The sequence below is a fragment of a genome, unplaced genomic scaffold, assembly GCF_019419815.1.
Source record: "Pyrus x bretschneideri cultivar Hongxiangsu unplaced genomic scaffold, Pyrus_bretschneideri_v1 Contig50, whole genome shotgun sequence".
NCBI lineage: Eukaryota > Viridiplantae > Streptophyta > Magnoliopsida > Rosales > Rosaceae > Pyrus > Pyrus x bretschneideri.
Window position 1 is genome coordinate 2771945 of NW_025999788.1, and position 69418 is coordinate 2841362.

Here is a 69418-nt window from a genome sequence, read left to right on the forward strand (position 1 = left end):
CTTCCAAATGACAGTTGCATTCCTAAAGATCATAAAAGTGCAAAGAAAGTGTTGGGTGGTCTTGGATTGGGATATGAAAAAATTCACATGTGTAAAAATAATTGCATTTTGTTTTACAAAGAGAATAAAGCGTTGGATAAATGCCTTGTATGTAATGAGTCACAGTTTAAAATGACCTTTTAGAATAGAACAACAAAGATTCCACAAAAAGTTATGCATTATCTCCCATTAAAGCCTAGGTTGCAGCGATTGTATATGTCGACGCACACTGCAAGCGACATGAGGTGGCATAAGGACAGACAAGTGGATGACGATATTATGAGACATTCTGCAGATGGAGAAGCCTGAAAAAAGTTTGATCGGGTGTACCCAGATTTTGCATGTGAGCCTCGGAACGTGAGATTAAGACTTGCAACAGACAAGTTTAATCCGTTTGGGGTTCTAAACCAAAACCACAGCACTTAGCTAATCTTCGCAATTATGTATAATTTACTGCCTTGGAAGTGCATGAAAAAAATATATATGATGATGACATTGTTGATAACTGAAGATCCGGGCACGTCTATTAATGTGTATTTACAACCATTGGTCGATGAACTAAAAGAATTATGGAAAAAAATGTGTTTGATACACTGGTTGGAACTATACTAGACATCGAGGGAAAAACAAAGGACACAATAAAAGCTCGGATCAGTCTGGAAAAAATGGGCATTAGGCCAGGTTTATGGATGACAAGGGACAGAGATATAGCCAGAAAGAAGATCGTATCGTTTTTGGTGAAACCGGATAAGAGAAAAGAGTTTTTGTAGTTTCTATCTTCTGTAAAGTTTTCAGATAGGTATGTTTCAAACATTAGCCATTGTGCAAACGTGGGTGGAGGCAAATTTTCCAGCCTCAAGAGTCATGATTGTCATGTCATACTTTAATGTCTTCTCTCAGTGGGAATTTGAAACCTCTTGTCTGAAGACATGGTGAAGCCGATTATATTGTTGGCGAGATATTTTTCTCAATTAACTGCAAGATCTTTGCACAAGTCTGATGTTAAACAGTTGTGCAACGATATTATTGAAGTGCAATGCAAGTTTGAACAAATATTTCCTCCAGCTTCCTTCACAAGCATGATCCACATCATGATTCACTAGTCGGAGGAGGTACTTCTAGTCGTACTCGTCAACTATCGATGGATGTATTCGATAGAAAGGTATATAATCACCATAAATACTTTAGTTCATGGTGTATGTACGATTTGACTAATTTTATACGATATTTTGTTTATTGATGTAGACTACTGGGTGAATTAAAAAAATAGTGTACGGAACAGGGCAAAGCCCGAATGATCAATTGTGGAGGCATGGGTCGCATTTGAGTCGTTTACATTTTGTGCAATGTACCTACAAGACGTTGAGACTACATTCAACCAACAACAACGCAATAATGACGGTGGTGTGAGAAGTGAAAAACTTTTTGTTTTTGCCAAATTGCACGATCCTTTGGCAAACCAATTAGAGGGCAGTCATTTAACAAAATGGACATGGAGATAGCACATTGGTGTGTACTTAATAATTATGACGAGACGATTACCTACCTAGATGAGCATGAAGAGTTGATTAAGCGGGAACATCCTTCACATTTATATGCCAAAAAGCATCGTGAATTGTTTCCTCGATGGTTTCGTGAAAGTGTAAGTTGTTCGTGTTTTGGGTTATTTACATAATTGTAAATGTTAAGTTGTTCGTGTTTTGGGTTATTTGCATAATTGTAAATGTTAAACTAACACGGCAACTTTTTCTCATTTATTTAGGTGAAGAAATTGAAGGAAATGAATTTGCCCACTTACACTGAAGCATTGTATAAGTTGGCTATTGGGCCCCTATGTGTAGAATTATTCTCCAGTTGTCTTGTAAATGGCATCAAGTTTTTGGCAGCTGATGACAAACTTTGTACGCAAAATAGTGGGGTACATGTCCCGGGTGCGGGTGACATTGTAGACATTGATTTCTATGGAAATCTGACAAGTGTTGAGTAATTGCTTTACAAAGACTGCTGTCAAGCTATCCTGTTTAAGTGTCACTGGTTTGATACAAACCCAAGTAGGGTACGAGGTGTTAAACGAGACGATGGTTTGCTATCGGTCAACACCAATAGATGTTGGTATAACGACTACCCCTACATTTGGCAACGATGGCCAAACAAATTTTCTATATAGATGACCCTAAGGGCAGGAGGGGATGGAAAATAGTTCAAAAAATTAAGCACAGAAGGCTGTATGATATTCCGGACCATGATCATGCTATCGATGACGATTATGGTGACGTTGTTGACCAACAATTGGAGACTTCAACGAAACTTGGTGCAGATGCACTGCTGGATATGACTATTGTACAAGAACCATATTAGGTAGTCGAAGGTCCTGAAATCGAAATGCCGATCGACTTCATTATGATTGACCTCGGGGATCTACCACGATACTATGCACCTGAGTGCGCAAACGACTATCTTAACGTGCCTACAGACGAGGAGGAATAAGAGATGGAATCTGACGATAGTGATGATATTTATTCTAGTTCAGATGAGGTTAATGAAAAATTATGATGTAAATGTAATGATATTTATTGAATGGTATTTATTTTGTATACAAACAAAAGTTTCCTTTAAAATTTGTAACAAAATTAATTAAACAAAAAAAATTATTTATTTAAACCAAGAAATAAATTAAATTTACAAATATGCGCGACGACGTTTTAGAAATATTTGTTGTGAAAATATTTAAAAAAAAAAATTTAACTGGTGGTGCGACGAAAATTTAAACACCCTTGTCGCACAAACATGTAAAATTTGATTTTTTTTTTTGCCAAAATTGGGCACATTTTTATTTCGGCACCTTCACTCTATCTCTTTCTATCTCAGACTCACTATATCTCTCTCATTCTTTGCATGCGAAAACCTCAATCTCATACTCACTCTATCTCTCTCTTGATTATGTCCGAACTCACTCTTCTCTCTCTCTCTTTCTCGATTCTCTCAAGCTCTTCACTCTCATCACTCACTAACTTAGTGTCTCCCTCTCTCATTTTCTTGCACTCTCTCTGTTTCTCCGTCCCTCTATCACTCTCCCTCTCGCATCTGCCGCACTCCAACACCATACCATCTCCCCGCCACCGCAACATTACTAGGTAAGCACCCAATCTCCCTTAATTTAATTATTTATAAGTGCAATTTTCTCAATTTTTATGTTGAATTGTTTTAATTACAGCATTTAGGGATTTAGGGTTGGAATTGGGAATCCTAGGTTAGGGATTTAGGGTTTGAATTGGGAATCTTGGGTTAGGGTTTTCGAATTAAGATGAGATTTCGACCTTCCATTCTCTTGGAAACGGAATGGAACTCTTGCTCTCGTAAGGGGAGATATATCTCAACAATATATCTCAGAAATATTTCCCTACACTTACAATATTATGTATTTCTTAGCTGGAATTTTTATAGAAATTATGTTTATAAGATTAATGTAACATGGACATACTAAAAGTTTTATGAAATAAAGTGGATTGGCTAGTTCTTGTTTCTTTGACAAAATAATTAATTGGCTTAATTATTTCCTTTTCCTAAGAAGGTTAATGAACCCCTAAACCCTAATATATATACAAGAAATTTTCAAGTGTATATATGCGGCACATTGAAAGGATGGTAAAATTAACAAATACGTGGAGTTTGGAGCGAAGTCAATCAAACAAACCTAAGATTGACATGTTTGTATGTGAGCCTTTGATTCATTGCGTCTTGCATATGGAATCATAAGTTCTTAGGTGCATATAGCTAGCACTTAGTTGTCATTCCTTTATCATTGTTTTTCCATGAAACATTATAACAATATGGTAACAATTACATTGTTGGGATTATGCTTAACCAGAGCAAACAAAGTAAGTATTCATCTTCATGTCCAACCTGGAGGTCAATCAGGTCCAAACTGATAATGAAGACGCTTTAAAAATATATGACAAAAAAAAAAAAGAAAAAAAAAAGAAGAGGTTTTGAAAATATTTAGAATTATGCTTCAAGTCAACTATTACTTTGCAACCTTAAAGACAAACTGCAATTTTCTAGTCAAGTCATTTTTGATATTTAAACGACTATAATAGTAACTATCCATTAATGCTAGGATATTCTAGGGATTGTTCACAAAATTTCTAGTTGGAAGCCATATCATTTAAAAACCTAGAGTAGCTCTCTATCTTGGGCCTTTTGAACTTGTGTGTGGGCTGGTGACTTGTAACAAGTGTTTCAGAATCATGATTAGTTTTTTCCCAGTAAATTTTTATTTATTTTCATTTATACCGTTTTTCCTAATTGTTACAAGGCATCTAAAGGAAGTTAAGTGAAACTAACCATTCGAAGCGGATCTGAAATAAAGCACCTGGATCTAATGTAGGTTTGGTTCTTCATTCATTCCTGCAGAAATACTATAATATCAGTATAAGGAATTATTCATTCTATTTTTTTTTTCTTTAGGAATAAAAATGTTGTATGCCCAAAAGTGTATTGATTTGATAATATGTTGGTTTTAACTTTGTCATGGCATGCATTTGATAATTAGTTGGAATTAGTCATCATGTCATTTTAAAAATGTTTTGGCTCTAAGTTCTCATTTTATTTGGTGGCTGGCAAATGAGCTCCGTGTTTAATCACAGTCATCCCATTCGCTAAGACATTGAGCTACTACATCACACATTCTAGCCTCATTCACATTTGCATTACACATGTTAGGGATGCAACAAGTTTTGTAACTGTCATGGTATCAGTTGCTATCAGTTTGTTCAAGTTTTGTAACTGTTTTCCATTCATAATTTGTACAAGTTTTGTAACTTAGGAATGTATTTGGAACTTTGTTTACGATTTTATTTATTTATTTCCTATTTGATCGTTAAGACCTTCTAGGGTTTTTCATGACAAACGTGAGTTTTCTCTCAATTATTCTTAGTGGATTCTAGGGTTTGCTAATGGATTCTACCTTGAGATTATCGTTTGATTTCCCTTCAATATATTTGTTGCATCATATATGTCATTGTAGATGGGTCAATTTGTTTGTTTGTTTTTATGAATAAACTTGTTCCTTGCAATACTTTTTTTTATTCCTATCTCATGTTTTCATTCACCTTATATATGTGAAATGAAATGCATATAATAAGATGACATCTAAATAGATTCATGATTGTTTTTTTCTTTTTTGAACTTTGTCTACAACTGCTGAACAAAACTTGATTCATATATGAAGATGTGGGATGTCATCTCCCTTTGTCCAAGTCATGAATATGATACATTGCCCTCTTCCATCATTCGTCGATTCCTTGTAAGTTGCATTGTCTTGCAAACTGTTTTGTCCTTTCAACTTTTCTTTTTCATGTTTATCATATAGGTTTGCATAAGGCATGTAAATAGGTTAAACATATAGGCATGTGGGATACTATAAATGTTCCTATAGTGCATGAATGTCCTATAGTGCATGAATATATATTTTACGGTTGTATAGGTAATAAAGATATACCTTATTTTGCTTCAAGGTTAGGATATTTTTTAGTATATCCAAACCAGATTAAAGTGTTGGAATGTAACTTTTTTATTAATTGTTTTTGTAGATGTTAAACTTAATATCAAACGGGTGGGCAGCTAGTAGGGACAGTCAGACACCTTCTCCAGGAGGTAGTTCTGCTACCACCTCCACACCTGATATGGGCACGACGGATGTCCCTTTGGTCATGCCTTTGGGGCCAATGATGTCTACAACTTCTGTGTCATCGACTTCTTCGGTGACGCATCCTATATTAAGTGGTCGGCGAACTCATCGACAACCCCGGAGTTCTGAGGAGGCTCAGCAATCTGGTCAGGCTTCCTTTGTTCATGGAGAGAAATCCCAAACAGGAAAGCTTGCTATGTCCATTGATAAGCTTGTTTCTGGTTTCATGATGGTCAAAGCAACATTGACATTAATCTGTAGACATGCTTGAACCTTCAAAACTATCACATTCCCATTAATTAGAACGAACTTACTAAGAACTTCGCTTTGAGTGTTTTGCCTCTATTGTTGTCAGTTCGTGTAATCCCACAAACATATGCTCTCTAGATTAGTAGAACCACTATTGTAAACGACTTAAGTTGGCACACCTGGCCTTGGAAGCCAAAACTTGTTGCAGACTCACAGTGTGAAGTCATATCAACAAGTTGTAAATTTTGTTTTAACGTCCCCAATTGGTATAAACTGTTTGAATTGTTGGGTGGATATGTTGTTTTTGTTGTTATATTGTCTGTGGGTTTTAGGAAACGTTATAGTTTTAAGAGAGGTTCTGCCGAATTTTTGGTAGAAAATAGAATTCGTCTAATGTTTACTTTGTTTATTTGGCAGTTCCAAAAAAAAAAAAAAAAAACTAGGGGCCTTTGAAAACTACTTAAGACGTCACAGACCACTCACACCACAACCGAGAAGATCACCATTATGTGGGATCCTTAACATCGTGCGGCTACAACAAAGGAGTAGCACAATGCTTTGGCCACCGACATTAACTCGGTTATCAGGAACCATTGCCCCATCATGTGGGAGTCATGGAAAGTTGTCCCACATGAAGTCATGGAAGCCGTTTTTCATGAATTATTGATAAGTATTTTCAACCTCAAATACTAAATTTTTATTAAAGTATACAAAGATTTTAAATTTTAACTACTATTTATTTGTTGAGTTTTGCAGCATCACTATGAGCTTTACAACCTCGATGCCAATCAAATGCAGTACATCAACAACCTTTGCTCCGGTAGGTTCACTCAATGGAAGTGCAACCTTCACAAACATTACGAGCTATATGACGGTCCGGAGGTCGCTTTAGCAGTTGGGTGCCCTATAAAGTTGGTGGACCGTCGAGATGAATGGGAGTGGATTTGCGACTATTTTCAAGACAAGAAATACCTCGTACATATAATATATATTTCAATAATATATTAATAAAAAAATTTACAATTTTAAATAAAATTTTCATTTTTTTCATTCATTTGTTATAAATATGTAAACTAATATGTTTTTTTAATTTAATAAAAAAAGTGAAGGCAAACTCGATCAATCGGTTGAAGAAAAAACTTCTTCACTGATCCGGCTCACGACGCTTCTCTTATAGGTTGGAGGAGCAACGTAAGGTAACCATATATTTATTTTAAATTTTCAATCATTTTACTCTTTATTACACAATTGGTAAACTATGTTAACACTTTTTAAATTATTTCAGGGGGGTCAAAGTTTCTTGAAATTAACATGTTCAATGAGGTGTACATTCGACCCGGGGATGAGCTGACAGAGCAGCTTCATGTAAGTTATTTCAAGTTTTTAATATTCAATTAGTATTATTATTAATTACATGTATATTCAAATAAATTTGTTTATTTCATTTTTCTAGTCCACCATGGTGGAGAAGGGCCAGACCGTTCTGAAGGAGGTGACTTCCCAGCTTCCCCTAAAGACCCCGATCGAAGAGGTGTTTCCCCCTGAGGATACTGGTTTTCAGATCATGACAGACACACTCGATTAAACCCTCGGTCGTCGGCAAGGGAATGTTCGCCGGGGGCTTGGGAAAGCCCACATTCGGGACCTGTCTGCTTCATCCCTCATGCAAACAACAAAAAAGGTCGAAATGCTGACATTCAAAGTGGCGGACCTGAAAGAGCGGATTGCTGCCCAACAGACTTAGATTACGGCCCAAAACAATTTGATGAACCAAATTCATCGCGCACTTCAAATCTCTGGCATTCACTTCTCCGATGTTGAACCACCTCTAGAAACGACCTCCCAGCCCCCTGCCATAGCAGCTACGATGTCCTAGCCCCTCGACGCAGTAACAACACCACCAACCAGTGATTGTGGCGTCGAGGACTACCCATTTTAGTTTTGTTTTAAATTGTTTTCAAATTTAAAAATACTTTTTTCCATTGTATGTACATTTTCAATAATTTTTTAATTCAATAGTGTTCTTTACATTTTCTATTTTTAATTTCATTAAAATAATTTTTACATAAAACAATATTAACAACATTTAAAACGAAAAAAAAATAATAATAAATAATAAATTATTTAAAAAACAAAAACTAATTTTAAAATCTTACTGCGATGACCTCTATATCCGTCGCGCAAGAGTTTGTGGATCGAACCTCTATGTCCATCGCGCAAGAGTTTAGGGGTCGAACATCTACGTCCATCGCGTAATAGTTTGGGGGTCAAACCCCAATTTCGTTGCTTGGTACGCGCAACGACCACCAATTCTGTCATTTTGCACGACGAAGAGCTTTCCTCCATCGCACAATGACTGATGTCACGAGCATTGCGCGACGCTCTCTTCACCGCCCAATGTTTCCCGGGATGGTATTGGCCTTTGTGCATCGCTTTCCCCTTCGTCGCCCAAACAGTTATTCTTAGAAATGACTCAATACGACTAAGTCAAACGCTTGATTTTAGAAAGAGAAAATATTGACTTCAACTACACAAGGCAAATATACTATTTTCATTCTGTCTTAAACATAAATATGTAGTCTTTAAATGGAGAAATCACAATACACTGTCGTGATAGATACTTAATTATTGTCGTGCATTGCATCAACGAGCAAAAGGTCTCAAGGAGATGGGAGATAGTTAACCTGATTTTACCAGGTTGGCAATGCCCAATTAACAATCCTATGATGAGGAACGTTTAGGATATGAGTGTGAGGAAGAAAGGTCTCATGATCAGTAACGTTTAGTATGAATTAAAATGAAACTGAAATACAATATGTTTGTCAAAACCAAAAAATCATCGAAGTCAGAATAACATACAATTGCTCATCACTTACCATGCTGAATTCAACAACACACTACTACAATATTAGCTTTAGGTGTCGGATGATGGTGATGGTTTAATAAGCCGTTATGTCGGATAAAAGATATCCAACACATCATTCGATTGGTGTCGGATAACAATGAAATCCTGTCAGTTATATCCGACATAAATTCCTGGCGGATATTTTGTGTCGGATGCAACCGCAATAAAATTATTATAATCGCCAGTATTTTTGAATTCTTTTTTTTAAAAATATTTTTAACATATTCCGGCGGTTTTTAAGTTAATGGTGTTGGTTATAACCGATAGAAATTGACTATTTTATTATTTTAAAATGTTATATTGATTATAAATAAATAAATAAACACATGGTTTAAATATTTTTTTTTTCACTCATGGCCCTGTCGGATATTGTAACGACCCGTCCCCAAAAACTACGATTTTTATAATTTTAAAATGTGAAATTTCAAAAATGCCCTTCGAGGCAAATGCATTGACTTTTGTTGACAACTTTGCTGAGTCACGTAAGATCCATTTTTCTTGGCGTATCTTTGTTGTACTCGTCGCTACAAATGCGTGGGCGCAAACAAATGTAATTTGGAGTTATAACGAATGAGTTATTAACGAACGAAGTCGAAGGCAAAATTGTAAATTTATTATTTTCTGGAATGCTCCAGATTTTTGGAGCAAAATCTGGAAAGCCACGTGTGTGGCCTATATTAAAAGGGAAGAAAAGTTGGGTGGTGGAGATGGAAGATAAAGGAAAGAAATGAGGAAGGAACCGGACCAATTAGGAAAGGGAGAAAAGGAGGAGAACCAATGGGAAAACAGGAAAGATGAAAAAAGAGGGAAAAGGAGAATGAAGGGAACCGAACCGGTTTTCCCTTGACCCGTGACCCGGTGATGACCCGTGAGTTTCTCCGACGAAATTCATCATTTTTCCAACGAATTGAGCCGATCTACCACTCCCAATCATCATCTCGACCCTTCCTTTACCATTTCCACACCAAATTCGAGGAGATTGGGTTCAGGATTGTGGAGAAATGCACAGGTGGGTGCTAGGGGCAGCGATCCCCCAAATCCAAAGGTAATCCCGTCAAGCACCATCACCAAAACGCTTCCCTCAACCACAGGAACAAAGCCCATGCATTGGTTAGGGCTTTGGAGTTGTTTTGGAGTCGAATTAAGAACACCCAAATTCAAAGGTTTCTGGCAGGTTCGTGGCGATTTGAGGCTTTTTCTGGCCAAATTGGCCTTAGTCACAGGCACCGATCATTCAAGACTCCTCTGTATTCATGCTAGAGAGTTGTAGCGCGGACCTGAGGTGAGTGGGCATTTGTTATCTATACACACACACACACACACACACTTACAGTTTCCAGAAACGTTTTTATATGGAATTATGCTTTGCTTGCCATGTCATAAATAAGTTACATTTTAAGTATTGCATTATTATAAATCGTGAATTATATCGTTTAATGCTGTGAAGGCTCAGGTAAGTTTCAAGTGGGTATATTGTGATGGTATTGGTTGCATGGCACATTGTTATACATAGATGCATTTAGAGCTCATCATTGCTGCACCCCCGATGTTAGTGCTCCCGCACCACACGCTCACCTTGGATCCAAGTTTGGTGTTAGCCCTGTCGTACATACCACAATAGGTGGTTCCGACTTGTAGGTGACCCGTGATTATTCGCACAGCCTTCACGTTATCGTAGCACTTGAGTGTACATGTTTACACCCAGCTATGTTGTACAAACCACAATAGATGGTTCCGACTCGTGTGCTAGCATATATTGATGAGCTATAGGTCCAGTTGTACAAGTCAATTAGGTAACTCCGACTAGCATATTATTTTATATTGATTTCATCTGGCTTACGTCTTTTAGTGCGGAAACGTTATGGCATGGCATACTTCAGTTTTTACTAGCCTTGTGCATTGGTATTCGTATGTATATACGTAGTATTATTTTCTGAAAACTATACGGGTTTTACAGTGATGGGTTATTACTTTTAAAAAAGAGAAATATGTTTTCTAAAGCTTAGTTTTTGCCCACTCACCCTTCTGTTTTTCACCCCTCCAGGTTTTAGTAGCTAAGCTTCTGTATCAACGAGGATTCTTGGCATATCTTAGTATAGGTGGCTACCTATGATGTTATAATCCTTATCTTACCTTACTGTACTTTACTTATGCTCTATAATCACGTGTGAAATGGGTTCATTCCCGCTCACAGCGCACTCGTATAATTAGGCACTTTTAGGTTTAAATTTATTCACATTTTCCACATCACTACAATTGATGGCTTCGTTACCTTCTAGGTGTCGGCCAGCACAGCTCGATTCAGAGTCCTAGGTGACATTCCCAGTCGGGGTGTGTCAGTTTTAACCGACATGAACAAAGCAAAATTTTGGGCGACCACCAGAATAATCTTTGAATGTTTTTTTTTTTTTTTTTTTTTTTGTGATGTTTTACACATGTTATCTCGGAGTATATACAAACATATTTGACGGTTGGATTGTTAAAACTAGTTTCGTAGAATGCATATCCTATCAAATTGATAGATTTAACAAACACGTAAAAGTTAATGTTATACTTCCATTAAGTATAAAATAAGATTTATCCACTAGTGTAAATATTTTAAATTGAAGATCGAATTCATTCATTGCATTCTTATAGGGTCGAAGAGTGTAGCTGTAAAAAATCATCAAAATCGGAGCTAAATAACTGTTAAATTTTGAATTTTCATATATAAACATCGAAAACTTTTGTTCCGTTACCTAATCTCTGAATGTTTGTTTTTTTGTGATTTTTTACGTATGCGATCTCGGAGTGTGTACAAACAAGTTTGACGGTTGAGTCATTGAAAAATGTATCGTAGAATGCGTATTGCATCAAAACGGTAGATTAAATAAATACTTAAAGTTAATGTTATACTTCTCCATCAAGTATAAAATAAGATTTTGTGGTATCCACTAGTGTAAATATTTTAAATTGAAGATCAAATTGTTCAATGCATTCTTATAGGGTCGAGGAGTATAGCTGTAAAAAATCATCAAAATCGGAGCTAAAATAACCGTTAAATTGTGATTTTTCATTTATAATCGTTGAAAACTTTTGTTCTGTTACCTAATCTCTAAATGTTTGTTTTTTGTGATTTTTTATATATACGATCTCGGAGATCTTCCTTTTATTTCGAAGCCCTTTAAAATTAAAATAAGGCCCGGATCAAGCGCTTCCTTATAAAAAAAAATTGGCGGCCGAAAGGGTCGAGGCAGGAAGGAGAACGCTATATATACACCTCTTTGTACCTGGGACTAGACATAATAGCTTGAGAAAGGCTTGGGAAAGTACGTTGTGTATTTTATAGCACACGAGATCCTTTTGCTGGAAGTTCGAATGGCTTCTAGTATGGATGTGTCTCGGCTTCGCTTGACGCTCAAGATCGTCTCAATCCCCTCTCCCTAATGGTATGGTCGAGCAATCTCCCGCTGGTTGAGTGCGAAACCCTCCGCCTGCTTTAGTGAAGGCAATTGAGCCGCTACAATTGTTGCGATAATCGGGCAGCATGCCCTTGAATCAAGATTTCCTTACCCCGGAAAAGGCTACAGAGCCATCTAGCTGCCATCAAATAAAGCTTCCCCGGCCCGAGCATTGAAATTCAATGATTATATTCTTGCTTCTTCTTTTTTATTGTTGAGAGCAAATTAACAGAAACTCAACCTAATATCATGAATATCCTTCGCCCGTTATCTCCTCATCTTCCTATTTATAATATGTTTGAAGGTTAGATCATCAAAAAAAGTTTCGTAGAATGTGTATCGCGTTAAAATAATAGATTAAATAAACACTTAAGAGTTAATGTTATACTTACATTAAGTATAAAATAAGATTTTGTGGTATCCACTGGTGTAAATATTTTAAATTGAAGATCAAATTTATTCATTACATTTTTATAGGGTCGAAGAGTGTAGCTGTAAAAAATCATTAAAATCGAAGTTAAAATAACTGTTAAATTGTGATTTTTTGTTTATAACCGTTGAAAACTTTTGTTCTGTTACGTAATCTCTGAATGTTTGTTTTTTACGATTTTTTATGTATGCAATCTCGGAGTATGTACAAATAAGTTTGACGGTTGGATCGTTGAAAAAAGTTTCATAGAATGCATATCGCGTCAAAACGGTAGATTAAATAAACACTTAGAGTTAATATTTTACTTCCATTAAGTATAAAATAAGATTTCATGTTATCCACTAGTGTAAATATTTTAAATTGAAGATTGAATTCATTCATTGCATTCTTATAGGGTCGAGGAGTGTAGCTGTAAAAAAATCATCAAAATCAGAGCTAAAATAACCGTTAAATTGTGATTTTTCGTTTATAACCGTCAAAAAATTTTGTTCTGTTACCTAATCTCTGATTTTTTTTTTTTTTTTTGCGATTTTTTACGTATGCGATCTTGTAGTATCTACAAACAAATTTAACGGTTAGATCATGGAAACTAGTTTCGTAGAATGCATATCTCCGTTAAATTTGCCTAAATTTTGAAGTGGGAAAAGTAATTTGTGCTAAATTTTTATTTATGTTTTTCAAGTATTGATTAGACAATACTTAGCTTGTGTGATGACATTTTCATTGTACAATTATCTTTTTGTTTCTTTATCGCATATTTTACATGGGTAATTATCTATTAAACCAAACAATTATTTATTTAATTTTTAAATTTTGAGAGGGAATTTTGCCACCATTTTTTCTGTCAGTTATAATCAACAATAATGAAAATTTTCTGTCGGTTTTTATTTAAAAAAAAAATTTCTGTCGGTTTTAACTGACAGTAATGAAAATTTTTCAAAATAAAACCCTTGCACCAGTGCCTTCTCCCTTCCCCCCTTTTCTCGTCTCCTCATTTCCTTCTCCTTCTTTTCTCCCCTTCTCCTTCTCACTTCAATCACCATGGATGAACAATTCGAGAAGCAACATTCTGCGTTGACTACCACCCAGAGCTTTCTTTGCTTGCTGGTGTCATACCAACCTCAGGTTGCAACTCTGTCATGATTCCTACTTCTACTTTCCATTTAGCTTATACATGTTTAATTTTACACGAAGATATTCATTTATACGGGCCCTTATGTGGTTAATATCATTTCTCGAATATGGCAAGCTTTAGATTAGAATCTTAAACAAATCTACCGCATTAGTTTTGCATGAATCTGGATGATCAAGTAACTTTTGTTGATAGCCTTATTTTTAATGGGAGCTCTTATGTTTTTCGAAGAATGGAACAACACTCTAGATGTTGTTGTTGGTTGAATATTTGCATATAACGTTTTTTTTTTTTTTTTTTTCCATTCAGTTTGAGGGTTTTTATTCGAAACCAAAAGGAATTCAGCTAGTATATCCAAAGGTGCTAATCTCTCCACGGGCCAAATTTGTTGGTACTTTAGATGTCACAGGATGTTTGCATGTATTTAAGCTGGATAAAGAAGGCTCTTCACTTTCCAATTTTATATGCAGACAGAGATGCGAGTCAGAAGTGACCAATAATTTGTCAAGTGGAGAAGGGGAAGAAATGATTCAGAAAGTGGTTTACATATATTTTTTATTATTAATATATTTTCTATTGGTTTTATCCGACAAATAATGTTCTTATTTATTCATTATTAATAAATTCTCTGTCGGTTATATCCGACACAAGTTTTGTCGATTTTAGAATATTTTCTGTCAGTTTTATCCGATAGAGAATACTTTTATTTATTCATTATTAATATATTCTCTGTCGGTTATATCCGACACAATTTCTGTCATTTTTAGAGTATTTTCTGTTAGAAAATTCATTTCCTGACGCTGACAATTCTGTCGCTTATTATATCCGTCACTGCATACATTTTGTATCAGATTTTGCTTAATATCTAACAGTAATATATGTTTCTTGTCGGTTATCATAGCGACACTAATAAAGGGTTTCGTAATAGTGACAACAAACAAACCGTGTTCATACTTAATATTTGGGATGTATTAGAACTCAAAGAATCATATTTAATGAAACATTTATGACTTCAAATATACCCAATATTTTATCAAATGAACTTACCGTGTATTTTAACCTCTCATCGATATTTTCAAAAACAAATAAACTTGAAAGATAATGAAACCAAATTAGCGAGCTCAGCTGCAACTTCCATAGATGGTCTGGTAGGAAACGTGGAGATGGAAGGTTGAGAGGTTTTGGGTGATAAGTAGTGAAGTCCTAATAACATACAATTGTAGTTCATCCCTTACATGGTTTTCTGCAGTCAAATATCTTCTACTTACATCGAAGTCGGAACTCAAAGAACCATGTTAAATTCAACTAAAAAAAAGAACCATAATAAATACTTAACTTCATCTATTATTAAATACTTAACTATATATATAATTGATTAAGAAGTCATATTTCCTTGGATTATTGAGATGTATCTGACATATGAAAACAGTACTCTTGTTTGATGGTTGAGAAGCAAAATTACGTCCAAAGCTTCAAAACAAGAATTTAAATTAATTAAGAATATATATATCTATATACACACACACAAAAATTATATAATGCTTTAGGGTAATTAACTTTGAGTTTATATTAAAATTAATTGTAGTTGGAATAGGGGGCAATCATTCAAAGTCCAACGTGTTATAAGGGATGAGCCATGAAATATATATTATACAATGAGTTAAGTGAAAACAGTACTCTACGTTGTCGTTTCATCCAATGGTTATTGACATCAGAGAAGATTATGAGAAGGATGGGTTTGTTTCTGTCTAAAATTAAAAAAAAAAATATATATATATATATATATATATATGGTGGTGATAAAATAAAGTGGTGATCACGACGGAGAGCCTTTTCAATGACTTGGGCTAATAAGGAAGCTAATCACAGGTGGATACAGCCTGGGAGAAACCAACAGATTAGATGAATCTAAAGATATATATATATATATATATATATAGAAAGTTATAACTTGATTGCGTCATTTGGAAGATCTTTTGACCAACTAATTAGCCTATGGCAGTAATTATGTTAGGAGATAATGGAATTGCATCCCCTCCCGACCACATAACACGAACTGTTGAATTTTGATCAAACGGCTATAATTATTATAACTTTTAGAAGGATCTTCATGTTTGTAGCCGTTGGATCAAAATCCAACGGCTCGTATTGTGTGGTCAAGAGGGGATCCAATTCCGGAGATAATAAGGTCCTACAAAACGTTGTTTTAATTGTAACTTGTGAGTTTAGCAAGGGACCATGGGGTCAAGTTTAGTTTGAACTTTGACGGATCTTAACATGATTCCTTCTCTGGATTATTCCCCTTGGCCTTGACTATATTGAACCTTGAAAACCTTAAGGATTTCTTTCTATTAAATTCACTTCTCTTCCCCACACTGACTAGATGTGTTCATTGTGGTTGTATTTACAGTTCTAAATTTCCCATCACAATAAGACTGAGGGTCAATTCGGTATTGTTGTAGTTTTTATTTTTTATAAAACTACTTGGGTTTTGAAATTAATAAGTTTGTAAAGTTAAAAATATAGTTAAGCATTTAGCAAATTGTATTTCAAAAGTTCTGTGAATATGAAACAGTGTCACTTCATTTAGTAAATTTGATGTAGAACTTTTGTAGCTGCCTGAAATATCTAAAATGAACATGATGTCAAATAGTTATGTATTAATCAGTTTAGTAAAAAGACTTGCATTTATGGTAATGGTTTTGGTGGGGGGAAGGGGGGCTTGGTGGTACTGATGGTGATTGTGATGGTGATGGTGGTACTTGCAATGGTGCTGTCAATGGTGGAGTGTGGCAGGGATGGAGACGGCAACAATGGTGATGAGGACCGATGATGGTGTCAACCATGGTGTTGGAGGGTGATAAACCTACTAGCGGTGATGGTAAGGGTGTTGGTGGCACTATGGAACGTGGAAGGTGGGGAGGAGAAGGTGGTGGCTAGTTTGCTCCACCAGAGGAGGATATGTAGAATTGGGAGAGAGTAAGTGGGAGAAGGACAATAGCTCAACACTACGTTTGAATGAAGGAAATAAACTTGGAATTTTGATAAAAGTTAGAATTTATAGATTGACATGTACCAATTCTTTTGTTTGGATTCATAAATATAGAAGTTTAAAATTTCCGCGTGTAAAAAAAAAAAAATGGAATTTGAGACCTCCAATTCCCAAGTTTAAATTCCATGTAAATAGGTGTCATTTCCAAAATTCCATGAGTGAGAGTTTAAAAATAACAAATTTCGCTTCAAATGCCTTTGGTCTTATAAGTTAGCCAAATAAGAAAATTCACAAAATCTAGAAAATAAAATTCCGCCATTTCAATTCCAATCATTTAAAATTCCTTAGTAATCATAAATTTCATCATCCAAACAGAATTTAGGGAATTGAAAATTCTCATTAAAGCCTTCACTCCGCTGTCAGAAGACCATTGATTTTGGAATAATTTGAATATTTTATTTCTACCAAGCACGTTTTACTACCTTTTTTTTTTTTTTAATATATCGATATTTTTACACTAAGGAGAGGGAGAGTTCATCTAAGCCACACAATAGGTAGCCTAATTTGGTATCTAACCTAAGACCTCTCACTTCCTAGTGAAGAGGAATATCACCAGACTATAGTACTGAGTGGAAACACGCTTTACTACTTAACTTTAAAGTGAAACATTTTTTTTAATGCTACTTGTGGAATTGGCCTTTATAATACTTAAGTGAGGTAAGGATCGAAGTTTTTGAGAAGTTTTTAAGAGATAGGGGGAAACCTCACGGTCAGACTTAAGTTCCAGAACTCGACGGGCCATGCCATCTTTTTTAGCTGGTTCTTGAGCTTTGTTTTGTCGAGTTTGAACGGTTCTATCTATTTTTCCATAAGGGCTGGGGCGCCTTTCGAACGGTATAAGTTACGACAATCTAAAGAAGTCTGAAAAAGGGTGTATACACCCAATTTACATGAAAATTCGTGAATTAATTGCATAATGTGGTAAAATGGTAGAATCAGAATATCCAACCCAAAATCAAATTGACAATAGATGCAGATGATTTTATGTTATTAATTCCTTGTCCATTATACCCCTTTGTTCCTTTTATCTTGGCATCTCACTTGTAATGCAACGCATTCACAAGCAACTTTTTCTAAAGTCAATAGGAATTAGGTTTATATCATAATGGGACTCACATGTACGATTGATCGAGTTGAATTAGTTGGTGCTGCAATATTTTCCAACGCCTAGACAATTATTTGTCATTAACCTTGGATGCTATATATTATGCGCCTAGGGTTGGCCTAGGCCATGAATACAGCCTAATGTCGCTTCAACGTACCTATCGAAGGGTGAGTGATGGTGGGGGAGCTCGATCTTTAATCATTGAGAAACTTGAGTTAAGAGAAGCAAGGTCTCATGGACATTTTAATCAGCACTTACTTCATTATTGAAAATTGGATTCTATTTGGAATTACCATTAACTAATTACATATTGATAAACTTATAGGTCTAGCATGGTTTACCACCAACATTATTGATATTGTTCTAACTTAATCACTTATTACTTGATGTTTGGTTTTATCACAAAATACATGGGTGATATATTACATGTGGAAACTATAATAGATTAATTGTATATTATTTTGTCATATGACCGATGTCATGAGATCCTATTCTCCAGCAAATACAACATGAAAGCAGATGGAGAAATATAGGGATGGTGTAATTAGAACAATGCCTTGATCTTCATTGGACCCAGAAAACCTCCAAGGACATACATATAGTACTGGCCATATCACATTATTGGGGTGAGAAAAATACCGTACAGCATATTTTAGAAAAAAATATTTGTGAGTGCTGTATGAGCACTCCTAGGGTTCTTAGTCAGCTAGCTTATGTCTCAATAAAAATTTGCAAAACCCTCTTCACATTTGTTGTTGATGACTGAAGTTCACGATCCGTCGTCAGTCATGATCTTGATCAAAACCCCATGACATATTGCTCATCTGCATGTCTAATGAGCACATGGAATTAGAAGGATCTCCGTACATGTCATCAAGTACTTCTGGAATCATGAAATTTGCGTTTGCCCCGAAAGAGTTAGGATTCTTGTTTCCGGAGTATAATGGTGTCACTGATTCATTAATCACACTTTGTGGCATCAGTATGTTGGAATTTTCCGACTGATGCCAACCTTGGAAGTTACTGCTGGAGTAGCCTTTAGCTGCTTGTTCCTTGACTGAAGCTAGTTGTGCTTCTAAACTGATAACCTGCAAGAGTCAAAAAATAAGATCAATCATCACGATCTGTCGAAATTAATGAAGTAGAAGTTAATTAATTAGGGGATATAGTTCCAATGATTAAGTAGTTAATTAATTAAACTAACCTGTTGTTGGAGAGAAAAAATATGGGAAACACAGCCATAAATAGGATCTTGAACCCTAGCTTGAGCTTCGTATGAGATTGTAAGCGCGGCTCTGCATCGATCACTCAAGGGGAGTTGAGCAAGCAATTTCGCCACATTGCTTGCCCCGAAAACCTTGTGGATGGCCGCGAAGTGGGTGGCGCCTTGTTCATGGCAGAAGTAAGGTGCAAAAATGCAACCCCTAATACATTTTCTTCTCAAGAACTTGCAGGCTCCACAAGGAGAACCAGAACCTGTCATACTAATTGATGTTTTAAGAGAGTTTAATTAATCTGGTTTATGCTTGAATTAGAATGTGTTTAACTCTTAATTTCTGGTATGCGCATAGCATCACTCCAGGCTTATAAATACAGTGAGAACTTAGAAAGTTAGAGAGTGGGAGCAGTGTTAATCATATTACAATGAATACTTAATTAGAATAGGTTTCCTTTATGGCCTACAGCGCTTTACTATTATAATTTATTCTTTCAATTCTCTCGCCAGACAATACTAAATTTTCATGCTCTCAAATAAGATTCCTTAAACGACAAAAGAGCCTATCAGCTTTCACAAACCAAACCCATATATATCTTCATTCACAATTTCTCTTTAATTGTACTTTATACTGAGTGGTACAAAAAATCAATAATTAAAATTGAAAATAAAAATCTTGGGTTGTGGAAATTAAATTTAACGACTAACATACCTGAGAGCTACATAACATTGAAGCCACATCCCTTAGCACAACTTCCATGCGACACTTAGTATTAGGGCATTGTATTCTTCGTGTCATTGGGGTTAAGGGGGTATTCTTGAGGTTTTATGGTCACCTATTCCTATTTCATGGTGCGGCTTGTAGTGCTCCTGGTTAATTTGGCAGGAATTGGGGGTATTTTCTGAGATCACTTTGGTAATTGCTTAGGTAGTTTTGCGACTTGTATTGGAATTGCTTCTTTTTTTGAAGTGGCGTTGCATGCGGTTATTCATGCTGAGGATTTGGCCTGGGCAAAAAATTGACAAATTTGTGAATTGAATGTGACCTTTCTTTAACGGTATTTTTCTGCCTCCTCCTTGTGATAGGATTTCTTGGCGTCTACGAATTCGCTGGATTAATTGTCTTACTCTTCTCTCTCTTTCGCATGCATGTTCGTGTCACTCATATTTTTTCGAGAGGAACATCAAGTTGCTGATAATTTTCCCAACTTCAGTGTGAATCATTATGTGAGTTTATTTTGGGATCCGTGCCCCCACCCGGTGTGCAGCTTTGGCTTATGTTCACAACCTTTCTGCGCGACCTAATTACAGGTTTTGCTAGTTCGATTGCTTTTTGTTGAGAGAATGTTGGTTGGTCTTCATTTTTCTTTTATTACACTAGCTTTAGCACTAGTACGTTTGTCAATTTTTTTCTGTATTGGCTCACCAAGCATAAATTTTCTGCGAGGGTACGGTTCACCCTCTGATCTTCGTTTGTATTATTTTTCTTTTTTTAATAAATTTGAAATGGAAGGACAGGCGGTGGGCTCGTTGAGTCTGTAGGACTCTGTTTTTGGTTAAGGGTAGACTTTTTTCACGTCCTACTCTGATGAGTTAATTAAAATCGCCAAATCTTCTATTTTTATTTAAGCCACACTCCTTGATTTTCTTTTATAGTTGATTTGGATCCCCTTTTTTTTTTTTTTCCCTGCTAAATTTGTAAATCAATTAACTTCAATGGCAGGCCAAATGGCATAAACTATATACTACATTGCATGAACTAGAAAAGCTGGCTGCTGGCAATGGATGTGGGATTCCATTGAACAATTGATTAATCATCACATTTCATCTTTCTACAATATTAGAGAAGGTTCATGAACCAGCTGATCCTCCCCATGTTACTCCTGATTCACATTGATATAAGCAGTTAACAAAAAATAACAATCTAAAAGTATCGTGTAACTTAAAACATCATATAGATGGTTCTAAATATTGGACAGATTGAGAACATAATATAACATAAGAGAATATATCTATCTTATTAATTATCGTTACATTAAGGATTCATGTATGTGCGACAACTCAATCTGCGCCAACTACAGACTAAAGCTGAAAAGTTGAATTACAATATAGAGAGATAATGAACATTTGTAACCCTTGATCTGTTATTGAAATCCACGTGTTAGTTAGCTTATGGAACCAGGCAAGAGTCCTTGAGTTTTTAAATAGGAGCAACGGACACATTACTGACTAAATAATGCAGAATGGAATAGATCAGGCCTACAATGGTCGATTCAATGGATGATTACAATGTTAATCTCTACTTGTGGGGATAATAATACTCATCAAGTACAGATAATCAAAGTTTAAAGAAGGCAATAAAGGTATAGAAAAAGAAGAATTTATTCTACAAATGAATGAAACAAAAGATAGTGACACTGGAATAGAAACACTTCAGGAGTTGAGAGGAAGAGGGACAATTTTGCCTTTCTAGCATTCCAGGTCACGACTTGTCGAGAAAGTAGTAGTGTGCTAATGTCTTTAACTCAACTTAAGCACCAATATTCAGACATTTGCACAACTAATGGTGCTCTAATTGAGGTCCCACACGCCAACTAATCTAATGGTAATCATAAGTTAAGCTAGTTCTTTCATTTATGTAGCAAATATTAAATTTTTAAATATTACTTTGGTTGATGAAATTGAAGTTTTTAATTTAATTATAGATTACAAGTTTGTTTTTCTTGTCGAATTTATAAATTACAAGTTGGAACTAGTACTGCACAGTTGAGCTTATATGAACGAAGGGGCTTATTGAGCTGGTATAAACCAGATTGGCAACCGTAAATCTTAAAATAAGAACCATGTGTAATTGTTGGCCACTTGAAGAATGGAAAGGGAGGAATGGTCTTGGAGACAAGAAGATATTATAATTAACTAATTAGTAAAGTTATTTTTTTTATTTTATTAAAAGGAGGTCAGCTGGTGTCTTTACCACGATGATCTATTCTTTCGGGACCGAGAAGACTCACAGAGGCTTTCAACCTTTCCCTGACCACCATCGTACAATTCATCGGCTTTAGGAATCGAACACAAGATGTGTTGTGTGATATACGGGCCTAGATTTCCCAAATCACTGGGCCACTATGTAGTGATTAATTAGTGAAGTTATTAGATTAAAAGAAAGTTGTTTGACATATACATATAGGCCTTTTGCAAAACTTTAACTTTCTCCAAACCTTGTAGCGAATTTATCCTTACAAGGATAAAACTCATTAAAAATATAGCTCAATTGTTGCTACATGACTTGCAAACTTGGAAAGGGATCCTCTCCGGTCCCTTCAACCAAGTCCTAGGGATCCAACAATCCGGATCCTTGAAATTTGATTCAACGGTTACAAATAGAGATTTATTTTAAACGTTATAATAATTTTAACCGTTAAATCAAATTTCAAGAACCCGAATTGATGGATCCCTTCCCTGCAAACTTATCCACATGGACTGTGTCTTTAACTGTTAGAAAAAAGTTTGAACTGTTTCCTTAATTAATTAATTGTTTGATAAGATTGACAAATGTTCTAGGTAATCTAAAAGTTCTTATGTCCCTATTATTAATTATATACTCTACCAAAATAAAGCATCATAAACTCTTCTGTATAACATAATATACTTGGGCTTTGAAATATAATAAAGGATGCTCTTAGATGAAAACCTTATTGTACTTTAAAGAGAGTTTTAAAATATTTTTCTTCAACTAGGAGGAAGAAAGAAACTTTGAGCAAAGATTCTGAGTAGGGTTTGTAGGATAGGAAAAAATAAAAATAAAAATTTAAGTTACTGGTTATAACATCCCACATCGTTCAGGTGAGAGGATCATCTCTACCTAGCACGAGACCTTTTGGGAACTCATTGGCTTCGGGTTTCGTAGGAACTTCGAAGTTAAGCGAATTCGCGAGAGAGCAATTTCAAGATGGATGACCCACTGGGAAGTTCTCGTCTGAGTTCCCAGAAACAAAACCGTGAGAGTGTGGTAGGAGCCCAAAGCGGACAATATCGTGTTACGGTGAGGGTGTGGTAGGAGCCCAAAACAGACAATATCGTATTACGATGAAGTCGAGTCCAAATTGTGGTTTCTTCTATTTGCACATAAAATTGTTAACACCTACTCATAATTAATATGAAAAATGATGATTAATTAGTAGGTGTTTATATGCACATTTCATTTCTTCTCCAAAAACAGATCCATGTCTTCTTTTGTATGAATTCCTCTATTTTAATTGTGAATAATTAATTCGATAGTTTTTATTTTTTATTTTATGTTATTATCTTGTTATAGGCCACTTGCTTTTTTTTTTTTTTTTTCTTTAAAAAACTTGCTTATTTTTAAGCTGTATATAAGATGTAAAAAAATGATGCTGACAAGTGTCCGATTGACCAGTCAAATTCGACACCAAGTAGCATATGGGGCCAAGTGCACGTGTGGGGGTGATTGCTTCAGTTTTCTTTGTTCCAATTATCAAATCTAGAAGTAGAAGACTATAACTTCACCTACATTCCTAAAGAATCCGACATGATTGTGATCCAAAGCATTAAGAAGATAATCAAATTGTTATAAAAAATAACGTTAATTGATTAAGATTAAGCATGCAATCATAATCTCATATTGTAGATATTCAACCTTCAACCTCTAGCTAGTTAATCTAACGACGTTGAAGAAATATTTTTCCTGTTTTAGTGATGTATTCCTTACATATCTTTTTATACATACCATTTGAGTTATAAAGTGATAAATAAGATAGAGAGAGACATGGAACATATCCTTGTTACATAAGAGTTTTTCTCGTAATCTTAACGAATTGATGATAACTCGTGAGTACAACATCAATAGAATTTTCATTTTCAAAAGGTTCCATGGAGGCAATTAGACAGCAATAATCTTGCTGTCCATGTATTTAACATATTATTTCATCTATGTCTCTTTGGCCATCTTACGTCTTAATTTGCTTACAACTCTGCTTATAAAAAAACAGAAATCATGTTGTTTGAATAGAGGGCAATTGTTCAAAGTCCAAACCCTAATATAAGGGGGTGTCACATTTGGATCATCTATGGTCTTCTAGTAAGAATAATGAGGACAAATATAGGATGTAACTTCTCTTAGGGTTAATGAACGATAGCTAAATTAGTGATAGTGAAAGTTTTGTTTTTAATCATGATAGACCATGACTTCTAAGATACTGAGACAAACTAGAAGAAGCTAAGAGAGTCTATGAAGTTCAATGGAAATTACAATTATGGCGTAAGTTCAAAGTAATTTTCTGTAGACTGCTGTTTTGTCATGACCCTTTTGAACTTTGAATTTGTGTAAAATCCGCCAATAGACAATACCTCATTGCACATGTCTCCCAATCTGGTCGGATATGTGCCACCTATTACCACCATGAGAACATCCTTTCTTGATCAACGTTTTCACTTCTTTCCCCACAACTATATATTTTTATTAAAATCACCGCCTTCGTGTTGTTGGAATCACTTTGCGATGTGATTCAATGATAGTAACTGCCTTGTTATATTATATTTTGCAGAAAATCGGAAAGGTTTGAAGTTATTGAACCATTCGATCGTGATTATGAACACTTCGCCTCTTCACATTGTTGTGCAATTGTTATACGGTTCAATGGTTTCAAATTGCATTATTTTTGTAATCATGTTTCTTAAATAAAATTCGAAAAAAATAAAGAGTTCGAATCATCAAATCGCATTGATGGTTTCGACACACCTGCAATTCCTTCTGATGAATTGTAGAAAAGTATTCTTATTAAGAAACGTAAAACCAACGGATTATTGACAATTTTACAAGAAGTGTTTTATTATTGATTATTAACAACCTTAAGCAGCAAAGCAAACCCTAATATATCACCCTTTTGGGGGTTTTTGTCATATTATTTTTTTTTCATGGGGGTAGAAGTGCTTTTAAGCTTTACCTAGGGTGGGATCCTAAATATAGCTCTATCTGCCTAGCAGTAGCAGACTAGGTATGGCTATTGTTAATATAACCTAAGCTTTCATGGCAGGTAAATGGTGGGGAACCCGATCATTACTAACCCAAAAAGCTTAATAGAATTAAGATTACCGTCCAAACTGGAGTTCATTATCTGGGATTAAACTATGTCACAATCACAAAACATCAAAACTAAAAGGAAGTAAAGACAAATATTAGGCAATGAAGATAAGAAGTTGGAAAAATCCCACCACTCGAAGGAGAAAAAAGGGTTACTCATGCCAGCTAGGATTTGCAATCAACTTGGCAGTTGTAAAACTAGAAAAATGTTTTAAGCAGTAAGTAAAAGAAGAGAATGGGATAGAAGTGTAGGTAGGTACGACTTCAAACGCGATGATATGTGTTTTAATGTTTTCACATGACATTGGATTTTTAGTTTAGAATGTCATAGACTTACGGTAGAGATGTAAGAAAATCTCTCTCCAATAGCAAAAGAGAAACTTACCTACAATTGGAACGCCATTGTTGGAAGAAAGCAAACCCACCAAGCATTGTCATGTGGAGAAAATTAAAATACATGACAATACTTAATTGGGTTAGTTTACTCCAGAGTTGCGTCCTAGTTGTAAGTTCGTTCTTCTCCCAACGGGGTTGCCTATTGTTCAATCTAGTTTTTGGCAACCATTCCAAACTGATAAGCACATAGAAGTAGCAGATCATCACTTTGTACCCAAAATACTGTAGCAAGACACTGGATGAACATTGGTTAATCAAAATTGCTAAATTTTATTAAATGCAAAATTCAAGTTACAACAACCTTATATACGAGCTACGTTTTTACAGAGGTAAACTCAGAGCAGTTTGTTTTGATTATTTAAGAAAATTCGTCTTCATCATCGGAGGTAGGCAAACCTTTGAGCACATCTCTTAATGCATAGTAATGGCTCACACACTTGTGGTCAGTAATTATGTTGCTTGACAGCACAATCCTCTGAAAATGCTCACCCGGATGCCTCTTCCAAAGTGTAAAATACTCCCTTCTGCTGCCGCTGCTGCCGGTACGAGCATCAACATTCCTCTTTAGGCAGTAGACGGTACCTGGTACAAATAATTCCTCAGGCACTTTACAGGCAGCTCCTCCACTTTTAATAGCACCAGCATTATCTGTTACTTCTCTGTCATTTAAAGGGACCCCAGGAGCAGTAGGAATTTTCTTTATGATGGGACCATCTGTTCAGACACCATAAGATAATTTGGTGAAGGGAAGATCATGTGGTGTCGAGCATGTTAAAGCTTAAATTATTCATTAACGATTGATGAGGTATAACGACCCATCTGTTGAGATTTGATGCTTCTCCAACAAAACAAACACCATCAAGCAGAGAAAAACAAGAAATTTCCAGTGCATCCACACCCCTTACTCCAATATAATGAAAATCATTCACGCAACATACAGATAAGCCAACAATTATACAATTGAAGGTACGAAAAATGCAGCCTGAGATTGTTTTGAAGATCAAATCCACACATGCCCAACAATTGCAGCATAAATATTGATCAATGATAGTACAAATATATAGCACTTTTGTTACAACCTGCATGTCACGACACAGCAATGCATAAAGATACAATTGACTGAACTAAAATACACTAGCATTGACACACTAGGCACAGAGCAGGGTGGGATTACCAGAAGAATGTTTACTGCTCCCAAACTTTGCATAATCAGAAAGCTTCCGAGCAACATCTTGCACCGAAGACACAACCTGCTTTGCATTTGTAACCAAATCTATGACACTTTTCCAATCTTCCTTCTCAATCACGCTCATCCTGCAAAACGTAATGTAGAAAAATAAGTCTGAAGTGTGAAATTTTGATAAAGCCTTCAAAGTTAACATCAAATTGCCACAAGTGCAAAACAAATTGATGCTCACAAAAGAAGCAACTTTTCCGCTTTCCATTTTCCATGAATTGATGAATGATGCTTTCCAGTTAACATAAATATGTAAAGTTTCATCCAATTTGGTGCCAAATTTATTCATGGCCAAATTCTTTTCTTATCCACAGCAATCCAAGCAAGAGGATTAGACACGAACTATTAAAGGTGCACAATAATTTTAATTCCAAGCAGTAGAACAGGCATAGCATAGACCTTACCAAAAGAAGTGCACATACAGTCTTTTCTACCAAAATAATTGAAAGGCTTAGGGCATGTTTGGTACTCTACTAGAATTCAACTTTTTAAACTCAAAAACAATTTTCAAGTTTTAGGCCTTAAAAACTTGTTTAGTAGGACTATTTTCAAAAATTGAACTCAAGACTAACTCAAAAATATAATCCATTCTCTGAAAACATAAAAAGTGAGCTTTTAGAGTTTTTAAATTTAACCTCCTTTCTTTTCTCTATCCTCCCCTCTCATTCCAAATCTATCTCTCTTTTCTTCTTTCTTTCTCCTTTTTTTTTTTTTTTTTTTTTTTTTTTACTTTTGTCATCTCTCCTCCAATCCGCTCTCTTCATTCTCTCGATTATTTGTATTGCTCCTCTTCCTCTCTATCTCATCCAATCCTCTCTCTTCTGTCTCTTTCCTTCAATCATCTCTTACTTTCTTTCCTCCTCTTTCCTCTTTCTCCCTCTCCTGCGACCCCCTCTTTTTAGATCACTTTATCTAGTTTAAGTCATAAGATTTAAAAATTTTAAATCACAAACCAATCAAGTTTTTGAGTCTTAAAGAAAATTGTTTTAAAAAAAAATGTTCTTAAGAAATGTTTTGAGAAATGATAAAAAATTTCAAATAGGATACCAAATAGGCCCTTAAATTCCTAGAGTCACCAAAATATCCATAGATTTCCAAATTTCCACGCAGGATTTATCCCAATATGCAAGTTCAAGATCCCGATTCTCTGAATTATTGAAATTAGAAATTTCTGAGAGTAGACAGTGCAGGCAAAGTACCAGGAATGTAGAAAATATCAATTGCAACTGCAAGCAATAGATATACAAAAACTAGTTCAAAATCTTCTTTGAGTTCTCAACCATTTGGTATATGAAGCATTTTGGTCTCAATTCAAACGACTAGTGTGCGTTTTTTTTTTTCTCAACATATCTTGAAAAAGAGGTGACAAGAAATTGTGAAGAAGCACATTTACTTACCAATCGGTTTTAAGAATTTCACTCCTCAACCTCGTTAGAGATGCTGGACTTAGCCTAGGTATAATATCATCCTGCATGAAAGTAAGTCCTAAGTTTGTAAGAATTTAAAAAGGGCAAAATAACAAATAAAACCAAAGAAATTTAACTGCAACGAGTAGATATAATTAGATTGAAAGTGCTTCTTCTAACAAAAGAATTATTAAAGCATCTTCCCACCTGCATCACAACAGTTGTGACGTAACTGGAGCAGCTTTCGGCAAGTTCTTTGGAGACACAAGGCGGTGTTGCATAACCCACGGCAGAGACAATTTCTGGGTTGAACCCCAGCTCCTTAACTGACTTTTTACGGAGCATTATTGCAAGTACAGCAGCTGTAGAACCTCCGAGAGAATGACCAACCAGCCTTAACTTAAATCCCTGTTAATGAATTGGGCTCAACTACAACCAACAATGACAAAAAATATGGTCGGGAGAAAAAAACATAAAACCCACGAACAAGATTACATCATCTAAAAAAACAATAACAAAGAAAAGTGGGAGGGTAAAAAGATTCGCCACCTCATATTTCTCCAAGCACTTCCTTATATTTCCCATCTCATGACTAAGAAACCAGCGAGCAGCTTCTGCAGTGCCAAAGTGTGTTGAATAACCCTCAAACGTGACTTCATCATCGCTTGAAGAAACAACATCAGTTATAAGGTCATATACAGTGTGAGTACCACGAATTCCTAAAATCACAAGTTTTTTACGAGGATCTATCCCTATATAATATCCAGGCCTCATGACACTGGAATCTTTGACAAATTTCAAGACATTGCTTTCACGAAGCATGGTGTTCCTTGCAAGAGCTGCAGTACTATCCTTATAAGAACCTTTTGCTAACTCAGAGTGGTAGATGAGATCTTGTACCTAAAACACAAAGCAAATGCCAAATAACTAATGACAACCACATTTTTTACCACAATCAAACTTGCCACAAAATATTATGTGTTTATACAAAGTAAAGAAAAAATTTCAGAATTAAAAAGGTCACGTAATTGGTATTACCATTGAATCTGAGGAGACCTGAACACCATTAACATCCTCAAACGGATTTACAGAAGCTTGACGAAGATAAATAAGAAACAAACCAATGGTGAGATCACTCAAACTCCAATCCTCAATTCCTATCTTACTCCGTTGGATGTTTGCAATGATCTCCGAGACCGATCGAGTTGTGGGTGGAGTTTTGTTTCCCACTCCATTTCCTGCAATTTTCAAAACTGAACAATCTTCACTCCCAACTCAAACTGAAAGATTCCAAATTAAACAAATTCAATCAAAAGCAATGACTACCCAAGTTCTAAATGACAAATTTTGATTCTTTTCAACCATGCCAAACCGCAACTTCTAAATTACACAATATTTTTCTCATGAACAGCTAATACTGCAACTTCCAAATTACAAATTCATTCAAAACAATGACTACCCAATTGCCCAAACATGACAAGTTTTTATCTTTTTTAACAAAAGCGATATTCTAAACTACTCTAATTTACAGAAAAGGGATTCGAACTCGGGTACCTGCTGGGGTTGGCAGAGCCCATCTGCACAATTGAAGAGCTGGCTCGAGAACTCTGGGCAGCCAAGCAAGCTCCAACCTTTTCTCTTTACCATCCACCAAATCTTCATCCTCACTCGAATAGCTGCTAATACCATCAGCAGCTTGCGGAGGAACAACAGCTTTCAGCTTTTTCGGTGTGTCCGATTCTCCTCCTTTCTCTGCTTTCGAGTGCTGCGATTGAAACCGATTCACGTAGCTGTATACAAACCGCTGGTAAAATTCCTCCCTCTTCACAGAGCTTTGCATAAAATCTACACATTCCGTGATCCAAATAAAATATAAGCAAACATTCAATCTTGCAGGTTGAAATGAATAAAAGAACAAAGCAAAAGCGCGTTTGGGCTAAAAGTGCTTACACAAGCTGTGGAAGAGCCGCTTGGAGAAACGCTTAGCCAATTCCATAACTAACAGAAAGAGATAGAGAGGGAGACGGCTCGGAGATTTAAGGCGGTTGGCAATGGCGGTGGCGGTGGCCGCGGAGGAGGAAGCAGAAGAGCAAGTGGGTTGAAACAGCTTCGAGTAGTTTCAGTTTTTTTCCGGGCATATCAATTGGGCTGGGCCGGGTTGGGAAAACGGGTGAGGCCCGTATAGAGACTCCAGGCTCTTAACCCAAATGTTGCCCTAAAGGCCCAAGCTTTCACCATAAATATCCAATCTTTAGGGTTTCTCTGGCATCACCATTTCACACTCTGCGATAGCAGTGGCGGGAGCCGCTCTGCTGCCGAAAAGCCCCGGTCTTCCTTTCTGCTTAAACCCTAGTAATATTCTCTTTCTGTAGTTTTCTTTTGTTCTGCTAGTGCTGGTGAAAAACCCTAATCTTTGTTTCTGCTTAAAACCCTAGGAATCCTTATTTTTTTTCTTTTTGATTTGAAATTGTGCGTTGGGGAGATTTGAGATGAGGATTAGATTTCGTATCCCTATTGGTTTGAACGCTGTGATGATGGCGAAACTATGTATTAGCTCTATCTGATCTTTCTCCCCCCACAAAACCCTAACTCTGCTATTTGATTTTATTCATCGATTTTTGTGTTTTTTTTTCAATTTTCAAATTTTGTAGTTTTGTTTGAATTTGGTCCTTTAGTTTTGAAGGAATTGATGGGAAATTGGAAGAATTGAGAATGAGGTGATGATTTGAACTTTGTGTTCCCTATTGGTTTGATTTGCCGCAATGATGGCATCAATGTATTAGCTCTATCTGATCATTCTCAATCCTTCCAACCTCTCCAAGAAAATGAAGAACCAACTCAAATCTAATCAATTATCTAATAATGTTTCAGATGTGTTCTTAATTGGACATGCTTCGACACTTACATTTCGATATTGGTATCGAGACTTTGCTTCCCGTTAAATTTATTTTTGCAAAAAAATAGATAAATTTAAAATTATTAAGATATTTATTTGTAATTAAAAAAATGAATACGGTTGGACCTAACAAAATGTTTATCACAATGGACGGCAAAGTGCGTCTCCAGATTTGAACCTTATAAATTTTGGGTTGAAAGACTTATTTTGATTAATGCAATTGGGCCTGAATAAGACTAGGATGGAGTTGGGTTGAAAGACTTATTTTGATTAATGCAATTATAGTTTGCCTATGTGAATTGTTGGGGAAATCTGGAAAAATAATTCAACCCCATATAAAATCATAATCTTCATTTTAATTTTACGCTAATTATAATCAAAACTTGAAGTAAAAATGCTAATACATCTTAATATTAGGTTTCTCACAATAACCAAAACACGAAGATACCTTAAAATGAGGAAATAATCTCTATCATATTTTTTGTTTTCATTATTCTCTACAACTTTCTGCAAAATTATCATGAAGTTAAAATTATGACTATAGTTCTATATAAAGGGTATATTAATACTTTTACATTAAATTTTAGTTATAATTATCATATAATTAAAATTATGACTATAATTTTATATGGAATTCAAAATTTGATTATTTTTCTAAATTTTCCGAATGTTTGGCTGTTGTGGGGCTAATTCTAAGTGGGATTTAAGGACGTGTTATTTAGGTCTTTTCAATTTATGGGTAAAGATTATGTTCAATAGGAAAAGGTTTGTGAAGTTGGCCCATCGGTTCTGGATATCTTACTCCTAGGTGTTGTTTTGGCATTTGCGCTGCTTAAAAGTATCGTCGTTTGGTAGAAAAGTTTAACTACCTACATTTTACACCCTTAAAATTTATGGTGATTTAAATCGGCCATGAGGTTTTAATTTTCTCAAATTGCTTCTTAAGGTTTTGAAATTGTATAAATTTACATCTTTTCTATATTTGAACGTCTAATAATCTATTTAAAAGATGAGTTTTTAGACTATGTGGTAAAAATATGGTTTATATATGACAACTCAATTACAGATCTTACTCTTACTACGTCATCAATTTAACGAAGAAAACATAACTTTAACACCCCCCGTCTCTCCGAGTTTGTTCCCCTTCGCTCTCCTCTCTCCATCTGACCTACAACTACAATCCACCACAGAGGCTAATGATATGAAGTTTCCGATGGCTTCTGCACCAACCGGCGGGGTCGTATCCATTTGTAATAGTAACTTGCATCAATACTTCTAAACTTTAAGTTAATTTAAGGTACTTGAATTGAAGAGGAAACCATTAAAAAAAATCCTCATTAATCGAAAAGTTATCAAGTATGTTGATCACATCATTGTGATGTTACTAATTCACTTGTGAGATAAGTATTTGATTGAGAAAGTTTTTAGTACGTATGACCACTGAAATAAATGGTTTTTTTTCTAGAATATATGAAATGATCCATTTCATGCGCCTGGGTCTTGCGACCCCATCTGCCTATTGTCTTCTTCTGTGAGGTTCACCTCTTTTCTATCATCTCTGTTTTTTGGAAATCATCACATCACCGCATAATATTACTAATCCACGTGTTATAAATGAGTAAAAGATGAAAGTTAATTATATTCACATAATTTAGCATGAGACAACTAGCTAGACACCTCTATAATCTGCTAAAGCAGTCGGCAATGCTTTCACACCAACTTCCCCACGGCATTATTTTCATATAAAAAGATGCCTGAAGCCTCCCCATTCTGTCACTCATCACAAACAGAAATACCTGTTTACCAAAAGAGTAAACATGGCCTCTTCTGTCTATTTCATTAACATTAGTCATGTTAGGTTCACTTTGTCTCTTTTGAATCTTTGCAGATTAATCAGATAATTCATTGTCATTTGCTTGTGCAATAACACTCGTGAGTTAAACAAAGAAAAGTTTAACTACCTACATTTTACACCCTTAAAATTTAAGGTGAATTAAATCGGTCATGAAGTTTTAATTTTCTCAAATTGCTTCTTAAGGTTTTGACATTGTATCAATTTTACATCTTTTCTATATTTGAACGTCTAATAATCTATTAAAATGATGAGTTTTTAAACTATGTGGTATAAATGTGCCTTACATATGACAACTCAATTACAGATCTTACTCTCACTACGTCATCAATTTAACGAAGAAAACATAACTTAAACACCCCCTGTCTCTCCGAGTTTGTTCCCCTTCGCTCTCCCCTCTCCATCTGACCTACAATCCACCACAGAGGCTAATGATATGAAGTTTCCGATGGCTTCTGCACCAACCGGCGGGGTCGTACCAATTTGTAATAGTAACTTGCATCAATACTTTTAAAATTTAAGTTAATTTAAGGTACTTGAATTGAAAAGGAAACCATTGAAAAAGAATCCTCATTAATCAAAAGTTTTCAAGTGCGTTGGTCACATTGATGTGGTTTTACTAATTCACTTATAAGATAAGTAATTGATCGAGAACATTTTTAGTATGACTACTGAAATGAGTTGTTTTTTTTTTAGCATATATGAAATGATCCAATGCATGTGCCTGGGTCTCGCGACTCCATCTGCCTATTGTCTTCTTCTGTGAGTTTCGCCTCTCTTCTATCATCTCTTTTTTTTTGTAACTATCACACCACCACATAGTATTACTAATTCACGTGTTATAAATGAGTGGAAGATAAATATTAATAATTATATGGGGCTTTTAGATCCAGGTCCAAAAACGTAGAGTGTTTTTAGGAATGAGTCCAGTTATCTAATTATATGTTTTTATTTCTTTTATACTCATTTTATATTTTCTAAAAATATTAAAAATCAATTAAAAGCTTCTAATATTATGCATTTTCCAACTCCAAAAAAATATATGTAATATTTTATAACAAAAAAACTAATATACTAACATAAATTTATCTGCAAAACATTCTACCCTAACTCAAGTAACAAATATATGAATGTATATAATACCTATACGTGAGATATGAAACCTAATTAAAAGGTAGAAAAAACATAACATACCTACAAGCAAGACACATTAATCTGTGATAGGTTGATTATAAAAAAAGAATATGTCATATAGGTAGATAAATATAATTAACCTGTGATATAAGTTGGTTATAAAAACTAAAAATAAAATCTATAAATGGGGTTTAAAGCAGGAGGAAGAACAAGAAATAACAAAAAGATAAATAAAAAGAAATAAGCAAAGAGATAATTGGGAAGAAATTTCATTTTTATAATAAATCTTATCATTAAACGGATAACCATTGATAATTAAATAATTAAATATAACAAATTGGACTTATTTTAATAAACTGGACTATTCCTACTATTGGCTCAAAAAATTGGACTTATATCAAGTTTCTCCTAATTATTATATCCACATACTTTAGCATGAGAGCAACTAGCTAGACACCTCTATGATCTGCTAAAGCAGTCGGCAATGCTTTCACACCAACTTCCCCACGGTATTATTTTCATATAAAAGATGCCTGAAACCTCCCCATTTTGTCACTCATCACAAACAGAAATACCTGTTTACCAACGAAAAGAGTGAACATGGCCGCTTCTGTCGATTTCATTAACATTAGTCATGTTAGCTTCACTTTGTCTCTTTTGAATCTTTGCAGATTAATCAGATAATTCATTGTCGTTTGCTTGTGCAATAAGACTCGTGAGTTTTGTGTCCACATTTCTTGATCATGATCTCCATCTTTTCTAAATTAAACAAAGAAAGTATTTCCTTTCGTTCTCTCAATTCTATATAAAGTAGAAAACTTCACTCTTTAAACTTGAACTCCCAAAACCAAGCCAGGATCAATAAAGTTGTCACTCAAACTTTTCACTAATCAAAAAGATATATTTCAAGATGCCTGGGTTGGATCATGAGCTGGAGGAAGAAATGAAACAATTCGACGAAACAAAAGCTGGTGTGAAAGGCCTTGTAGATTCTGGGGTGACCAAGCTCCCAAGGATGTTCAAACACCCTCCAGAGGATCTACCGTCCCCTAACCATAACAATGGCATTAGCAACCTCCAAGTTCCTGTCATTGATCTCGAAGATGTCGAGGACAGCGAAACGCGGAGCAAAATCATCAATGACCTCAGAAAGGCAGCTGAGGAATGGGGTTTCTTTCAGATTGTGAACCATTCAGTTCCAGTTGGTGTGATGGATGATGTGCTGAAAGGCATTCGACGATTTCATGAGCAGCCCCAGGAAGCCAAGGAGGTGTGGTATTCGCGCGATTTCACGAAGAAGGTCAACTTCGTCAGTAATGCAGAATTCAAGGTGTCTCTTCCAGCTTGTTGGAGAGACACATTGTCTTGCAAGGTCCTAGAAGATGAGCATAACTTCGAGGCAATCCCTGAAATCTGCAGGTAAACAAGTAATGCTACCTCACCAATTCTATTAACTTCTGTTAACTAACTTATCTCTCCTTGTATCACTCAAATCTGAGCTCACTCTGAAATCTGTTTAAACACTGACGCGTTTATGTAATGAAAATAAAAGGAATTGAATTAAGGAAGAGTTAGAATAAAGAGAAATCAGAATCAGATTCCTGTTGAAGCTATTTACTTAAATATTCTGGAATCGGAATATAAACTAATATGATTACTAAAATGCTCTTGTCCCAAATCAAATATTTTATATACCTTTTCTAAAAAAATTTGATATAATATATAATAGTAAGAAAAAATTTTAATATATAATTTTTTTTATAAAATTTGTTATAATATATAATAGTAATAAAATTTAATATAATATAAAATAGTAAAAAATGACAGTCTAGGGTTAATGGATTTATAAAGGATAATCTCGGAAATAAAAAAAAGTAAGTGATGGCATAAAGAAAACAAAAGTGTCATTCCGACTGCCTAAGCAATCAAGAATACAAATACCATGTTAATCTAAGAAATCCAAATCCTCCAAATTTTGGAATTGAATTTTGTATGGGTCCCACCTTTTCTTTTATTCCCCAAGTTTAGTAAACAAAGATATATCTCATAATCAGAATTCAATTCCATGTCTTAATTCTAATTACGGTTAGGTGAACGCGTCCTAAATTATTTATTTTGCAGGGCGGAAATAAAAGAGTATATGAAGTACCTTGTTCAAGTGAAGGATAAGCTTTCTAAATTAATTTCGGAAGCTTTAGGTCTAACCAGCGATTACCTTGACAACCTAAGGTGCTTCGAATCGAGGTCATTGGCATGCCACTATTATCCAGTTTGCCCAGAGCCCCATTTGACTCTCGGCGGACACAAGCACTCTGACCTCGGCTTCATCACCTTGCTCTTGCGAGCTAGTGAAGGCCTACAGTTACTTCATCAAAATGTTTGGATTGACGTTCAACCGGTGAAGGGAGCTTTGCTTGCCAATGTATCTGATATGCTGCAGGTACTGTAACTAATATAGCTATCTTTCCCTTATCTTTTATAGCCCTGTGTGCGTGATGGAGTACTAATAGGTCCATCTAAATGTTTATTTGCTGTACAGATCATTACTAATGGCAAGTTCAAGAGTGCAGAGCACAGAGTAGTACTTCCACCAACCCTCGAGCCCCTTACATCAATTGCATGTTTCATTGGCACAGACGACCTCCAAAAACCATACGGGCCGTTAAAGGAGCTTATATCCGAAAACAATCCACCAATTTACAAAGAAGTCGTTTTTGGAGAGTACGTGAAACGTTACAAACTATAGGTTTGAAGGGATAAGGATGGTAACTTTGTGCTTACTCACTTCAGAGTTTCTCTGAGACTATGCTAGTTAAGTCACGAACCTTGGAAGTGTTATGGTTATGTTGCTATGTTTCTTTTCACTTTTCGGTTCTTGTAGTAATATTGTAATTTTCCTTTTTTCTGAAGTTCGGTACGGGTGATCTTCTAATCATTTCCTCTCTCAATTGTATTAGAGGACAATACTACTAAGAACGTGTACTTCTACATCCGAAATTTCGAGTTTGAATATATTATTGAATCAGGATCAAGACACTACAAAAAAGAAAGCAATACATGGCTATTTTTAGACTAACTGTTCGGAAACAAGACAAATTATTCGGACACATTTCCCCCCTATAACTTGTACAGTGCCATGGGAAATTATTTGACTCAAAACCCTCCAAAATTATTGAAAATACATAATCAATCTGGTGTATGTGTGTATAAATGTATTTTGTATACCGTCTCTTCTTCCCGGACGTTTCTATTTGTGTGTTTTCGAACTGTGTTTAATTATTCCAACGTGGCAGTGGGACAGCAAACAACTTCATCAGACCATCCTTGCAGTTCTTGCCATCTTTTTCACCACTGGCAAAGTAATAAGGCCTCCACTGAGTCAGCTCGACCTTGAAGCCGTCGCCACCTCCCTCCGTCTGACTCGCCAGCAGCTTGGCTTTGCTGAAGTCGCAGGTTATGTAGCTCCACAGGTTAGGCAGTTGGTATACGCTATAGCCGGAATTTGCCTCGCTCGGTGGATCATATTTGAACACTGCAAAATAAACAACAATAATTGGCGCATGCAAGTAATAATCGAGCTATGACATCTGCTCTTTACTTAAAAAACTGATTTCGACATGGCATTGATAATATGTTGACATTATTGTTGCAAACAAAATATAACATACTGATGCATTATCGATACAGTATCAATATGCTATTGACTATTGTAAATTTGTAATGAAAAAATGGTTGTCATACAGAAAGACTTTAACGCACATAAATCGTTAGAGGGTGCTAACCTAATTGGTCATTTTTGTAAAAGGGGCTGTTTTGGAGAGCCCAATCAGTGTAGTTGAACCCGAAACGCCAGCCTTCGGACCCTCCAACGATGACAGTTCTGGCCTCGCTCACTGCCAATAGAGAGGCAGCAGCAAGGAGGAGGATGAACCCTTGTGCATTAGAACTCAAAGCCATTGTTACACCTTCGGTAATGTGCTTACGAAAAGTATATAAACTTGAATGTGTGAGAAGGTGATGAAAAAGATGAGAGAGTCGTGGGGTTTATATAGGAAATCAAAAGTGACTAGTACTGCTTCTTTCTCTTGGTTGGTGAAAATGTGAGGCTTTTGATTCAACTAATTCAGCATTTTCACATTTCCAAGTTCCAGAAGCTGAATTTTAAAACCCTTTTTCTCATTTGGAAATTACTGAATTGCCAACTTTCAGATTGCATCATAAGTTTTTCTCGTTAATTAACTGGTTGTGTGTTAACATAAACCGGAAAAGTGGAGGGGTAAAAGAGTAAAATTGATTGGCTGATGTCAAGTGATTCTGGTCAGCGTAAATTTGGTGATTATCCATGAAGAGCAAGAATTTCATGTAATTGCTATGATTAGTGGCGCATTAACAGTTTAGAGACATTTGAAAGGTCAACCAAGGCAACGGAAGGCAAGCGTGGGTATGTTTTGAGAAGAGGATTCAACTGATACTACAATCTAATAATAATCATATTCATTTGTAAATTAGATGTTTTATGTTTGAATCTCATAGATAACGAATTTCATACCTAATTATGTTGCTCATTTTGTAACTTAGCCGAACTCCCCCATTCCTTTACACATATACCACATCGACAAATTTGCTAACAAATAAGTGGAAGACTTCTAGGAGGCGCCACAACTTGTGCGGATGAAATGCGTAACGAACTTTAACTGTTTTTCAAACCCAAAACGTCTTCTCCAACCGTCCAAAACCCTAAACCCTCAGAACCCACCATCCATAGTTGAAAAATTAAAGAAATGTTCGACTCCAACAGAGCTAGAAAGTGTATGTGCCTCAATGATCAAGACCAATGCCATCCAAGACTCTTTCTTTACGAACCAACTCATCACTGCCCTTTCGACTTTTTCCCACCTAGATTATGCAGTTTTAGCCTTCACCCAGATGGAAAATCCGAATGTTTTCGTCTACAATGCGATGATCAGAGGCTTTGTTCGTTGCGACCACCCATTTCAGGCTTTGAATTGTTACATCAATATGTTGAGGGACATGGTTTTGCCTAGCAGTTATACGTTTTCGCCGTTGATCAAGGCCTGCACCTCTCTGTCCGCATTGCGGGTTGGAGAGTCTGTTCATTGTCACATTTGGAGAAATGGCTTTGGCTCACATGTGTTTGTTCAGACTGCTTTGATTGATTTTTACTCGAAGTTGCGGCAAATAAGTGAATCCAGAAGGGTGTTCGATGAAATGCCTGAGAGAGACCCTTTTTCATGGACTACAATGGTTTCGTCTCACGCTCGAGTGGGGGATATGAGTTCGGCGAGGATATTATTCGATGAGATGACGGAGAAGAATGCAGCTACTTGGAATACAATGATTGACGGCTACGCAAGAGTAGGTGATGTAGAATCTGCAGAGTTGTTGTTTAATCAGATGCCAACTAGGGATTTAATATCATGGACTACTATGATTGATTGTTATTCATAGAACAAGAAATTTCGAGAAGCATTAGCAATTTTCGATGACATGAGAACTAATGGAATCAACCCTGATGAAGTGACCATGGCAACTGTTATTTCAGCTTGTGCCCATCTCGGAGCTCTTGACTTGGGAAAAGAGATACATCTTTACACAATGGAGAACAGATTTGATCTCGATGTTTATATCGGATCTGCACTGATTGATATGTATGCAAAGTGCGGCACATTGGAGAGGTCTCTTTTGGTTTTCTTTAAATTGCGGGATAAGAACCTGTTCTGCTGGAATGCAGCGATCGAAGGGCTCGCAGTTCACGGATATGCTAAAGAAGCACTAGCAATGTTCAGCAAGATGGAGAGAGAGAAGATCAAGCCAAATGGGGTTACTTTTGTAAGTGTTTTAAGTGCCTGCACTCATGCAGGACTTGTAGAAGAAGGCCGCAGGAGATTTTCAAGTATGCATGATCCACGATTATTCCATCTGTCCTGAAGTTGAGCACTATGGATGCATGGTGGATCTGTTGAGCAAAGCCGGCCTGCTTGAGAATGCACTAGGGTTGATAAGAAGCATGGAGTTTGAACCAAACTCTGTTATATGGGGTGCATTGTTAGGTGGATGCAAGCTTCATAAAAACTTGGAGATTGCTCAAGTTTGTATCAAGGAGTTGATGGTGTTGGAACCAAATAATAGCGGGTATTTCAACCTTTTGGTGAACATGTGCGCTGATGCGAAACGATGGGCAGAAGTTGCAGATATTCGATCAACCATGAAGGAACTTGGAGTTGAAAAGGGTTGTTCTGGGTCCAGTTGGATTGAAATGGAAAGGAAAGTTCATCAGTTGAAAAGGGTTATAACCGACAGTAATACATTTATACTAAATAATAGGAACGTATTCCTGTTGATTATAACCGACAGGATTTCCAGTTTTTCTGGCCAGCCTTCCGGCCCTTTAGCCCTCTCTGATTCCGTGGGGCCCTCTTAGATTCCACAGCCCTCTGGCCTAACCCTCGGTTGGAGACGGTTTTCGGACTATTTTCGGCCCTCTGGCCCTCTGAACCCTTCAGTTGGAGATGGCCTAAGGTACTTGAATTGAAGAGGAAACCATTATAAAAAATCCTCATTAATCGAAAAGTTATCAAGTGTTGATCACATCGTTGTGGTGTTACTAATTCACTTGTGAGATAAGTATTTGATTGAGAAAGTTTTTAGTACGTATGACTACTGAAATGATTGGTTTTTTTGTTCTAGAATATATGAAATGATCCAACGCATGCGCCTGGGTCTTCCGACCCCATCTGCCTATTGTCTTCTTCTGTGAGGTTCGCCTATTTTCTATCATCTCTGTTTTGGGAAACCATCACATCACCACATAATATTACTAATCCACGTGGTATAAATGAGTAAAAGATAAAAGTTAATAATTATATTCACATAATTTAGCATGAGATAACTAGCTAGACACCTCTATAATCTGCTAAAGCAGTCGGCAATGTTTTCACACCAACTTCCCCACGGCATTATTTTCATATAAAAAGATGCCTGAAACCTCCCCATTCTGTCACTCATCACAAACAGAAATACCTGTTTACCAAAAGAGTAAACATGGCCGCTTCTGTCTATTTCATTAACATTAGTCATGTTAGGTTCACTTTGTCTCTTTTGAATCTTTGCAGAATAATCAGATAATTCATTGTCGTTTGCTTGTGCAATAACACTCGTGAGTTTTGTGTCCACGTTAAACAAAGAAAAGTTTAACTACATACATTTTACACCCTTAAAATTTAAGGTGAATTAAATCGGTCATGAAGTTTTAATTTTCTCAAATTGCTTCTTAAGGTTTTGAAATTGTATCAATTTTACATCTTTTCTATATTTGAACGTCTAATAATCTATTAAAATGACGAGTTTTTAGACTATGTGGTACAAATGTGCCTTACATATGGCAACTCAATTACAGATCTTACTCTCACTACGTCATCAATTTAACGAAGAAAACATAACTTAAACACCTCCTGTCTCTCCGAGTTTGTTCCCCTTCGCTCTCCCCTCTCCATATGACCTACAATCCACCACAGAGGCTAATGATATGAAGTTTCCGATGGCTTCTGCACCAACCGGCGGGGTCGTACCAATTTGTAATAGTAACTTGCATCAATACTTTTAAACTTTAAGTTAATTTAAGGTACTTGAATTGAAAAGGAAACCATTGAAAAAGAATCCTCATTAATCGAAAAGTTTTCAAGTGCGTTGGTCACATTGATGTGGTTTTACTAATTCACTTGTAAGATAAGTATTTGATCGAGAAATTTTTTAGTATGACTACTGAAATGAGTTGTTTTTTTTTTTAGCATATATGAAATGATCCAATGCATGTGCCTGGGTCTCGCGACCCCATCTGCCTATTGTCTTCTTCTGTGAGTTTCGCCTCTTTTCTATCATCTCTTTTTTTTGGTAACTATCACACCACCGCATAGTATTACTAATCCACGTGTTATAAATGAGTGGAAGATAAATATTAATAATTATATCCACATACTTTAGCATGAGAGCAACTAGCTAGACACCTCTATGATCTGCTAAAGCAGTCGGCAATGCTTTCACACCAACTTCCCCACGGCATTATTTTCATATAAAAGATGCCTGAAATCTCCCCATTTTGTCACTCATCACAAACAGAAATACCTGTTTACCAACGAAAAGAGTAAACATGGCCGCTTCTGTCGATTTCATTAACATTAGTCATGTTAGGTTCACTTTGTCTCTTTTGAATCTTTGCAGATTAATCAGATAATTCATTGTCGTTTGCTTGTGCAATAAGACTCGTGAGTTTTGTATCCACATTTCTTGATCATGATCTCCATCTTTTCTAAATTAAACAAAGAAAGTATTTCCTTTCGTTCTCTCAATTCTATATAAAGTAGAAAACTTCACTCCTTAAACTTGAACTCCCAAAACCAAGCCAGGATCAATAAAGTTGTCACTCAAACTTTTCACTAATCAAAAAGATATATTTCAAGATGCCTGGGTTGGATCATGAGCTGGAGGAAGAAATGAAACAATTCGACGAAACAAAAGCTGGTGTGAAAGGCCTTGTAGATTCTGGGGTGACCAAGATCCCAAGGATGTTCAAACACCCTCCAGAGGATCTACCGTCCCCTAACCATAACAATGGCATTAGCAACCTCCAAGTTCCTGTCATTGATCTCGAAGATGTCGAGGACAGCGAAACGCGGAGCAAAATCATCAATGACCTCAGAAAGGCAGCTGAGGAATGGGGTTTCTTTCAGATTGTGAACCATTCAGTTCCAGTTGGTGTGATGGATGATGTGCTGAAAGGCATTCGACGATTTCATGAGCAGCCCCAGGAAGCCAAGGAGGTGTGGTATTCGCGCGATTTCACGAAGAAGGTCAACTTCGTCAGTAATGCAGAATTCAAGGTGTCTCTTCCAGCTTGTTGGAGAGACACATTGTCTTGCAAGGTCCTAGAAGATGAGCATAACTTCGAGGCAATCCCTGAAATCTGCAGGTAAACAAGTAATGCTACACTCACCAATTATATTAACTTCTGTTAACTAACTTATATCTCCTTGTATCACTCAAATCTGAGCTCACTCTGAAATCTGTTTAAACACTGACGCGTTTATGTAATGAAAATAGAAGGAATTGAATTGCGGAAGAGTTGGAATGAAGAGAAATCAGAATCAGATTCTTATTGAAGCTGTTTACTTAAATATTCTGGAATCGGAATAGAAATGACATTAATTTCATAAAGTTGTTTACTAATTCAACAGAATCAGAATATAAACAAATATGATTACTAAAATGTCCTTGTCCCAAATCAAATATTTTATATACCTTTTCTAATAAAATTTGATATAATATATAATAGTAAGAAAAAATTTTAATATATAATCTTTTTATAAAATTTGTTATAATATGTAATAGTAATAAAATTTGATATAATATAAGATAGTAAAAAATGACAGTCTAGGGTTAATGGGTTTATAAAGGATAATCTCAGAAGAAAAAAAAAAAAAAAGAGTAAGTGATGGCATAAAGGAAACAAAAGTGTCATTCCGACTGCCTAAGCAATCAAGAATACAAATACCATGTTAATCTAAGAAATCCAAATCCTCCAAATTTTGGAATTGAATTCCAAAATTTTGTATGGGTCCCACCTTTTCTTTTATTCCCCAAGTTTAGTAAACAAGCATATACCCCGTAATTAGAATTCAATTTCATGTCTTAATTCTAATTACGGTTAGGTAAACGCATCCTAAATTATTTATTTTGCAGGGCGGAAATAAAAGAGTATATGAGGTACCTTGTTCAAGTGAAGGATAAACTTTCCAAATTAATTTCGGAAGCTTTAGGTCTAACCAGCGATTACCTTGACAACCTAAGGTGCTTCGAATCGAGGTCATTGGCATGCCACTATTATCCAGTTTGCCCAGAGCCCCATTTGACTCTCGGCGGACACAAGCACTCTGACCTCGGCTTCATCACCTTGCTCTTGCGAGCTAGTGAAGGCCTACAGTTACTTCATCAAAATGTTTGGATTGACGTTCAACCGGTGGAGGGAGCTTTGCTTGCCAATGTATCTGATATGCTGCAGGTACTGTAACTAATATAGCTATCTTTCCCTTATCTTTTATAGCCCTGTGTGCGTGATGGAGTACTAATAGGTCCATCTAAATGTTTATTTGCTGTACAGATCATTACTAATGGCAAGTTCAAGAGTGCAGAGCACAGAGTAGTACTTCCACCAACCCTCGAGCCCCTTACATCAATTGCATGTTTCATTGGTACAGACGACCTCCAAAAACCATACGGGCCGTTAAAGGAGCTTATATCCGAAAACAATCCACCAATTTACAAAGAAGTCGTTTTTGGAGAGTACGTGAAACGTTACAAACTATAGGTTTGAAGGGATAAGGATGGTAACTTTGTGCTTACTCACTTCAGTGTTTCTCTGAGACTCTGCTAGTTAAGTCACGAACCGTGGAAGTGTTATGGTTATGTTGCTGTGTTTCTTTTCACTTTTCGGTTCTTTTAGTAAAATTGTAATTTTCCTTTTTTCTGAAGTTCGGTACGGATGATCTTCTGATCATTTCCTCTCTCAATTGTATTAGAGGACAATACTACTAAGAACGTGTACTTCTACATCCGATATTTCGAGTTTGAATATATTGTTTAATCAGGATCAAGACACAACAAAAAAGAAAGCAATAAATGGCTATTTTTAGAGTAACTGTTCGGAAACAAGACAAATTATTCGGACACATTTCCCCCCTATAACTTGTACAGTGCCATGGGAAATTATTTGACTCAAAACCCTCCAAAATTATTGAAAATACATAATCAATCTAGTGTATGTGTGTATAAATGTATTTTGTATACCGTCTCTTCTTCCCGGACGTTTCTATTTGTGTGTTTTCGAACTGTGTTTAATTATTCCAACGTGGCAGTGGGACAGCAAACAACTTCATCAGACCATCCTTGCAGTTCTTGCCATCTTTTTCGCCACTGGCAAAGTAGTAAGGCCTCCACTGAGTCAGCTCGACCTTGAAGCCGTCGCCACCTCCCTCCGTCTGACTCGCCAGCAGCTTGGCTTTGCTGAAGTCGCAGGTTATGTAGCTCCACAGGTTAGGCAGTTGGTATACGCTATAGCCGGAATTTGCCTCGCTCGGTGGATCATATTTGAACACTGCAAAATAAACAACAATAATTGACGCATGCACGTAATAATCGAGCTATGACATCTGCTCTTTACTTAAAAAACTGATTTCGACATGGCATTGCTAATATGTTGACATTATTGTTGCAAACAAAATATAACATACTGATGCATTATCGATACAGTATCAATATGCTATTGACTATTGTAAATTTGTAATGAAAAAATGGTTGTCATACAGAAAGACTTTAACGCACATAAATCGTTAGAGGGTGCTAACCTAATTGGTCATTTTTGTAAAACGGGCTGTTTTGGAGAGCCCAATCAGTGTAGTTGAACCCGAAACGCCAGCCTTCGGACCCTCCAACGATGACAGTTCTGGCCTCGCTTACTGCCAATAGAGAGGCAGCAGCAAGGAGGAGGATGAACCCTTGTGCATTAGAACTCAAAGCCATTGTTACACCTTCGGTAATGTGCTTACGAAAAGTATACAAACTTGAATGTGTGAGAAGGTGATGAAAAAGATGAGAGAGTCGTGGGGTTTATATAGGAAATCAAAAGTGACTAGTACTGCTTCTTTCTCTTGGTTGGTGAAAATGTGAGGCTTTTGATTCAACTAATTCAGCATTTTCACATTTCCAAGTTCCAGAAGCTGAATTTTAAAACCCTTTTTCTCATTTGGAAATTACTGAATTGCCAACTTTCAGATTGCATCATAAGTTTTTCTCGTTAATTAACTGGTTGTGTGTTAACATAAACCGGAAAAGTGGAGGGGTAAAAGAGTAAAATTGATTGGCTGATGACAAGTGATTCTGGTCAGCGTAAATTTGGTGATTATCCATGAAGAGCAAGAATTTCATGTAATTGCTATTATTAGTGGCGCATTAACAGTTTAGAGACATTTGAAAGGTCGACCAAGGCAACGGAAGGCAAGCGTGGGTATGTTTTGAGAAGAGGATTCAACGACATTCTATAATGATACTACAATCTAGTAATAATTATATTCATTTGTAAGTGAGATGTCTTATATTTGAATTTCGTAGATAGCGAATTTCATACCTAATTATGTTGCTCATTTTGTAACTTAGCCGAACTCCCCCGTTCCTTTAGTATAAAATATATTTTTGTGCTAAAAAAATTATTCTATAATGGATAACCTTTTTAAAGTCATAATTTTTTTTACTTGGTATATGCTTTTGGTGGGTCAACTCGGCTTACAGTGGTTAGGAATGAAAAGATGAGGTTGTATTTCATCCATAATGCAAAATGAATTTAGGCGGGATAGGGGCATTGCGTCGCCTTGTGAATTGGAATAAACTTCATATTGTAATAAGTTATAATTTTTCTTGTCTCATCTAAAGGAAACACACCTCCATATTATTATATTATCGATGAGTACAAAAATAAGCAAAAAATAGAATATTTGGCACATAAGAAATCCGATTTATGAAATACAATATTCATTAAGGATAAATAAGTCAATCAATAATATTTCAGTTATGTATTAGAATAAACTTCATATTGTAATAAGTTATACTTTTTCTTGATCTCATCTTAAAGAAATACACCTCCACATAGTCATAATTGTACTAAGTAAAAAAATATGCAAGAAATAAAATACTTGATGTCCAAGGTATCCTCTTTGGAAAATACAATTCATTCCGAATAAATAATTTTCATTAATTACACCTCTATTAAGTAATAACCTCCCTAAAGTATAAATGGTCTGGTCCCAATTGTATTTAATTTTAGAAAGGTTTTACTGTATTTCAATCTTGCAGATGGCATTTTACTACAAATGATGGTGCTCCACTGATCTTTCCTCCTATAATAACTAACTATTTACCCTACTAACACTATTATTTTATATATATATATATATATATATCAATCCCCTCCCGTTGAGAAATTCCTCAAGTATATACACACACAAAGGATCAATAGCATTTTTAATTAAAAAATAAGAGTTTTTTTTTTTTTTTTTTTTTTTTTTTGCAAATGGTCCTGAAATTGACCTAAGCAATCAAGATAGTCTTTGAAGTTGAAAATCGATTCATGTAGTCTTAGAAATAGGTGAGCCAAATTAATGTGGTCCTTCTGTCACAATTATGTAAAAAAATGTTATGTTATGGGTTGATCTGGCACATAAATGGATCCCACAAGTCTTTTTTTTTTTTTTTTAATCACAAATGGTCCCTAAAATTGACCCACACCAAGATGGTCCTTGAAATAAAACATCGAGCAATGTAGTCCTAGAAATAGGTGTCTCAAATCAATGTGGTCATGCCGTTACAATTTTGTCAAAAATTATATTATGTAATGATATAGCACATAAATGGGTTTCACAAGATTTAAAGGGTTTTATCATAAATGATCTCTAAAATCGATAGTTAAATTCACACTTAACGTGCATAATAGTTGAATTCATTATATTAATCCAATGGTTATGATTTTGTTAAATATGAATAAATGCACCGATTTTCCTTTGACTAAAAAAAAAATATTACATGTAAAACCTCGGTATCAATGTCAATGTGTCACCCATTCTTGTTCGGGTAAGATTACACATATACCACATCGACAAATTTGCTAACAAATAAGTGGAAGACTTCTAGGAGGCGCCACAACTTGTGCGGATGAAATGCGTAACGAACTTTAACTGTTTTTCAAACCCAAAACGTCTTCTCCAACCGCCCAAAACCCTAAACCCTCAGAACCCACCATCCATAGTTGAAAAATTAAAGAAATGTTCGACTCCAACAGAGCTAGAAAGTGTATGTGCCTCAATGATCAAGACCAATGCCATCCAAGACTCTTTCTTTACGAACCAACTCATCACCGCCCTTTCGACTTTTTCCCACCTAGATTATGCAGTTTTAGCCTTCACCCAGATGGAAAATCCGAATGTTTTCGTCTACAATGCGATGATCAGAGGCTTTGTTCGTTGCGACCACCCATTTCAGGCTTTGAATTGTTACATCAATATGTTGAGGGACATGGTTTTGCCTAGCAGTTATACGTTTTCGCCGTTGATCAAGGCCTGCACCTCTCTGTCCGCATTGCGGGTTGGAGAGTCTGTTCATTGTCACATTTGGAGAAATGGGTTTGGCTCACATGTGTTTGTTCAGACTGCTTTGATTGATTTTTACTCGAAGTTGCGGCAAATAAGTGAATCCAGAAGGGTGTTCGATGAAATGCCTGAGAGAGACCCTTTTGCATGGACTACAATGGTTTCGTCTCACGCTCGAGTGGGGGATATGAGTTCGGCGAGGATATTATTCGATGAGATGACGGAGAAGAATGCAGCTACTTGGAATACAATGATTGACGGCTATGCAAGAGTAGGTGATGTAGAATCTGCAGAGTTGTTGTTTAATCAGATGCCAACTAGGGATATAATATCATGGACTACTATGATTGATTGTTATTCTCAGAACAAGAAATTTCGAGAAGCATTAGCAATTTTCGATGACATGAGGACTAATGGGATCAACCCTGATGAAGTGACCATGGCAACTGTTATTTCGGCTTGTGCCCATCTCGGAGCTCTTGACTTGGGAAAAGAGATACATCTTTACACGATGGAGAACAGATTTGATCTCGATGTTTATATTGGATCTGCACTGATTGATATGTATGCAAAGTGCGGGACATTGGAGAGGTCTCTTTTGGTTTTCTTTAAATTGCGGGATAAGAACCTGTTCTGCTGGAATGCAGCGATCGAAGGGCTCGCAGTTCATGGATATGCTAAAGAAGCACTAGCAATGTTCAGCAAGATGGAGAGAGAGAAGATCAAGCCAAATGGGGTTACTTTTGTAAGTGTTTTAAGTGCCTGCACTCATGCAGGACTTGTAGAAGAAGGCCGCAGGAGATTTTCAAGCATGATCCAGGATTATTCCATCTGTCCTGAAGTTGAGCACTATGGATGCATGGTGGTTCTGTTGAGCAAAGCCGGCATGCTTGAGAATGCACTAGCGTTGATAAGAAGCATGGAGTTTGAACCAAACTCTGTTATATGGGGTGCATTGTTAGGTGGATGCAAGCTTCATAAAAACTTGGAGATTGCTCAAGTTTGTATCAAGGAGTTGATGGTGTTGGAACCAAATGATAGCGGGTATTTCAACCTTTTGGTGAACATGTGCGCTGATGCGAAACGATGGGCAGAAGTTGCAGATATTCGATCAACCATGAAGGAACTTGGAGTTGAAAAGGGTTGTCCTGGGTCCAGTTGGATTGAAATGGAAAGGAAAGTTCATCAGTTTGCCGCATCTGATGAATCTCATTCAGCTTCTGCTGAAATTTACTCGTTGCTGGCAGATTTATATGTGCAGCTGAAACTTGATGTTTGTGTTCCTGAACTTGGCTCTGAGTTATAGCAGTGCAGTCTTTAAAACAAAATTGACATCCACAGGAAAATACGGTAATTCAAATATGTATACTCAGATTCTTTCCATCTTGTATCATTCAAATCTGAGTTCTTTTTTAAGTAATAAACACATACTCATTTCTAGCACAATAAACTTCATTACGAAATAGGAAATGAGTGTAAAATGCTCTCCCGGAAAACATTGGAGCAAGAATAACATGTTATTAACTTGGTAATTGGTGCATTGTATTATAGGAGTTTCATTTTTCATAATTCCAAAGTGATATTTGGAACAGAACGGCGTTTTCCTCTGCACTGTCACTAGGTTCAACTCAACGCGGTTTAAAATGAGGCAGGGCAGATCCACCATTTTTTCCATTGGCTCTGTAATATGCAGTATATTCTTCATGAAGGGTGTCCCTGTATATGGGTGGATTCCTTTCAGATAGAAGCTCCTTGATTGGCCTGTACAGTTTGAGTTTGTCCTTGGCACTAGGAACAAGAAAAGATGCAACTGATATTCGAGGCTTGACAAGCGGGTGGGTGAGTACTCTGTGTTCCACACTCTTGAACTTGTCTTTAGTAACGAGCTGTAGATACATACAATCACATGAAATATAAAGAGATCTCTACCTTTTTCTTTGTCTGATAAGATACAAGGTATTGAAGAAACTGTTTAACAACAGATTATCATACCTGCATAAAGTCACCAAGGTTTGCTACTAAAACTCCATCCACTGGCGGCACATGGACCCATTGGTTCTTATGAAGAAGTTAGAGCCCCCAATCTTGTCTTGCAGGAATAAGGTGAGAAAAAGGGGTCTGAGTGTTCGATTGTCCCAAGAGTCAAATCAGGCTCCGGGCAAACTGGGTGGTAGTGGCATGATAATGTGAAAGATTTCAAGCACCCCATCCCCGCTATGTGATCCGTGGTCTAATGCTTACGACAGTAGTTCAGAAAGCATATCCTGCAGTTTAATCAAGTTTTTGACGTGCTCACTCACTTCATTTCTGCAACACAGAAAATGATGAATTTGGTAAAGGTCAAGTTTACAGTATGTTACATGTATGTAAATATTATGACTGATGAGTTGGAAATGGCCCGTTTGGAATTGCTTCTCTAGAAAGCACTTCTGCGTATAAACACATTCTGAAGAAGCATCTGGAAGGTGCTTCTCCAGAAAGCGCGCTTTAGGCTGTTGGAAAATGCTTTTAGCCATTTTAAAAGCACTCCCAAACAGGCTCAAAATTTCTTAGAGCTGCTGCAGAAATTAAAGTATCTGCAGACTTGAGGAAGTGCTTCAAAGTCCCATTGATCCTCTACGGCTTTGAAGGACAAGGTGTCTCTCCAGTCTGCTGCTGATTTCGCTCGCACTTTCAAATCTCCACAGCAATAATAGTTCACATGCCGAGTATAGTCACGGGAGTACGATGCCCTCTTGGCCTCCGGGGGCTGCTCATGAAATCTTCTTATACCTTCCAGCATCTCCTCCATCACAGCAATTGGAACTCCATGGTTAACTATCTGAATACATGCCACCTTATCTGATCCTGAAATCCACGCTATTGAATAAATTGCTTTTTTTGGAAGTGCTTGTCCAGAAAAAGCCAAAACTTCCCTGCGAAAACTTCCCTTTTCTGTAAAACGGTGATGCGTAAGACCAAAACCAATATAAGGGAAAAGACTTTTTTCTCTCCTAACTTATATTACTGCATTGTTACGTCTCAAGATTGTGATATCAGAAAAAAGCTAAGGCTCAATATCTCATTTTCTTGGGAGTTAGTCTCTTTAGCAACCAATATATAATTTTGGTAGCATCGTATGTCTATAAATACTTGTCACATATAAAAAAAATGCACATGTCTGATAGGCACTACCACTTAGTTAACCGGTAGCGTCCATAGTCTATACGTACGTGCTAATGTTCAAAAAGTGTACCCGTTTGATAGACACCTACTACATAGCGAATAGGACGAGAATAGCACTCACTTTCTTGGCCTTTTCTTCAACCTAAAAGGTAACAATTTTAAAATTGGTAGGTGTCTCTTTGCTCCTTTTTTCTTTCAAATGGCTTCCTGATACATCTCGTTTTAATCACATCTTGCAGAGTCCGGAACACTTCGGCGACATCATTCCCTCCACAGCGAGGATGGAAGACGAGTCCTCGTATTACGACAGAACCAAGGAAGTGGAGTTCAATGAAACTAAAACCGGAGTTAAAGGCCTTGTGGACTCGGGGATCACAAAAGTTCCCAAGTTCCTCATCCATCCACCACATAGCCTTTCAAATTCAGAAACAACAGATGTAGACTTTAAGGTTCCTGTCATAGACTTCGACGGCTTTGATCAAGATTTTTGGCGCGCGCAGACTGTGAAGGAGATTCGTGAAGCATCTGAAACGTGGGGTTTCTTTCAAATGGTTAATCATGGAGTTCCAGAGAGAGTGATTGAGAATCTGTTGGAAGTGATTCGAGGGTTTCATGAGCAGCCGAAGGAGCTGAAGATGGAGTGGTATTTCTTGACTCGAAACGTAGAGTGAGATACTACTGCAATGGAGATCTGTTGGTGCAGAAAGCAGCGAATTGGAGAGACTCGATATTGTTTGATTTCCAGAACGGTCCATTGGACCCCGAGACATTTCCCTTCGTTTGCAGGTACCTCGCTAAACAAACTGTTCAAAGTATTAATACATACTGACAGTACGACAACATAACACACCGGGTAATCTTACGAGAGATTGGTTTGATTAGCAGAGAGGCAGTGCAGGAGTACATCAAACACTTAAAGAACCTGAGATAGGTGTTATCAGGTTTGTTGTCCAAGGCCTTGGGCCTCAGCACTGACTTCCTGGAAAACATAGAGTGCATGAAGACTGAACATCTGGTGTGCCATTACTACCCGAGCTGTCCAGAACCGGAGTTGACCCCCGGCACTACCAAGCATTCAGATCCATCCTCTTTAACTGTACTCTTGCAAGACAATCTCGGCGGCCTGCAAGTCCTCCATCAAGGTCACTGGGTTGATGTTCCTCCAACTCATGGAGCTCTTGTGGCCAACGTGGGTGATCTTACGCAAGTAAGCTCATCATCCTAATTCCTCAAAGATAACTTTTGCTGTTACGAATTCACACCTCCTATCTCTGTCTTTTTTGTGATCTCATCATCATTATACGTGTTAAGAAAGATACAAAAAGCGCGTCAAAATCACCCGAAGAGAGAGAAAGAGAAACAAAACTATCATCTTGCATGAGAACTCAGTTATTTTCGTTCAATTTATGTGCAGCTTATCACCAATGACAAGTTCAGAAGCGTCGAGCATAGAGTATTGGCTGGAAGAGTGGGGCCCAGGATATCAGCTGCATGCTTTATCTATCCGAGTGCTACAAAAAGATTCAAACCTATGGCCCAATCAAGGGGTTTCTCTCTGACAACCTACCTGCAGACAGGGAAACACACATTGGACAGTATCTTGCTTATTACAGATTAAAGGGATTAGATGGTAATTCTGCCCTTCCTCGTTTTAAATTGATAGAAGAGTAGTCAAGCCCAATTTTAGGGCCAGTTTTGGATCGTCGTGTTTTTTTTTTTTTTAAACTGCTTTTGCTGTACTTTAAGAATAAACAGTTTATAATAAAATAGTTGAGCATTTGATAAATTGTAGTTTTATGTATTTTGAGTATGAAAACCAGTGTAAATGTATTTGGTAAATTTTAATATAAAAAGTGATATAATTGTATACAATGCCGAAAATGGCCATGATAGTGTGGGCAACAACGACGACAATGGTGGTAAGGGCAATGGTTGTGATGGTGGTGGTGGTGGTGGTGGTGGTGGTGGTGCCAATAAAGGGGTGTGGTGGTTGGGCTATAGCCTGCAGAGGTAACAATGGTGGTAGGGGCGGAGACAACAACGATGGTGGCGGTTGTGATTGTGTTTATGATAATGGCAGTTATTGTAGTGGTATTGGTGGTGGCGCGATCATCGTGTGGTGATGGTGACAACAATGGTAATGGCTATAGTGGTGTGAGAGGTTAGGGTTTGTAATAGTAAGTGGTGATGGTCACTTTGTTCTCTAAGGTTACAATATGTCTACAAGGATAAATAATGTTATTTTTAAAAATTAATGAGCACATTACAGGAATTAAAAATACTTAGTACAAGCTCAACTCCATTTTTTTATTAAAGCTACTTTTAAAAACAACTTTCAGATTAGAGACAATTACTTTTAAAATAAGCAAGATATTTTATTTTGGGAATCGTTTTTTTCACTTCAAAAATTTCATTCTGCACTCCAAACTTTTTATAATTAAAAAGAAAATACACATATTTTTTAACTTTAAAATTAAGCAACTTTTAGTGAAAAAATAAAAATACAAACTAGTCCTTTGTCTTCTCATTTTAGCATTTTTTATCCAAAATAAAATTCCAATCTAAGGAGAGATTCTTAGGATGGGGGTTTCATGCCATGTTATTTCTCCGCACAAGAAACGCACAAAAGGAACTCTGGCATTCGGGACCTACACAAGCCAGTCCTGCATAGACATGGTACGAAAGCATGAAAATATTATATCTTTAAACTTTGTTTCATGATAATGTAGATGGTTAAAAGAGTACAAGTAATGCTCTCGACAAATGAATTGTTTCATTAGAACTGGATATAGAAAATATGCATTATTTACTGCTCAAAAGATTATTACTAAGTATCGCTCTACACAAATGACAGAAACTGCAACAGAAGAAATAAAGGGTGAAAAAATTTACAGACGATCAATAATCTACAAAACCACCCTGAAAGCGAGACAAAGTGTAACTATTGCGTAGAATTCTTGAGCTGCAAAATCTGAACAAGGGACCAGATGATATCTTTGTTCTGTTGTTTTGCCCGTGCAGTCATTCGGAATGAAAATATTGTAGGTCATGATAGTCAACAACAAATGCAGGCATACTAAATGGCAATCCAGTATGGTGGAAACACCAGATACAAATACAGGGACAGATGTAAACAGAGAACGGCTTTTGGTGAGGACTTTCCTTTCGAGAGTTTTTTCCTAGGTATGTGAGGGAGGTGAATCAAGGAAAAATCTTCGCGGATAAGAAGTGATGTATAAGTTTATAATTTCTAATATGATCCATCCCATAGACATCTATGAGATGAATCAGGTTAAAAATCATGAACTTGCTCATCCGCGAAGATTTCCGCAACATATTCTTCTTGAAAAGATCACAGAGCCCACTTGACCAGCACCTTCAGGCTCACGGCAAGATTCCTTGCCTCACACACCTGGAAAAAGCTCTCGAAAGGAAAGTCCTCACAAAAAGCCCCGTTCTCTGTTTACATTTGTACTGAGTACTGACAGATTCAAAGCTAGTATTAGCTGAAATCTTGTTTAGTTTTACATAATAAAGTTTGTTTCAATGGTTCAAAACTGAGAATTAAATAGCGAGTAATGCTAGCAAGACTAAATTTGCAAACTAAATTATGTGTCACCAATATAAATAAGCACGTTTATCAACGTTTAAGTAATAAACCAATTATCAACTTTCATGTCTTTTAGTTTTCAAAATTTTGTCTCAAAACTTAATCTCCCTAGCATTACTCATAAATAGCATATTAAAACTTGAGATAGAAAATAAATGTGTAATGCTAGGGAGACTAAATCTTGTAAACCAAATGACATGAAAATTGATGATTAGATTATTAGTTAAGTGTTGATTACCGTGCTTATTTCTAACACATCATTTAGTATGCATATTTAATCTACAAATTTAATCTACCTAGCATTACTAAAAATAAATTGCATAGTAGTAGCTTGAGTAATAGGCGTTAGAAGAGCATTGACTTAAAACAAGAAAACAAATACAATAATATTCAATTGCAAAGATGGCATGGGATTTACTCTTATCTTTGGTAATATTAAAGGGAAATAATATTAGAAAAATCAAGATACTCTTTTTTTTTGTTTTTTGGGAAATCAGGATATAGCATTATCCAGACAAAGATGCCAAAGTTTTACAAGAAGGCCTACACAGAGGCAAACAGCCAACTACCAATACTAGAAAATGGTAGTGCAAGGAGGTTACAAGATACCAAGACGCCGCACCTAATGCTAAAGCGTCCCTCCTCACACTACCATATACAATTGGTAGGGGCATGGAAAGCCATCATTACACAAAACATGAACAAGGGAGGATGGGGGTCTATTGACCCAAATATGATCACATACTTCCCTACAATGTCGTGAAGCCAAAAGGTCCATTGCTGAGTTGGCCGATCTTGGAACCCAAGACTAACGGCAATCATGAACCCCCCATCAAATAAAAGGGAACATTTCCCAACTGCCCTTCCTTGCCAAATCCTTTAGACAAGAAATAGATTCCAATGAATCAGACTCAACCATTATCAAATTCCAACCTCTGCTAATCCCCAATTTACATCCAAGCATAATAGACATCGCCTCCACCATTGCAACGCTTGTCACCTTCACTTTATACCTGCATGCTGCCAAAAACCTGCCATCCTCATCCCTTGCCACCACTTCTGTAAATCCCAGCCCATCCCTTGCAACCGAACTAGCATCAACATTTATCTTTACGAATCTCGAACTCAGTAAAGACCACCTGACACCAATATTTGTTTCCTAAGAACTAGGTACCAGTGAAGTGAGCGAGATTTATTTTGCCTCCTTGAAGGTTGTAGCCGAGTGTGAAATAGCAGCAATAACCTATGTTGGGTATATTTGTTGTTGGTTGAACTGAAAGTTACACCTTGATTTTCATATATGCCAGCATGTAAAGGCAATATATGAAAGCATGTGATTCCTCACCTCCTTCGAACCATTGGCTGACTCAAAAATTTGTAGCGGTCAGCTTGCCCAGGTTTTTATCTCAATCTGATTCATCCTTAAATTCAACCTTCCCCAAAACCAAACCACTTCCACCCACAAGCATTCAAGGAAAAGGTGTTCAATAGACTCATCCCACAACTGACAAATAGAGCACAGAGAAGATGGAGAAGAGTGTCATTGCTATAAATTTGCCATTATTCCAAGCACTGCATGAAGGGTCTTCCGCATGAAGCACCTAAGCTTTGGAGTGTGGGTTTGATTTTAGAGAGAGATAAAGCTAGGGTTTCTAAAGAGACGAGGGAGATAGGATGATTTGAGAGACCTCGGTGCTGGGCTCGAGGCTAGAGAGAGAAAGTTAGAGAGAAGCGGCAGAAATGTGAAACGAGGGGCTTGGATAGCTGAAAGTGGGTTTATACAGGCACAAGCTAGAATTCCTATTATTTTAAGAGTAAATTGTAGCAATGGTTCTTCAACCTTAATCTAATTAGAGCAATGGTCCCTTAACTAAAAATTCATTTCCATTGGTTTCTCATCTCATCAAAACATGTAGCTAAGGTCTTTTTTGTTAACTCTGTTAGAATTTCTGTCAAAATAAATCATGTGTCATGCACATGAGGCTAAATCAAATGGAAAATATGGATAATCAAATAAGAAAAATTGTATTAACGGTACCTCAGATTTAATCCAACTAAAGAAATGATCCCTTAACTTTAACCCAATTGGAGCATTGGTCCCTCAACTTTAACCCAATTGTAGCAATGGTCCTTCTAACATAACTCATTTTGACGGAGTTTACGAAATGACCATAGCTACACATTTTGATGAGTTAGGGCCCAATGGTAATGAATTTTTAGTTGAGAGACCATTACTCCAATTTGATTAAAGTTGAGGGATCATTAATACAATTTACTCTTTATTTTATGTTTTCTTTGTTAATTTATACTTTCTTTAATTTTTTTTCTTTATTTTCCTAGTTAATTTTTTTGTCTTTGTTAGCTATTTTAAGCTTTTAAGGTTTTAATATTTTTGTTTTGTTCTTTATTTTTCCACACCTTGAAGACGACGTGTGGTTTAAGTTTGGGGGTGAGAAAGTAATATCTTTAGTTTTTTTTAATTTTAGTGTCTATTAAGATTTTCATTCTTTTTAAGTTAATATCTATAGATTATTTTAAATGTTAAATGTAATAACCCGTCCCTAATTTTTCAATTTTATTAATTCTAAAAGAGTGAATTGACAAAAATGCCCCTAGAGGCGAGATTGTTGACTTTTGTTGATCGTCTTTTCATGACGTGTACGAGCTACTATTTTATTCTATCGATGGTACGAACTCATAGGTGCAAACGGAATCGAAATCAGAGTTACGATAGAGATTTTACAGAGAATCCGAAAAATACTTTTGTGAAAACTACTATTTTATATTTTATATATTTCTTATAATTATTATATTAAAAAATTTTAGAGGGATATTTTTAATTATTTTAATAATTTATTTTGGTTGTGGGGCCCACACCTCACAACTCTCCACTTCTCTCATGCCACGTGTCTACCTCCCCAGCTCTCTGGAAAACTTTCCCAAAGCGCTCTCTCTCTCTCCAGACCTTTCTCGCTCTCTCACTTCTCTCATCCTCCATCTGCAACCACCGAGACCACCATCACCAGCAAGTTACCTGGGCAAGCATACCACCTATTGAACCTCCCAATCACAAACCCAAACCAGGCCGAGGCCTTTCCCTTTCCTTCTCTCTCTGCACAGTGGTGTCATCAATATTCATATATCTTTCTCCAACGAGATTTCGACGATGGTAAGTTTCAAAAACCATCCAAAACTTCTTGGATCGTGTTTTTGTTTATGTTTCTAGCTTTTCTAAGGTCTTTGGTGAGGGTTTTGGTTCAGAAACGGCACGGGGGAAAGTTCCCCAGTTTTCCAGCGAAGAACCCAGCCTTTGCAGGCTTTTTCCAGCTAATCCCGACCCTACCTCAACCTCATTTTGGTATATTATTGTTCCTAATCTCCTAAGCTTCATTTTGACTTTTATTTGGTTGAAAATAGTTAGGAATCGAACTCGAACGAAGCTCGGGAAGTTTCTCGGCCAAACTTACCCAGTTCCAACCTTCTTCCCCGATGGGGCTCACAGTAAAAAAGGGCCCTAAGCCCAAACCTTTGGCCCAACCTGGCCCAGTTCCGAAATGGGCTCAAAATAATCTTGGAATATTCTTGAAATATACCTTGTGTTTATTTTTTTGAAATTTTCTCGGAAATCTTCCTAGACTAATTTTGACAATCCGAGTATGTTTTTGACATCCATTTAGTGAAATTTCGAAGCTTTAATGTAGTTGACGGGCTCAATGTCTCGATTGACTTTTTAGGGTTGACCGTTGACTTTTTGTAAAATTTGTCGGGGACCCTTCTTGACGTATTTCGATGCCCTTATTTCAAATCCACACTCCATTTTTCCAAATTTAATCATTTTAGTAGAATTTTACTAATGGTCCTAATATTATGCTTAGTGCAGTTACTATAAGAGATTCCGGTTTTCCTAGTTCAAACGGCTACGATTTTGAAAGCAGTGGCGGATCCAAGATTTTAGACTCGAGGGGTCCCAATAATAAAAGATAAAAAAAAATTATAGAGAAAAATGTCCTCTCCACGGAACTATTGATCTCCCATTTTTGTTGCGGAGTAGACCCTCAATGATATTTATAGCGAAAAATGTCCTCTCCATTGAAGTAGTTGCAATCGGTAAAACCAAAGCCCACTAAATAAGCAAATATACATATGCACATGTTTGCTACAACCCTTTCTTCCACCATTTTTTTTAGCAAGATTTCTAATCCCTCTTAATTAAGAAAAGCCATTATCAGAATGCACAAAATGAATATAAACATCAAGTTTTTTTTTTTTTTTTTAAGGGAAAATATAATATCAAGGTGAGGAAGGGATGGGATGGGACTGCAGGGGAAGTGTTAGGGGTTTGGGGTTTTTTTTTTTTTTTAATTTTTTTTTTTTATGATACAAAGGTAAAATTCATTAGTTACCAAGAAACATTACAAAATAAAGACCCAAAAAAGTAACACAAAGAAAAAGTGGCCCTTGAAAACAAGAAAATAAGCAACAAGCTAAGCATCTCACCAAAAGCCTAAGCAAAATATTAGGCCCACAAACAAATAGCAAAAATCGAACAAAACCAAACAATTGGCCTAAACAAGCTTTATGGGCTGAATCTTAAAATAGAATTTCTTCTTCGTGTGGTCGTTTTCTACAGGAAGACGCCGCCGCTACAGAGAGGTGGCCGAGTGGTTCAAGGCGTAGCACTGGCCGTCGTCTTCAAGTACGAGGGGTCCCCAAAAAATTTCAAAGCACGATTTAAGGTCTCCGAAGGGTCCTGGGACTCCTAGGTCCCTCTTTAGATCCGCCACTGTTAGCAAGTATCTGTGAGTGAGCCTTTTCTTTTATATATTATTTGAGTTTCCATATATAGATTAATAATGCATTTTCTAACTGATGCCATAATTAAATTGACGTTATAAGAATTGTCGTGATGATGAAAATTGTGAGATTGTTATGAATCCCACAAGATGCACAGGTATGCATATTATTACAGGATACCTTATTTATATTTACGGCAACAAGTAGTATTATGTCGATGTAAATTATTGATTTACCATTGTATGATTTTATTTACATTATCTGCTCATCGTTGCTGCACCGGTGTTAGTATTTGCACGAGCTAGGGCCAGTTTTTCACGTGTATGTTCACATCGCACCGTATGCTCACTTTGGATCCATTATACGTGTCAGTCCTATCCTAGATTGCTATAGGCAATAAAGACTTGTATGTGATGCGTATAGCACTAGTCTTCATGTGATTGTAATACTATAGTGTAAATCATTATTACACCCCAGTTATGTTCATGTTAGAATACCTCTTCATGAACTCGTGTGTCAACATATATCAATGAGCACTCGATATGATATGTTTGTTTATGTGAGATTATGTGACTGCTGAATGTTAGATGTTTATTTACGAAATATATTATGACGTATTAAATTCTTGAGATATTGGAAGCTACGGTAAGTATTTTCATACTATACGTGGTATGTATATTTTGGAAATTATACTTGTTTTATGGCGAGGGTTATTATATTTTCGAAAAGGTTTTTACAAAACTTTATTTTTAGGCCTACTCACCCTTGTTCGACCCTCCACGTTCAGTAGCTAAGTTTTCGTGTCGACGAGGATTCTTGGCAAACTTTGATATATGTGTTTACCTCTGACAGTATAATTCTCATTCTACCTTATTGTACTGTACTTATACTCTTACATCACTTGTGGAATGGGTTCATTCCCACCCACTAGCGCACTCTTACATTTAGGCACTTTTAGGTTTGAATTTACTCACATTTTTCACATCACTACACTTTATGGCTTCGTCACTCTCTTTATGTCGGCTTACACAACTCAATTCGGAGTCTAGGTAGACATTCCGGGTTGAGATGTGTCATTAGAACAATTGGACAGGGGTGAAGATTAATTACACAGTAGAGTATTTTTTATTTATCATTGTTTAGACGCTAATTCATAAGTTATACTTTGAAAATTTGCACATTCACACTACATAATTTGTGTGGAGTAAGGTTGAAGCACTTACTTTGGAATTGTATAGTCTATAAAATATGGTGATCAACTCACATTTCATGATTGTATAAAATATGCCTTTTCTAACACTTACTTTAATTATTTTTCAAGAGATATTGTTTTCTTCTTAATCTGATTAGTCGTCCTTAATATTCAAAAGTGGATCTCCCATCAGTCAGTTTTCTCGAGACTCCTACCACAAATTCGGGCAAAATTATACGATCAGTTCTTGCATGCCATATTATTATGTGCAGAAGATACTTTATAGTGTTTGCCATCATCTTCTTCTTGTTTAATCCCAAGAGACCTTGCTATACCTCAAATCGAATGGTTCATACCTAAAAGCTGGAAGAAAATAATGAAACAGTTTGGGAAATCATCTACTTTACGTATTTTAGAAATAGGTTCATTTGTTGATGATTCTATGAGAAAAATGAAGTCGAAGAGAACAATGAGATATGAGGAAGGTATAAATGAAAACGAAGAGGTTGGCAGGTTTCTTATGTGCTGTGAAAAGAAATCTGAAGGAAGGATAAGATACTTGATGGTTGTTGACCCTAAAAACTATCAAACCTACATGGCACGCAGGCCGAGTAATTAATAAGCTAACTACGTCCTTCAGTTGTGCATATGGTGTGCCACCTCGTCAGCCGAGCTCGGCCGGGGAGTAAAATGTGTTGATGTCGCGTGGGCGCACTGCTGACTTCTTGATCTTGCGATTGCGACCGAGAAAGGAACACATCTCGGCCTTCGGGTTCTAGAGCCTGAAGACAAGGCTGCTAGTCTTGCGAAGTTCACTGATCATCAGCGCCGGGTTCGATCACAGTGATTATATTCGTGAAAGTGTAAGCACGACGAATTGGCACAAGACTATACGGACAAAAGTACTCAAATGAGATATATGTCTTAATGGTAAATGGGGTTCGGTCGTCAGAATGCTGAACTTTAAAACTTACTTGCGAATATCCAATCATAAAACCACTCGGCATTCAATATGCTGAGCCTGGTAATCTGTAACACCTCACTTCGCCGAGAAGGCTAATAAGATGACCCCTGTTAGTGAGGACTTGAAAATCCTTCTTAACCGAGACTTAGATAGGTAACCAGTCGATCTCGAAGCAGTGTTATTTATCCAAACTGAAGGTGCTTCGCAGTCGAATGGTTCTACAACTACAGTGACGTTTATCCAAATTGAAGATATTCATCAATTCCCTTCACAGTGTTATTTATCCAAATTGAAGATGTGTTGGCGAAAAAGGAAAATAAGAATCTCATGGTTATTGAGAGGTTTCGCGTAGATGGAGAGTTTGTGCAAGGCAGTTTGTGTGTTGAATTGGAGAAGTTTCAAATGATGCACTCCCCTCTCTATGTATATAGCAGCGAACCTACTCCTGGTCGAACCAGAGATGTATCCGAACTAAAACTCCCAAATATAATCTGATTAGGATTCGGCCAATCCTAGTTTCAATAGGGCTCTGAACCAAGCTTTATAATGAATCAGATTCATTCCCGAATTCTCAATGCCTTCAACTTGGAAACCCCCTTGTTGTACCAGGACTTGACTTCTTCGCTCTAATCCAAATCAATCATCCTTGCAATAGGACTCGGCCGACCTGATTGGGCTTCTTATGACAACTGGGCAGCCTATAGTATTTCTGAAAGAGTGTTAGACCAAACATAAACCTAAGCTCAGCCCAACAATATAATTTTAGGCCCAAACAATGGCATAAGTATTTATACCACTCACCCTCAAATCCATTAAAATCCCTCATTCACCTATACTTAGATTTGGATGTATTCTTTAAAATCCTTTTAAATATTAATTTGAATGCACTATGATTTCAAACTCGTTTAAAATCCTCTTTCAAATCTTCATTGACTACACTCTGATTTTAAAGTCTATTAAATCTCATCAAATCCTAATTTGACTACAACCCTAAGTTTTTAGTTTGTTAGTTTTTATTTTTGTTCTTGAGTTTTGTTTTGCCTGAAGACAAGCATAAAGCTAAGCTTGGAGGAAGTTTGATGAGTTGATTTTATATTATACATTTTACCCTAATTTTAGTAAATTTTGGTTATTATTTGGTAGAATTTTGATATTTTTCTTTATATTACAATATAGGACATTCGACTTCCTCTGGAGAAAAAACTGATCAAACGGATGGATTTTAGAGTGATTCAAATTGGAAGACGTTCGTGAGTCCTTTAGCTTGAGTGTCAAAGTTTCATATTTTTCTACCAAGTGGTTATTTTCTGATGATTAAATAAAGAAGCAGTGCGTGGTGTTGGAAAAATGACCTTTTTGGGCTTAATTGCGATTTTGGAGTCCAAGACAACCTCTTCTAGGTTCCAAGCTTCAAGTGTTTAGAATGTTTCAAGCTTTAAATCTAGCTATCTTGGGCCGGTTTTGGAAGAGATTTGGATCCAAAACGTGGCTAATCATATTATGGGCAGATTTTCCTCATCACTTTGGAATTTTGTTTCCTAGTTTATTTTAATTTATTTGGTTTCCTAGTTTTATTCTAAGTGTTATAAAATCGATGGTGTGTGCAGTGGAATAAATAAAATAAGACACAAAATTTACGAGGTTCCTCTATAGTCAGTGTGACTGGAGTACGTCCTCGGAGCAGCAGTGGAGCTTCCCTTATAATAATAAGAGTACAAAATAACTCTATCTCTATTATCCCTTCTCCTCTTCCTCTCTTTTCTCTCTTCCTCTTCTTCTCTTTTCTCTCTTCCTCTTCTGTGAGCCTTCCCGGCTTCCATATCCTCATTTGTTTTATAAGCAAAGAGAACATTATTCACTTTACAAATTTTCCACAAATGAATACTGAAAATACTGTGCATAAATAGTAACAAATTATTCATGTGGGCCATCCACATATTATTCACAACACTCCCCCTTGGATGGCTACAAGTCTTTGATTGACTCACTAAAATCTTGATTTGTTGTGGATGCTCCCCCTAATGAGTATCTCCCCCTGATTTCAAATCATTTAGGCTGATCGTTGATCATTCTGCTTCAATCTCGTAGCAAGAAGAGTTGCCGAAAAAGGTGCTTTACATGTTGTTAACTTTCCACAGGCTTGTTCTTGAACTAGGTTGGAGGGCCTTCTGTTAGACTTCCTTCAAAGGTCTGAATTTAGTACTTTTATCTGGAGCTGAATTTGATTCAAGGGTGGTGGACACTTGATCTTGAATCGGACTTGTGATTTCTCAAAGGGTCGTCTAGGCTTGATCTTGAATGAAATTGGACCATGAGGAGCTTCATGTGGCAAGTGACCTTTGGCTTTCTCAGGGATGAATCTGCACGTGTTTGTTGCGTTTGTCTCCACATGCTTCAATGTATCATTTTCACTTGCCTTATATGTTCCCCTTACAAAAGTGGTGTATTTTCCTTAGTTTTCCCATATGCAGGTGTGACATCTTCTCTTGTAGTATTTGTCCCCTAATGCACCAGTGGAATGCAACCCTTGCATTTGAATGGTCTTTCAGAACATTACTTCTTAACAACTTATCATGCTTGGCAGGTTCAATGTAAATAACCAACATCATATCAACAGTTGAAAATGAGTACTCGAGAGCAATGCAAGGTAAGGAACCAGGCAAAGGTTTCGGGCAATCATATCCAAATCTTGAGCTTGATTCCATGTGACGACTGATTGCTCTCTTTCTCCTTATCCTACAAGTGAGAACAAAGACAAAGGAAATGACAGGGAGATTGCATGATATGAAATACTCTTGCTCTCGTCCTTGATGATATGAGATAATCTTGCTCTGGTGTGACTGGTTTTGAAGAGGTATTCTTGGAGAGGAAGAAAACTGAGTATTTCGAGATGCTTTGTTGAAGATGCATTCTCGGAGATGAGGAAGAGTTAGGTATTCTTGCAAGTCTACCTTGTTATGGAGAACGAAGGTCGACATATATAGAGATTTTTCAATTGCAAGTAATGGTGTTGTGCCTTTACTCTTGTTAGCAACTGTGGTGTAATTAGAACAATAAGATTTATGCATTTTCAACTTTGTCAGAGATCTTTGACAAAGTTGCACGCGATATTCGAAAAAGCTGACATTGTGTCTGAGAAATGCCAACGAACTTTATTCAGGAAAATCTGGCTTTTGAAATTCGAAGAGCGATGCCTCTTCGATCTCTGAACAAGTGGCTCTGTTGCCTCTTCTTTTATAGAGACATCAATTGTGTTCAAAAGTATGCTCAGAAAGTTGCTGCCTGTAGAAATTTTTCCCTTCTTGCATTTCTAAGATTTTATTTGACCTTATTTTTCCTTCATCATTTCTGAAAATGGCTTGCCCATCTAACATTTGCTTAGATTTGAGTCGTAGGAGTGATATAAACGAGCAGTGTTAGGATAATATATGGCGTCCTTCCTTCTTATCTTCTAATGGTCCTCTTACGGTTGGGGACTATGTGATGAAGAATAACATAACCGCTACTGTGGTAACTATGAATCTTCTCACTCCAAAGGATAACAGAATCCTTGCAAAACGGTCTGATGAGTCGGCTGTTCAAGACTCATTGGCTCTCAGTGTTCAATGTGCGGACTCTGTATCCAATATGGGCCAACGCCTACTTACTCGAACTCACCAAGTGCAATCATTGATGGCTGAGGTGGAAAGTCTTAAACAAGAGATCAGAGGGCTCAAGCACAAGAATAAAGTGTTACACGTGCTTGCAAATAATTACTCAACGAAAATGAAAAGAAAGCTTGACCAGCTACAAGAATCCAAAAGTCGGATTCAAAGTGATCACCAAAGGTTCGTTGCTAGATTCCGAAGGCAACTGATGTCTTCCTCTTCTAGTGTTTTGTCAAGTACTGGGGTGTCGCATGATCAATCTCCAGTGCCTCCCCCTTCTGGGGTATTGCCGAGTACTAAGGCTTCACATGAGCAACCTTTGTGAAGGCTCCATCCTGTTTGTTTGTTTTAACTCATGTGTATGTACATGTCTTTAATATCTCGGAGATATTAATAGATAAACTTTATTTCATTCAATGTATTGTGCTAAATACAATAAAGCATATACTTCACTAAGATGTGGTACTTCTAGACCAATATCAATTTATCTTTACCCTCACGAAGATAAATGATCATTCTTAGTGTCTACATCATTTGAGTATTCAACTCATAATCTTCAATCCATATGATTCTTTAATATCATAACTATCATTGATAAGATTAGTGTTGACATATTGATCGATCTGCAATTCAAGACAATATTTCTCTCAACACTTTATAATCTTTCTAGACTCTTTAGGAGTCCCAATCTAATGTCATCGACTCTTGCAGGAGATTTTAGTATAATGCAACAATATCATAATGAAAGTACTTACTAAGGCAATTTATACCATCCATTGGTATTTAAGTACATATTTTATGCTTTACCCTTCTAGGGTTTTCTTCAAGCAATCTGAATCCTTCAGGGATTTTCTACACTTCATGACACATTTTCCTTTGGAATATATACAAAGCAATTTGCTCCCATGTATACTTGAGGGATTTACTTATGGAGATATGATGTGGGCGACTTATAACCCTTCGTATATAATTCTCCATTACCTTGCGTCATATCATGTGAATGTATTTCACGGTATTACAAATGCCCATATGTAACCTTTTAGGTTCAACATCTTTTGGCTATTTGTATTGCATTCAAGTATATAGGTCTATTTTTCCATGTTCTTACAAAATTTTAATGGAATTGCCTTTCTCCATTTTGGCCAATAATTTTGTTGCTGGAAAAAGAACGGGACTCAATATCAACACAGCTCATTGATGCATTTAGTAGCTACTTGTAAAAACCAAAATTACCATTGGTTATCATCAATCTGTGATCCCATATTCTCATGTGCATGCGTATGCATAAATTTTTTTCATTTCTTTGGATATCCATTGCCTCTTCAAGGGCATTACACTATCTCTTCCAAGATAGTCATAGTTTAGAGAATGCGGATCATAACCTCCTTTTGAGCATTATAGAGCTTGGATTTTAATCTCCACTTCGAAAGTTGAGCCATTGGAACCTATGCGTCTATCATGCCTCATGCATGAGACATCAACATTCCCATGTCCGCGGATTGTCCTTTCTGGGACGTGTATCCATGCAGTGACTATCATGCTTCGGGAATGCAATAGTTCAGTAGTGCCATATTCTTCTTCTTTCAAATGACTAAACCTTTTGAGTTTGAAGGTCTGCCACGCTTCAGGCATGCAACAGATAAATCAATGACTGCCTCATCATATTGTCCAACAGGGACATTAATTCTTGTAGGTACATTTGCAGCAAGTATATGTGATTTCATCACTTTCGTTGCATCATTAAATGCATCTGACATTTGATTTGCATATCGTTACATCATTCAATTATTCTCACTTCGTTGTTATATTGATTGCTTCATGAATCAAAATAAGACAAATTCTTTTCGTTCTTCTGGAACGGTCTTTTCTCATCATTCTTCTGGAATGATATTTTCTCATCGTTCTTCTAAAACGAAGTTATTTTCTCCCCCTAACGGTGGGAAAATTGTCTTATCAAAATGACAATCCGCAAACCACGCGGTAAACATATCCTCAGTCAAGGGTTCCAAATATTGAATGATAAATGGTGTTCAACGTCAATGCCCAATCCGCGATGATGCCTCATTTCAGTACGTTGTGGCAGTGCAATAAGCACAAAGAATAATACAACCAAAAACTCGTAGATGTGTAATGTTTGTTAGTACCCAAACACGAGTTGTATTGAAAAATATTGATGGTTGGCAACATGTCTCAACCAAATCAATATTGCATCATGTAAAATGATATGTCCCATGTAGAAACTTGGCAATTTCATTTTCATTAGTAGAACACGGGTAATCAATTTCATCCGCTTAATAAATACTGCTGCTAAACCATTTTGAGTATGGATATAAGCAACTTCTGGTCCTTATTTAATAGTCTGTAGACTGAGACTCTTATGGCTTTTATTGCAATTAAGTTGAGGCACTACGGCACTTCAAACTTACTGTACTCATCAAGGAACTTTATGTCCTGATCTTAAGGATCAAGGGACTTCATGCCTGATCTTTTTGTATGATGGAACTTCGGGTCCAATCATTTTATATGATGAGGATCAAGAAACTGCAGGTTTTGATCTAATCAAGGAACTTCGGGTCCTATATATACTCATCGTAACAAAAGAAGTACAATAAATAAATCAAAGCAATAGGCGGTAATTCCAGCCATAATGAATCAATTGCATTTAAGTAAATAAAGCTTGTGACAAGGCTTTAATTCAGCAACATACATATAAATCAAAACTTAAAGCAGTAGATGGTAAAATCGTTCATGATAAATAAATTGCTTTAAAGTAAATAGAACTTATGAAAGGATTTTAAACCAACACCATTCACATAAATAAATACATATATATATATATATATTATTCTTCTTTCTTTCAGATGGTGTAACACCATCCAAAAACCGTTACCCCTTTTTTTTTTAATTGTTATTTTTTTTCTTCTTATTTGTTCACATGTTGCATTTTTCCAAAAAATTTGCCTTTTGTTTTCTTTCACATGGTGCAATGCACCTTTCCAAAGCTTTGGCCCTATTTCACTTTTTATTCTTTTCTGTGCACAATTCCAACACATCAAAGTAGCTCTTCTGGAGCTTTATGGTTGTTGTCTTTTCTTTGCCCTGAGCAGAAGCCATCCTACTTAATTATCTCTCAACTTCTTGTAGGTAATGGGGAGCTCTAGGGATTTTTCAAGCTTAATTCAGAGGACTGCAACGCCATCAAAAGACAGTGGCCATGGGCACTAGGCCGAGCAACGTAAGACTCAAAACTAGAATTATCTTGAGTCCTCGAGATCCGTCTAGAACAACACGATCTAGGTTTCCAAGTTTGATGAGATTCTTCTGGATCTCTGGAAACTAATTATTAAGTACGAGTTTTCTCATCTCGTGACGACTACAGGTCGTAAACTTCAATTCTAACCGAAATTCGGTGGGACGCTTCTGGCGTGGTGGGAGAGACGGAAAATGGACATACATTTGCTTGTTTTGTTGTACCTTTGTTTGTCCGAATTTATGGCGTTATGCTTTCCACTGACATGAGAGCTTCTCATGCTGATAACGTGTTATAAAATCGATGGTGTA

The 69418-nt window shown here is 36.5% G+C and overlaps 9 protein-coding genes, 2 non-coding genes and 1 pseudogene across 13 annotated transcripts; 7 read left to right on the plus strand and 5 right to left on the minus strand.

Moving 5' to 3' along the window:
* Positions 1-18621: 18621 nt before the first annotated feature.
* LOC103946074 (LOB domain-containing protein CRL1-like) lies at positions 18622-19644 on the minus strand. The gene is made up of 2 exons (XM_009356695.2): positions 19246-19644; positions 18622-19129 (listed from the first exon to the last, which is right to left on the minus strand). The coding sequence occupies exons 1-2, from the start codon at positions 19522-19524 to the stop codon at positions 18824-18826; spliced, it is 585 nt and encodes a 194-aa protein (XP_009354970.1). The 5' UTR covers positions 19525-19644; the 3' UTR covers positions 18622-18823.
* Positions 19645-26003: 6359 nt separating this feature from the next.
* LOC103946032 lies at positions 26004-30971 on the minus strand. 2 transcript variants are annotated; one of them, XM_009356651.3, is made up of 8 exons: positions 30347-30971; positions 29951-30241; positions 29435-29649; positions 28946-29296; positions 28604-28804; positions 28388-28458; positions 26928-27067; positions 26004-26467 (listed from the first exon to the last, which is right to left on the minus strand). In XM_009356651.3, the coding sequence occupies exons 1-8, from the start codon at positions 30390-30392 to the stop codon at positions 26112-26114; spliced, it is 1671 nt and encodes a 556-aa protein (XP_009354926.2). In that variant the 5' UTR covers positions 30393-30971; the 3' UTR covers positions 26004-26111. The 2 variants fall into 2 exon arrangements, with proteins under 2 accessions (XP_009354926.2, XP_009354927.2); XM_009356652.3 differs by having other exon boundaries at positions 29435-29634; positions 30347-30960.
* LOC125470634 lies at positions 30879-30966 on the plus strand. Its single transcript, XR_007252930.1, has one exon. It is a non-coding gene; the product is annotated as a small nucleolar RNA Z102/R77 (small nucleolar RNA).
* A 135-nt stretch (positions 30972-31106) lies between the features above and the next one.
* Positions 31107-31195, plus strand: LOC125470633. Its single transcript, XR_007252929.1, has one exon. It is a non-coding gene; the product is annotated as a small nucleolar RNA Z102/R77 (small nucleolar RNA).
* Positions 31196-35188: 3993 nt separating this feature from the next.
* LOC103946075 (1-aminocyclopropane-1-carboxylate oxidase homolog 11-like) lies at positions 35189-37024 on the plus strand. The gene is made up of 3 exons (XM_009356696.2): positions 35189-35697; positions 36400-36718; positions 36818-37024. The coding sequence occupies exons 1-3, from the start codon at positions 35189-35191 to the stop codon at positions 37022-37024; spliced, it is 1035 nt and encodes a 344-aa protein (XP_009354971.2).
* A 244-nt stretch (positions 37025-37268) lies between these two features.
* LOC108867151 lies at positions 37269-38281 on the minus strand. Its single transcript, XM_018647143.2, has 2 exons — positions 38061-38281; positions 37269-37810 (listed from the first exon to the last, which is right to left on the minus strand). Exons 1-2 carry the CDS (start codon positions 38233-38235, stop codon positions 37551-37553), a joined length of 435 nt encoding a protein of 144 aa, XP_018502659.1. The 5' UTR covers positions 38236-38281; the 3' UTR covers positions 37269-37550.
* Positions 38282-38949: 668 nt separating this feature from the next.
* Positions 38950-40827, plus strand: LOC125470608 (annotated as a pseudogene).
* Positions 40828-42755: 1928 nt separating this feature from the next.
* LOC125470552 (1-aminocyclopropane-1-carboxylate oxidase homolog 11-like) lies at positions 42756-44659 on the plus strand. The gene is made up of 3 exons (XM_048569780.1): positions 42756-43264; positions 44035-44353; positions 44453-44659. The coding sequence occupies exons 1-3, from the start codon at positions 42756-42758 to the stop codon at positions 44657-44659; spliced, it is 1035 nt and encodes a 344-aa protein (XP_048425737.1).
* Positions 44660-45078: 419 nt separating this feature from the next.
* On the minus strand, positions 45079-45908 carry LOC125470517. Its single transcript, XM_048569669.1, has 2 exons — positions 45696-45908; positions 45079-45445 (listed from the first exon to the last, which is right to left on the minus strand). The coding sequence occupies exons 1-2, from the start codon at positions 45868-45870 to the stop codon at positions 45186-45188; spliced, it is 435 nt and encodes a 144-aa protein (XP_048425626.1). The 5' UTR covers positions 45871-45908; the 3' UTR covers positions 45079-45185.
* Positions 45909-47936: 2028 nt separating this feature from the next.
* LOC103946076 (pentatricopeptide repeat-containing protein At1g06143) lies at positions 47937-50218 on the plus strand. Of its 2 annotated transcripts, none has more exons than XM_009356697.3 (2): positions 47937-49835; positions 50078-50218. In XM_009356697.3, the coding sequence occupies exon 1, from the start codon at positions 48052-48054 to the stop codon at positions 49789-49791; it is 1740 nt and encodes a 579-aa protein (XP_009354972.2). In that variant the 5' UTR covers positions 47937-48051; the 3' UTR covers positions 49792-49835; positions 50078-50218. The 2 variants fall into 2 exon arrangements, with proteins under 2 accessions (XP_009354972.2, XP_048425709.1); XM_048569752.1 differs by having other exon boundaries at positions 47938-49835; positions 50037-50175.
* Positions 50219-51024: 806 nt separating this feature from the next.
* On the minus strand, positions 51025-51684 carry LOC125470553 (1-aminocyclopropane-1-carboxylate oxidase homolog 5-like). The gene is made up of 2 exons (XM_048569781.1): positions 51672-51684; positions 51025-51419 (listed from the first exon to the last, which is right to left on the minus strand). The coding sequence occupies exons 1-2, from the start codon at positions 51682-51684 to the stop codon at positions 51025-51027; spliced, it is 408 nt and encodes a 135-aa protein (XP_048425738.1).
* Positions 51685-51931: 247 nt separating this feature from the next.
* On the plus strand, positions 51932-53268 carry LOC103946077 (1-aminocyclopropane-1-carboxylate oxidase homolog 1-like). The gene is made up of 4 exons (XM_048569782.1): positions 51932-52293; positions 52437-52462; positions 52592-52857; positions 53065-53268. Exons 1-4 carry the CDS (start codon positions 51932-51934, stop codon positions 53266-53268), a joined length of 858 nt encoding a protein of 285 aa, XP_048425739.1.
* Positions 53269-69418: the final 16150 nt, after the last annotated feature.

What these genes read in the sequence shown, in the direction of transcription:
- LOC103946032 (XM_009356651.3), bottom strand. Translation starts at nt 30,392, where the DNA reads ATGGAATTGGCTAAGCGTTTCTCCAAGCGGCTCTTCCACAGCTTGT. An exon ending in AGGTCTCCTCAGATTCAATG is followed by an intron (nt 29,297 to 29,434) that starts GTAATACCAATT and finishes TTTGTGTTTTAG; the next exon opens with GTACAAGATCTCATCTACCA. An exon ending in GAGCAGTAAACATTCTTCTG is followed by an intron (nt 26,468 to 26,927) that starts GTAATCCCACCC and finishes GTGTCTGAACAG; the next exon opens with ATGGTCCCATCATAAAGAAA.
- LOC103946075 (XM_009356696.2), top strand. Translation starts at nt 35,189, where the DNA reads ATGCCTGGGTTGGATCATGAGCTGGAGGAAGAAATGAAACAATTCGAC. An exon ending in GCAATCCCTGAAATCTGCAG is followed by an intron (nt 35,698 to 36,399) that starts GTAAACAAGTAA and finishes TTTATTTTGCAG; the next exon opens with GGCGGAAATAAAAGAGTATA. An exon ending in ATGTATCTGATATGCTGCAG is followed by an intron (nt 36,719 to 36,817) that starts GTACTGTAACTA and finishes TTTGCTGTACAG; the next exon opens with ATCATTACTAATGGCAAGTT.
- LOC108867151 (XM_018647143.2), bottom strand. Translation starts at nt 38,235, where the DNA reads ATGGCTTTGAGTTCTAATGCACAAGGGTTCATCCTCCTCCTTGCTGCT. An exon ending in TTACAAAAATGACCAATTAG is followed by an intron (nt 37,811 to 38,060) that starts GTTAGCACCCTC and finishes TTTATTTTGCAG; the next exon opens with TGTTCAAATATGATCCACCG.
- LOC103946077 (XM_048569782.1), top strand. Translation starts at nt 51,932, where the DNA reads ATGGAAGACGAGTCCTCGTATTACGACAGAACCAAGGAAGTGGAGTTC. An exon ending in AAGGAGCTGAAGATGGAGTG is followed by an intron (nt 52,294 to 52,436) that starts GTATTTCTTGAC and finishes CTTCGTTTGCAG; the next exon opens with GTACCTCGCTAAACAAACTG. An exon ending in CGCTAAACAAACTGTTCAAA is followed by an intron (nt 52,463 to 52,591) that starts GTATTAATACAT and finishes AGGTGTTATCAG; the next exon opens with GTTTGTTGTCCAAGGCCTTG.
- LOC103946076 (XM_009356697.3), top strand. Translation starts at nt 48,052, where the DNA reads ATGAAATGCGTAACGAACTTTAACTGTTTTTCAAACCCAAAACGTCTT.
- LOC125470517 (XM_048569669.1), bottom strand. Translation starts at nt 45,870, where the DNA reads ATGGCTTTGAGTTCTAATGCACAAGGGTTCATCCTCCTCCTTGCTGCT. An exon ending in TTACAAAAATGACCAATTAG is followed by an intron (nt 45,446 to 45,695) that starts GTTAGCACCCTC and finishes TTTATTTTGCAG; the next exon opens with TGTTCAAATATGATCCACCG.
- LOC125470552 (XM_048569780.1), top strand. Translation starts at nt 42,756, where the DNA reads ATGCCTGGGTTGGATCATGAGCTGGAGGAAGAAATGAAACAATTCGAC. An exon ending in GCAATCCCTGAAATCTGCAG is followed by an intron (nt 43,265 to 44,034) that starts GTAAACAAGTAA and finishes TTTATTTTGCAG; the next exon opens with GGCGGAAATAAAAGAGTATA. An exon ending in ATGTATCTGATATGCTGCAG is followed by an intron (nt 44,354 to 44,452) that starts GTACTGTAACTA and finishes TTTGCTGTACAG; the next exon opens with ATCATTACTAATGGCAAGTT.
- LOC103946074 (XM_009356695.2), bottom strand. Translation starts at nt 19,524, where the DNA reads ATGACAGGTTCTGGTTCTCCTTGTGGAGCCTGCAAGTTCTTGAGAAGA. An exon ending in TTTTTTCTCTCCAACAACAG is followed by an intron (nt 19,130 to 19,245) that starts GTTAGTTTAATT and finishes TGACTCTTGCAG; the next exon opens with GTTATCAGTTTAGAAGCACA.